Here is a 72,089-nt window from a genome sequence, read left to right on the forward strand (position 1 = left end):
GGTCTTGCGTGAACTTTTATAGGATAATATGTACTCTTGGTCACGCTCTGCTTCTGTATTGGTCAAATGAATATTTATTTATTTCCTTTAGACCAATGGGACCAGTCTCTGGCCAGGAATCTGGGAAATGGGCTAGGTAGAGCCCAAAATGAATGCTGGCTTTTGGAGTGTAGGCTTTTAGGATTGCATAATACTATCCTTTATAATTACTGCACTCCTAATCTGTAATGATAGGCCATGTAAAAGGATATTCAGCGTCCACAAAAGACTGACTCTTCATAGTTCCTGGCTTAGTAGTAACAACCACAATGAGAATTTCTTGATTCAGAAAAGCAGAATAAAATTCTCTAAATTTCAAAGAGTAAAAATTATTATTAAATTCCATATTTTCTTACCAAGTGAATCACCCTTCAGCTACTTCAGGTGCTCACCATTGTTTTATTGATTCCTTGCTTCAAGTTTCGTTTTATCATATTTAATAGCAATTATTGACATTTTTTATGACTTCTCATAAAACTGGAGGCCAAAGCAAGTGGACTCACTTGCAAAAATTCTGAAAGTAAGATTAGTACTTCCATCTTCCAGAACTTCCTAATCCTACATACACTAAAGGAACCTGAGTGTCACCAAATGTGTGCCTTGGGTTCTCATCTCTCCATCTCACATCCTCCAGCTGCACCAACAGTTAAAGCCAATCTTGATAAAAGTTCTTTATTAGTGTGTTCTCATCAAAAAACACCATACTCTACACTAAAAAGCTAAGGAGTCAGCCAAGTTACCATTTGCCTTTCATCACTGTCTTAAATCTTGGAAGTTTAGATTTCAGAAGACCAAACAGTAGTCCATTTAGAATTATAAAGCATTATGAAACCAACAAGGTGCTTTAATTTCACTCAATTTACATTTAGGACCTCTCAGCTGCTATTTCTCAAGAGTTGCTGAGAAACAGTTTTTACTAAATCTACAGAGCATTTTAAAAAGGGTGTAATTTTCCTCCTACAACATGGAATGTAGAGAAGCTAGCTAATCAAAAGCAGGCTCTTTACTAATGTAACAGTGATACAAACAATATTAAATATTAAAAGTTTTATTCTTGGAGAAATATTTATGAGTTATGGGAAGAACTAACACATAAAAAGTATAAAAAGTAACCACAGAAACTTAAAATATTAACAGCACATACAAACAAATGGGTTAGCCTGTACTGTGAAATGGTAAATGGACTGAACAAAATATTATGTTCCATTTTCTCTTATCTACACTCATCAGAGTTAATATTGTGCAAAATGCTGGGCTATGCTATCTGTTCCCATTTGTAAAGAAGACTTCTGCACACTTTTCAATGCTCTCTTTTTCTTTTTGATAGGCAGAAAGTTTCATATATACAATTTGCGTATTTTTCTGTCAACGGTTTCTGCAGGTCAGTGTAAAAATAGAATGATTTGATCTTTTTAAAAGTGTGCTGCTTTTTGAAAGAACTTTTAAAGAAAATTTTTAGAACTGGGTGTTATACACAACTAATGAATCATTGAACATGACATCAAAAACTAATGATGTATTATATGTTGGCTAATTGAATTTAAATAAAGAAAAAAATTTTTTTATTTCATTTGTTTTTGAGGGAGCAGGCACAAGAAGTTTAGAAAGATTAGGCATACTTTATTCAATGTATTGAAATGATTTTATTTCTCTTCTGGTACACTGAGGTATGAGCCATTTAAACACTCAAATGGGGTGATCCTGTGGATGGTACAATGACAAATACCTTTTTAAAGAAACATCTCATTAGTACTTAGCTGGGAGGGCAGAGTACCAAACTGAAGGCAGAACCTAAATCCCTTTTTCAGCATATGCATTAAGAAGTAATTGTACATCTAAAACCTTTAGAGTCTTTTCAGTTTCGTTGCCCTGTCATTATAAATATGCACTGTATGGTTTCTCTTCTTTAAGAGCTTAAATATAAGGCAGGCATATACATTTCTGTCAGCACCATCCCAGTCACATCATCTCTCTCCCACATATAAATACTTACATAAGGTTAATTTATACCTGCATTTAAGAATGTTTGTATTTTGTATCCATATGATTTTAATTTTGTAGAATATTAGGTTACTTTACATTCTCTATATCATAAATCCATCTGTATCGCATCCCTCTGTCAGGAAGGCGTGTCTAGTATCTGTCCAAAATCCCTCCTGTTTTCGTGGACGTCTATTTCCTCTGTGTGTGACCTTCGCTGATACAAAAAACAGCTGTTCACCATTTTCTATGTAATGTCTTTTTACATGGATCAGACTTTGTATGTCAAACTGAATTCCGGGGTGCCACAAGAGACTTGGGTAGAAAACCCTACGTTTGATTTGGGAAAGAAAATTCTCTGTACTGATGGGAATAATTGCACCATTATACAGCTTTATTATTCATAAGCTGGCTTAGTCTTTGAAATGGAAAATTATGATCTAATTTAAATTCACACATTTAAGATATTAAGCTGATCCCTGCTGTGCAACAGCTTGAAGCGTGTATTCCAACACCGTCCTCAGAAAACTATTTCACGTGAGCCCAGGGCTGCTAAGAGTAAAAGGTGATTTTATTAAGTGTGATAAGACTTCCAAAGACCATGAAAAGAAATAACCCTTCCTCAAAGATCAATTGCTAACATATTTACATACAATACACAAAAGTACTGCCAAAGTAATTTAAGAAAACTTTTTTTTTCAAATTGCCCCCACAAATATCTACTGGACACATGCTACATCGCACTCACTATGCTTTATGACAGTGTTATTCTAGAAGGATTCCTGAGGTGGCCTCCACGGATCCTTCTCCTGGTGTTCACACCCTGTTGTGATTCCCCTCCCCTTGTGTGAAGGCAGAAGCTTGACTTGTTCCCCACAAACAGAATATGGCAAAGGTGATGGGATGTATGTAATTATGTGTATGTGATTGCATGGTTATGTACATAAGATTATAGTCCCGTCTCGCTGGGGTCTCTCTCCCTTGCTAGCTCCAAGGAAGCAGGCAGTCATGGTGGGATAATGAAGGCAAGGAAATGAAGGCGGCTTCTTGAGGCAAAGGGGGGCTCCCAGCCAACAGCCTGTTGGGGTCCCAGCCAGAACTCAGCAAGAAAAAGAATCCCTCGGTTCTACAACCACAAAGAATTGGATTCTGCCAACAGCCTGAGTGCACTTGGAAGCAGATCCTTCTCCCACTGACCCTCAGATGAGGCAGCTCTGGCTTCCCGCCCGGTTGCCTTGTGAGACCTCCCCTGAGCAGAAGACACTGTTTAGCGGAGCCTAGACCCCTTATTCACAAAAACTGGGAGATGACAAATGTGTGTTGCTTCAAGCCACTAACATTGTGGTAATATTGTTACAAAGTAGTAAATAACTAGGTCCTCAGTCTTTCTTTGTCTTTCTTGACCTTGAAGTCTTGGAAGCATACAGGCCAGTTATTTTGTACAAAGTGCCTCAAACTGCGTGTGTTTGTTTGGAAATCCCTCAATCCGATCCTCAGGATTAGATTTAGGTTCAGGAATAACATAGAAGTGATGTTGTGTCCTTCTCAGAATATCCTATTTAGAGGTTTATATGCTTGGTTTGTCCCAATATAAGTGATATTAAATTGATCACTTGGTTAGAAAGGTATCCATAAGTTCTCTCCATTGTAAAGATACTATTTCCCCATGATGACTAATAAAAAACTTATGAGGAGATACTCCATTCATCATCAAACTCTCACTGATTAGTTTTAGTAACCATTAATGATTCTCTTACTACATAATTCCTTTTGTATTCATTAGTTAGCATTCTACTGTAAGGAACATTCTCTTCTTTCCTATTTACTTACTTATCTAGTGATTGACTTATAGCAGAGTGAAATTACAGTTTCTTATTTTAGTCAGCTGTTAAAATTTGTTACTATTACTGTATCCCAATTTTGATATTTAAATTGCCCTAGATTTGTCCATTGGAAGCTCCCTGCAGATATATCCTCTGTCCTTCTGATATATTGCCATCTTTTCAAGCCTTTCTAATTTTCTAGCAAAACAAGATTTTCCAGGCTTATCTAATACTTTCTGTGTCCTAGACCTGGAATTTTTTCTCCACAGACTTCTGATTCCTTTTAAAGTGAAGAATGGTTTTTAGACACCAAAATCTGGGTACTAACTGTACTCATTGCTACTGGAATGTCATAGCTTCTAGTACTTCTCAGTGACAGAGCTGAAGTAGATACAGAGATATATCCAACAAAATATGTGTAAGACAAATATACTAAAAACTACATTACTGGGAGACATTTTAAAAGACTAGAATAAATGGATAAATCCACTATGTTCATGGATTATAAGACTCATTATTATTAAGTTGTCAATTATGAAAATGTCTTAGCATCTTACAAGGCTGCAAGTCTATATATTGGCTGGGATTGTGGTCACATCTGGGGCTCGAATGGGGAAATATCGACTTCTGCACTCACACAGGTTGTTAGCAGAATTTAGGTCCTTGTATTTGTAAGACTGAGGGATCCATTCTCTTGCTGACAGGAACTCCTTGTAGGCTGTCAGCTGGAAGGTACCCACAGCTCTTAGAAACTGCCTGCATTTCTTCATCATGTGGGATTTCTCCCCGTGATACAACTCACACCCACACACAACCCCACATGTTTAATTTTTAACCTCCAATTCCATTTCAACACCACAATGTACCTTCTAGTCTTCCCCCTTCAATAGTGAGGAAACTGGATCATAAGTGCAAATATATTATAAGTGCAAATATATTAATTTTCTCAAGCCTGGAATACACTGGAAGGTTGCAAAGGGGACAGAATATACTGTATGGGATTTGAATGAAAAAAAAGCAGGTCAGTCACTGATATGAGGAATTCTTAATCGCAGGACACAAAGTGAGGGTTGCTGGAGTGGGGGGTGGGGTGGGAGGGATGGGGTGACTGGGTAATAGACACTGGGGAGGGTATGTGATCTGGTAAGCGCTGTGAATTGTGCAAGACTGTTGAATCTCAGATCTGTACCTCTGAAACAAATAATGCAATATATGTTAAGGAAAAAAAAAAAAAAAGGAAGAAGAAGAAGGTAGCAGGAGGGGAAGAATGAAGGGGGGGAAATCGGAGGGGTAGACGAACCACGAGAGACGATGGACTCTGAAAAACAAACTGAGGGTTCTAGAGGGGAGAGGGGTGGGAGGATGGGTTAGCCTGGTGATGGGTATTGAGGAGGGCACATTCTGCATGGAGCACTGGGTGTTATGCACAAACGATGAATCATGGAACACTACATCTAAAACTAATGATGTAATGTATGGGGATTAACATAAGAATAAAAAAATTAAAAAAAAAAAAGCAGGTCAGGAAAGATTTCATGACTCCTGTAATTCACATTCCTTTTTTTGAGAATTTGATCATCATTGATTTATTTTTTTCTAGTTGTATGATCAAAACCTCAAGAGTAGAGGTAGGTAGAAGTCAAATCATGCAGAACTTTGTAAGCCACATTAGAGAGTTTGGGTTTTATTCTACTACGACGGGAATTGGAGGCCTTTCTGTTAGGCCTCCATTGTGCATTTGTTTGTTGTAAATAGCATGAACAGCATTTTTAAAGTTATTTCCTGATAATGTTTATTATTTACTCAATCTTCAACTCATTCTAAAACAAGATTGGAGATGCTTAGGGCAATCCATACCAGTAAGTTAAAACATTAAAAAATCTATCAGATAGGGATAAAAAATAAAATGGAGCTGGGAAACAAGAGGTCAGGGTGAGGTCACCTTTAAGAACTTTAAAGTTACAGAGATTTGTTACAAATTTTATCTGAGATCTCTGGAGACTAGAACAGTTTGAAATAACTCATCCCCCAAACCACTGTGATATGCTCACTTCAAGTAACCAGCCTTCACAAGAACCCCCAATCTGCCATGTATACCACACAGAATTCAGACTCGCCAATGGCAGAATCCACGGATTGTTTTTCTTGCAGTAACTTTTCAGAAAACTCTCTGGTTTCTGATAATTTAACCCTTTCAGGTTAAGAGAAAAATGGACAGTTAGATAGTGCTTGTTTATTTAATCAAGGCAGCCAGCTGAAGCAAACAATTCAAGCCAAAAATTCACTTCATTTTTTGTAGGAAAGTATAGTTTTAAATTATAACTGACCCTCTGTTAGGAGAAATGCATGGATTTCCACAGGGAAAAACTGAGCACTGAGGACAAAGTCTCGAGTTCACGAGCACTGTAATCACACATCAGGATCACAGAACTCGCATTTTAAAATCCGATATAATTTATTGCACATTATTTCACATTCTACTGCTTTGCTTACTTTTTGTTGGTTTGTGGTTACTTGCATACATCAGTAAAGTTTCAGAAAAACTATAATTGTAGAAGGACAATTATTTAATGCAGGAAGGATAAACCATTGCATTGGCGGATTGGAAGACATTTTTTAAAGTTCTTATATTATCAATTTAATTATGCATTTCTATGTAGTAATACTCATTCTATGAGTAATGTCTAACATTCTTGCCAAGAATAGTTTGAAAGGACTTTGTTAAAAGTATGTCAGCTAAATCACTATGGGTATATCACTGCTAATGGTGTCGTTCACACGTTGTGAAACATACAACTCCATATTTCATTCTGCCCCCAAATTAGGTCATTGCAAAATACCGTTATTAAAACTGCAAATTGCGGGACAAGGAGATGGAGATGAGAACAAAGCAAAAGGAAGACACCAATTCCTTTTTGGAAAGCATGATTGGGATAGGACAAAATAGAGTAGGAAAGCTGAGCCCTTTGAAACGGATACTTTTTTGTGGGGTGTGTGTTAATTCCATTTAAATATAAATGACTAATAAAACTTGGGCTAACCAGTCTGCTCTGTACTATCCCCGGGTAGCGTCTATGCTCTCTAACCTAATTGTACAGAGGTTCCCTTGTCTTCTGACTTCATACACAAACCATGATGATTACTTCAGTTTTACCTTTTCCTTTTCCCAGAAAATCTTGTTGCAGTCATAAAAAGGGAATGTTTGATGCAAAGACGCCTACTTTATAATTATTTGTGGTTATTAACAACATAGTAATTACGGAAATGCCTTTGTTGGAAGTTACCCACCAGGAGCCGCAAATCCGTGGCACACCCCCCCGGGCTGCCTGGGCTCGGAGGAAGGTCGATCCCTGCACCTTCCAGACCCAAGCCCTGGGGAGGAAAGCGAGGCCGGGCGGTCACTGTTCACTCAGACCTGAGAAAAGTCGCCAGGGTAGCCGCACCTCTTACTTTTGGTGGAAGGTTCCCCTAACTCCAGCTTTCAGGACTTGGGATGGGCGCACACATCGCGACTCTCCCTTTCGTACTGTGGGGCACTCTGCGAACACACCCCCAGTCACCTCTGCGCGCTCCCCCGGAACCCGCTCAGCCCACAGCGCACCCCAGCGGCCGAGCGGCCTCCTTCCAGCGGCGGCCACTTAGCGGCCGGAGAGCTCGCCAGTTGCCTCCGCCGCCGCCTTGGAATCTGGGGACCCGACAGACGGCGAGACCCAGCCTCCGCCCGACCCCGGCGAGGCCGCGCGGCTGCTGCGCCTGCCCCACCCGCCGCACCTGGGAGCGGTGATCACCAGGAGAGGTGGGGCGTGGCGAGCGGCTGGCCGGGCGCCGGAGCAGCTTCGCCAAAAGCCAGCCGGACCGGCGCAAGGCGGAGGGGGAGGGTCTCGGGGCAGAGGCCGGCTCCTCCGAGGGAGAGACCCCAGCTGGGGTGGAAAACGGCACAAACCAGCTGCACAGACGCTGGGCGCGGATCATGGAGCGGGCCAGCCCCGGCTCCGGGGAGTCGAAGCTGCAGCGGGACCAGGATTCCGTGGAAGCGTGGCTGGATGATCACTGGGACTTTACCTGCTCTTACTTTGTTAGGAAAGCCACCAGGTAAGAAGAGGACCCCTGGAAGACCCACCCGGGGCGCTGAGAGTGACCTGGGGGCTCATCTCTCTCCCTTACTGAATTTTCCTCTTCCTTTACCATTAAACGACCTCGGTTCCCAGGCCCTTTGCTTTTGAAGTAGGTCTTTGGTCCTGTTAGGGTGTAGACACCTCGACTTTATGGCTAGTACAGTCGAAAAGCCCAAGCGTGGGATTCGATCCAACTTGCTCAAAAAGTTCAATGCAAAAATGTACATGCGGACCCCCCCCCCCCCCACACACACACACGGCCGGTGAGAGCAAGATTATTCCCTGAGAGCAAGATTATTTACATACATCCGCGCTCACGGGCCTTCCCCCAGCCGTTCTTTAGCCTCCTAGTCCCCCTAAATCTCCTCAGCGAAACCAAAACAGTTTTGAGCCCCTTCCCTGCGGCTCCGGAAGCACCATTTCCAACTCGGTCCCAGCAGCTCCGCTCCTCCCCCGTCCCCCCTCGCCCTGGCCCTTGGCGGGCGGGGAAGTCGGGGTAGGGGCGAGACCACGAGGAGCCCAAAGGCAGCAACATGCCGGAGTCTTCCCAGAGTAAGCGCTGTCGCCTTTTGCCCCTTTCCAGTCCCTTGCTTGGCCCGGCGCTTCCTTTCACTCTCTCTTGCTCCCAAGGCGGCGCCGCTGAAAGGGCTCCGCAGAGGGGTTCGCGGCGCGCACACAAAGGGCGCTGGGGAGGCGCGGCGGGAGCCGACAGCGGGGCGCTGACGGGTCCCGCGCAGCCCCAGCCGACCCCAGAGGCCAGCTCTTCCCGGTCGAGAGCCAAGCGCCGGGCGGCCGCTGCCGAGGGCGGGGAGGAGGGTGCCTGTCCTTTGGGAGGTGGCTGCCCGGGGGGCAGTTGGGGCGCGCGTGGGAAAGGCTCCCGTAGAGTTGGGGAGGAATTGAGGTTGAAGCCGAGGAAGGAGGGGCCGGAGCAGAGAGTGGAGGCGGGCGGATGCCCTGAAGCCTGAGGAGTTGGTGAGAAGCCGCTGCGCGGGCAAAGGCTTCTACACGCGGACTCCGACTGACTCCAGGACGCGCCTCTTTGGAGAAGAGTCCCGGACCCGCCGCCGCCGCCGCCGCCGCCTCCAGGCAGCGGCCGTCGGGCAGCCGGCGCTGGCTGCCTTGGCCGCCAGGAAAGCGCACTCAGGGCGGTGATGGTGGAGCGGCCGGCCGAGGCTCGGCGCTGGGCTCCCCCCCGCCGGCGTTCGGCCTCCGCTCTGCCGGGCGCTCCCCGCCAGGGGGCGGCGCAGCGCGGAGCGAGCGGGCTGCGGCGGGCGGCGGCCCGGTGGCGGGGTCGGTAAGGGAGCAGGCTTGGAGTCACCGCCTCCCCTGGGCACGTCGTCGCCCCCCGGCGCCTCCCGGAGTCCAGAGTCTGCGGAGGCCGCGTGGTCTGCACTTCGACCTTCCTATGTTTGCTGTGTTGCCCTTTGGAGACAAAACAAGGTAGTCCCTTCAGCATCCCCCCACTTGCCACTTTACCTTGGGGGCGCGGGGCTGGGTGCTGGCTGGGGGCGCCCAGCGGGGGCGGGGGGGCAGAGGGATGCTTCATTGAAAATGGACTGTCTGATATTTTTGTCTTCCTTTATTCTCTTACGGTGTATTCCTTTGGGATTTTAGAAGGGGCTCTTTTTAAGGCAGTTTCTCCTAAACGAGTTTGTGTATGTATGTGTCGATTTCATTCCTTTCGGGGGTTTTGGACCGAGGCGATAGCTTAGGGCAAATCTTATCTCTTCTGTTTAATTACTCCGCCCTCCTTTTAAAGTCCTCTTTCCCCGCTTTGGCTGTCTTCCTTCAAAATCTGAATCTGGAGCAACCAGAGGATAAACCCTGAAAAGAAAAGAAAAAGTGGTTTCTTTTCAAAGGACAGTTTCCTGCGAGTTCGGGGTGAGGCACGAAGGCCATCTAGATCTGGAATTATTGATTGTTGTGGGCCCCCAGTTTTCAAAGGTCACCTGCTACTCCGAGGCCATCTGTCCCTAGTTTCCTTTCACCCTTGCACACTTCCACTTTTCTGCCCCCATTGAATGGGGAGCGGGCAGGAGAGCTGGGCTGATTTTTTTCAGTGTGTCAGGCTGTTCTTTGGAGATGTTCTGTAGGCAGATTATTAGTTGAAAGAAAAAAGTGATTTGTCTTACAAATCAACATCAGTGTCCTCTTCTTTTTTTTTTCCTTCTCTCCCTTTAAAGACAGAAACTTAGGATAGTTTGGTGATCTTTTTAAGTAGTCATACATAAGAACACTTCACTCAGAGCCTGCCAAATCTTTGAAAGTAACATTTTATTGGAAGTTAAATGGAAGGGGTTACATTTAATTTAATTTTCTTTTCACATTACTTTTTCTCCCAAGTAGCACAGGATTACAGTCCTCATTTCTCAAAGTTACACTTTTCTGTGTAAAATTCAGATCATCTGAAACTCTGTATAAAGACTTTTTTAGTTACGGTTTTTATATTATAGCTGATGTTGACAATAGGCTGACCACTTTCTATGACATGTATGTGTATATATATTCTTATATATTTCTAAGAGTTTATGTTGAGTAAAACGTGGAAAACGAAAGTGTAAAATATTTAAGAGTAGTACAGGCCCTCCTTAAGTATAAAGTGCTGAAAGTTGTCAGTTTAAAGAATACGATCTAAGAGCTTGTGTGTAGTCAGAGGTTCCTGTTTGGGCTTATATTTGGTGGCATTAACTAGAGATTTAAGATTGAGAGATTAGACAGTAGTTGATTATAAAAATAAATATAAAAATTCCAAACTTCTATACCCAGTGTGATTCATATGGTTGTGGTAAAAACTTATTGCAGACATTTGAACTTTATAGCTAGGATTTTTTTTTTTAACTAGAAGCTGTTACTCTGCTTTTATCCTTTTTGTTACACTCTGTAAGTGTAAAATGAGTACTGTGTGTGATTCAGGACCCCATGAGACAGTTCTGTAGAAACATTTAACATGTTTTTAAATTTAAAATAAATTTGGATTCACTTAGATTGGCCATCTGTGCCGGTAAACAGGCATGTTGATGGAACTACTTCCATGCATGACATTCATGCATGCTTTTTTATCCTATTCCCAAACTGAATGATCTGTACTCAGTAGTAGTCACTGAACAGAATGAAGGTTTCTGGCATCCCTAAATTCTCATTTAAATACCCGTGAATTTTGGTTGACCTTGAAAGCAGTTCGGCTGCTATATTACATTGTTTCCTATAACTATCTTCAAATACAGAGCTAAGCACCTAGTTCAAAGCTACAAGCTTGGAGCATAGATGCTTTTTAGTAATCACAGCTGCTTTTTTAGTGCCCTGAAAGTACTCATGTGTATCAGATTCTTTCCTCCTAAAAGAAGCTGTAGGAGCCCTTATAATGATGTTTCTCATTGCCCTTCTATCGCTAGTGTTCTCAGGGTTTCAAATTCAGATCCATTTTAGAGTCTGCAATGCAAGGTCATGATTCCTAACAATGTGGTAGAATTAATGCAGTGGCAATTATTCATAGTTGCATATCTCAAAATAAATCTATTTGCTTAGCTAACAAAAACTTAAGTAGGCATATAGTACAATTCAGTAGCTTTTTTTCAGATCTGTGAAAATGGCTGATATTTTCATAAGATCATGTTTTCAACACCTCAAGGTGTACAATTTTTAGCATTTTGAATATGGTGTGCAACAAAATTTTCTTTTAAAGTAATTCCACCTAAATATTTAAATATTTAAAATATCTGAAACTGACCCTCCCCCCTCTCATGTGCTCTCTCTCATTCTCTCTCAAATAAATTAATTCTTTTTTTTTTTTTTTTAAGATTTTTATCCATTTATTTGACAGAGAGAGACAATGAGAGAGGAAACACAAGCAGGGGGAGTGGGACAGGGAGAAGCAGGCCCCCGGCGGGGCAGGGAGCCCGATGCGGGGCTCGATCCCAAGACCCTGGGACCACGACCTGAGCTGAAGGCAGACGCCCAACGACTGAGCCACCCAGGCGCCCCAATAAATAAAATCTTTAAAAAAAAAACCCAAACCAGGTTTTGGCGTCTTCTTCCCTCAGGCCGGTCTAGTAGACCACAACTACACACGCCCAGCCGGGACCCTGCGGAGCTTGACCACCCAGAACTGGGCGACCACGCCTACCCCCTGCGCCTGCGGACAGGCCAGCTCCGAAAAGCGCCCAGAGGACCTGCAGGCCCCGCCCCACGGGGCGGGGCCTAGAGGCTCATCGCGCCTGCGCCGAGGCCCGAGGGCGTGCTGCGCCGTTACTTTTGAAACGAGTGGCGGGGAACTGCTGTGGGCGTCTCCGCCGTCGCTCTCTGCCGGGGGGAAGCGCACTCCTTCGTCTGTAGGACTGGCCATGGCGCTGCAGCTCTCCCGGGAGCAAGGCATCACCCTGCGCGGGAGCGCCGAAACCGTGGCCGAGTTCTTCTGTAAGTCCTCCTCGCGCAGGCCGGAGGGCGGGGTGAACTGAGGCCAGGCCGCCCGGTAGGCCCGTGGCTCAGCCACGGAGGCGGGGGAAGCGGTAGGGGGCGGAGGGGAGGCCGCGAGGCCGCGAGGCCGAGAATTAAGCTCTCTCTGCCCCAGCCTCCTGCCCGGCGGGAGAATCTAGGAAGAAGCGGATGCAGACGCCGCCTCCGGGCTCCTTGCTAATGGTGGAGCTTGAGGCCTAGGTGCTGCTGAGGCCTGCGGCGCGATGTAGCCCCTCCACCTGCAGCGTTGCTTTCAACTACAGAGCCAGGCCCTTTCCGCCCGCCCCCAGCCTCCGCGACTTAAGAGGGCGTAGGGCCGGGGTGGGGGCCACGTATATTTTTAACAACCCCTCGGCCCCTCTTTGATTCTGGTATTGGCGGTGATGGACTAGATTTAGGAAACGCCATTCCGGACCAGGACAGTTGTGCCTTCTGATAGAATCTGGCAGGACTTGTGAGGAGAAAAGGAGGAAAAAGAGGGAAAGGTTTGCTGAGAGCATTGCAGAGAACAGTTAATCAGTTGCTAACTGAGATGCAAAAGCCTATTTTGACACCCTCTAACCACATAATCTGAATTGGGACTTGGATTACAGTGAGTTGTAGTACTATTTTGACAGTAGATTAATGCAGTTTGGCGTTTTTCTCTTTTTTTGCCACAGAAATGCAGGTATCGTGTTCTCTGTTAATTAGAAGCAAGGTTTTAAGAATGTTTAATGCCACTTTTTAGGAATACTTTTATTACAGCCCATCAGGGGCTGTAACTTTAACCTACGAATTGGTGTGGGAGGGAGACACAATTCAATCTGTGGCAAGCAGCAATAGTTCAGCTCTCCCCACCGCGGCGTGCACTCACGCACACGCGCACGCACGCATTCCCGCGCACGCACGCACGCACTCACAAGGCGCGGCCCCGGGAAAGGGGACTAGAGTTTATGTGTCCTACCATCAGCAGCTGGGAAGCTGTGTAGGCCCCTCTCTTCCTTCTCCAGGCCTTACAGGGGTCCTAGCCTGCTGCAAGGGGTAAGTTAAAGGGGTTTATGGAAGATCTTGCGGCACACTGGGCAACACTCCATCTGGTCAGTCATCAAAAGAGTTCTAAAGATCATTGAGTAAAAAATATATTCACTGGACATAGATTGGAAAAACAGCCAGTCTGCTTAGTCCCTGGGCCCAAGACATGGACAGTATTTGGAGGCAAGAGTACAACATAAGGAAATCATCAGAAGCACAGGCAAAGAATTATGTACCAGGATGTTCATAGAAGCATTATTTAAAGTTGCAGAACAACCAAAAAAAAAACCTGGACTCAAACCAAATAGCCCAAAATATGGGATAGTTAAATAAGATGGACTATTAAACAGACATTAAATATTATGTTTTCAAAATATATTTAATTAAATTGAAAAATACGGAATACTGTAAAGTTAAAAAACATGCACAGCCGTATATATAGTATGTTTTAAATCAGTGTCAAAAGTGCTACGTTCAAAATGAGCCGAGACTTGTGAAAAATACTTAGGACAATATAAAATACTCTTCCATCATATTTTAGGCAATGAGAAAAGAAAAGGCAGGAAAAGAACCGTACTGCTTGGGGAAGAGAGCAATTTGCTAACAAACATTAGAATTTCTTTTTCTCCAGCCAGGAAAATGATCTTCAAATTCTACAAATAGAATATGCAAAGAAAACGTAAATTTCAACACCAAATGGTGAAGAAAGCTAGTAGTCCATAGTTTAGATAAAGATAAAAATCCTGTGTTTGTGTACCATCACATCTATGACACTGGGCACATTGGCACATAATACCATCTCAGTTAAACTTGTGACAAACAACTAAGTATAAGAATGAATACAATGAATACACACTGAGAAGTATTCAAAATGGTGGTTATCAGTAGCTTAGAAGTGGGAGATATGCAAAGATAATTGATTAAAGGGTATAAACTTCCAGTTACAGGATTAGCAAGTTCAGGGGCACCTGAGTGGTCAGTGGGTTAAGCATTTGCCTTTGGCTCAGGTCATGATCCCGGGGTCCCGGCATTGGGCTCCCTGCTCAGTGGGGAGCCTGCCAGGGAGCCTGCTTCTCCCTCTCTCCTCGCTCTTGCTCTCTCTCGCTATCTCTGTCTCTCTCAAATAAAAAAATAAAATTTTGAAAAAAACTAAGATTAACAAGTTCTGGGGCTCTAATGTATAACATGGTGATTACAGCTAATAATACTTTGTATTATATATGTTTATTTATATTTATATTATTATAGCTAATAATACACTTTAAAGTTGGTAAAAGAGTAACTCTTAAATGTTCTCACTACAAAAAAGAAATGGTAATTATGTGACAGGACAGAGGAGTTAGCCATAGGATTATGACTTAGTCATAATCATTTTGTAATACACAAGTTTATTAAATCAACACCCTGTATACCTTAAACTTACACAATGTTATATGTCAATTCCCTCTCAATAAAGTGGGGTAAAATTTTTTAAATATATATTTTTTAAAGTATCAAGGACTTCAAAAAAATTCAGTGATATATCGAGTTGCTCAAAAAATGTCCAGGTATGTCCTCAGTATTTGTAGATAAATTTCAAAACATCAACGAATCTCTTGAACGGTTTCAGAAGAGTGTGTAGAGATTTTCCAATAATTTATCCTGGAAATGAAAATTGATGTATTCGATACATTCAATCCTAAAGACCAAGGAGATGTTAGAGCAGATTGCCATACAGGTGATTGATCAGAAGGGATTGTCGTGCTTAATGTCAAAACAATTATATATCCTTTTATCCATATGTGACCCAACAGAACTCAGCCTCTGCTGGTAATTGTCTTTCATTATTTGGTTAAAAAAAATTTTTTTAACAAAAATAGGGAACCACTGGAGATTTTTGAACAGGGAAACACCTCTCATTGATAAAGATCAGTCAGTTCTGTACCTAATACACTGGAAATTGAAGAGACTGGAGGCCTAAAGATCAAGCATATGACAAACTAGAATATTCTAGGTAAAAGCAGTAATAGGGTAAGAAATACAAAGTAAAAGTCAAAAGGGTGTTAATAGTAGAGACATAAAGAGAAAAGCAGCAGTACAACTGACCTAGCTGGAAGATGGAAACAGAAAAAATCAGAGACTATGCCAAGATTTCAAAATTGGATGGCTAAGTGAATAGTTGTGCCATGACTAGAAAGAAGAAAGTCGTGTTTCCTAACTTAGAGTGAGGTGATGCTTAATTCGATTATTACTCATTATACGTTGGAACTCTCAAATAGCGCATTGAGATTATGGACCCGGCCCTCTGGAGAAAAGTATATGCAGTCCTGCGCCTACACCGTGACCGAACCCGGGAGGTGGGGGTGTGGGGGTGGGGGGGCGCCGAGGTTGTGCACATAGCCTGCTGGGCCAGGTGGAGCACGCCATCTGCTGTAACTGATATTCGCAAAAATGAGTCCCCGTGTTCTACGAAAAAGAAGTTCATTGAGTTTTGAGTGTAGTCCACGTCCACTAACTGCTTCCTCTTATTCCATTCTTTACTGTGTGCTGAAGACCCATCAACGAATAAAGCAGTCTCTTGAGATTGCCACGAAGCACAAAATTTTAGAGATTTTTTTCAGTATTCTCTATATAAGAATAACAGTGTGTTGTAGAAATATTTCTATCAGAAATAGTAAAAAAAAAAAAAATAGGCTTGTCATTTAAATGCATATTCTTCGGATATCTGGGAAGTGTACTGGCATGGAACAAACTTTTCTTGAGCAATGCTGGGAAAATGAGGTGTTGCTGTATTGGGTTAGTGATATTAAATCAGAGATTATATGTAGACAGTGAAGGGATTGAGAAGTAATTTTGGTTTCCTTTTCAGAACGGGGGGATCAGAGAGATTTTTTTTTTTAATAATAATCATCAAGTACGGTAATGGCAAACACTCTGAAAATATTAAGTGTTGCAAGCAATTTATTATGTCTATTACATTCTCAGAAAGACAATCAGTCAATATTGCAATCTTAAATATAAACTTGCAGAGTGCTAAATCCTCTTCCAAACTAAACTTCAAAACCCTCAACGATGATTGTCTATAATAAACAAGGCAGAGTAGTTTACTTATGGCCCAAAGTTAGACTTTGAAGTTCACTTTTAAAGAACGTATTTGATAGTAATTCTCCAAAAGAATGTTAATTATGAAAATGAAAGGATGGATTAAGTCCTGTAAAATTTTATTTTTCAAAGAAATGCTTCAATGCCTCCTTTGATATATGACTCATTTCACCACTTTAAAAGACATAGCAACAGTAAAAACTTCTTTAAAATTAGCAAATCAAAAATTCTAAAATCTCATGATCTGTGTTCACCTCAAAATCATAATACCATAATGATTGCAAGGATGACATTATTGTATGTACCACAAAGAAAGGAATAAAAACAAAGCTACACAAGTTATAACACGTGTTTTTTGTAGCTCAGAACTTTCACTACATACTTACTGAAAGAGCTTTATAATACCTACTGAGGTATAGGTTTTTATCTTATGCCCTGCTTGAATCTATATAAAAATGAAACTGTAAGAGGGGCACCTGGGTGGCTCAGTCAGTTAAGCATCCGGAGGACTCTTGGTTTGGGCTCAGGTCATGGTCTGGGGCTCATGGGATCCAGCCCCAGATTGAGCTCCAGGCTCAGGCAGGAGTCTGCTTGTCCCTCTCCCTACCCTTGCCCCTCCCCCTGCTCCCTGTTCACGTGCATGTGTGCTCGAGCTCTCTCAAATAAATAAATAAAATCTTAGAAAAACAATAAAGTATAAGCAAAACAAATCGGTTAGGGTATTCCTAAAGCTTACTCCCATCCCAAATCCAGTATTTCCAAACATGTTCAACTCAGAGTCATGGATGACCATGTTTCCCACACAATACTATCATCTATGCTATCAAGAGTGCTGGTCATACAGTATCGTCTCTGCAATTTTATTCCAAGTTGCTGATATTCATACTGTAAGTTTTTATGCACGTGGACTAGCAATGACAAGGACATCAGAACCACAAGACACAACCTGTTTCCAGAAATGTGAAAATGTAAAAAGAAATGTAAATGTTAGAATCTTTGAAATATGATGTATCTTAAGAGCTAAGATATAGTAAAGAAATTTGATTTACAGCTCTAATTTCTGACCCCCTCCCCTCATGGAAGTAGAGTTGACACACGGTTCCATTAGTTTCAGGTGTACGACCCAGTGATTCAGTGACTCTACACCTGGTGCTGTGCTCACCATTCAGCTCTAATTTCTTACAGGCTCTTGGACTTTCTTCGCTGTTCACCAGAAACTGTAAATCTGACATTTGCAAAGTGTTAACCTACTCTAAAGGGTGAATTTGGAACTTTAAAAAGGAAAGCAGTGGCCTTTCTACTGCTTCAGTGATGTCAGCACCAACAAAGGAAGCAGCCCCGGCATCCTCACCAGCTAAGGCAAAACCATCTATTTGGACTTATGTCTTCGGACCTGTTAAATTTATGTAGAACTGAACTCATCCTATCCCCACATTCCCAGGATTTTTAAAACAAACAAACAAGCAAAGTCCTTGCTTCTCGGAGGTTATAAGTAAATCTAAGGGAAATGGTGTTTTCTGTTGGGGTTGTTTGTTTGTTTGTTTTGAGAAAGCATTGTCATCTTATTTCAAGTTATAGACTGACTTCTAGAAATGAGATTCAAATTTTTTGAGGCTATAAACACCGAGCCAAGCAATACTCTTGAAGTAAACATCCTAGAAGTCAGACTAGTATGATATATATGATTAAGGCATTGCTGTGCTCACTTTTGCAAGTTTATACTTAAACCAGAGAAAATCAGCTACAAGATGAATCTAAACAAATAGTATGCCGGAATATATTATGTACACTGAAATTTTAGTTTTTTAGCGTTCATAGCGGTAATGACTCAGATCAGCTTTGATATTTTTTTTTCAAACTTACCAAATATCCCAGAAAGTAAAAACACAGAAATAGCAAAATATTTTTTAGAATTTAAATGTAAAATGTTTTTAAATGCTAAATTCTGATCTGTTTGCCACTGGGAAAATCACATACTTTGCAACTAGATTCTGAGAAAGGGGGATTAGGAAAAAAAGTAAAGAGCGAACGATATGTTTTACTAGACATTTACTTCATGTATGTTTATTACTTCTTTAAGAAACATAAGTTTTATCAATCTTTAGTTAAAAGCATGAAAGAAAAGCAATCTAAAATGGGTCAACTGAAAAAATATATATAGCAACGAAACGCTAAAAATGAAATTACATTAGCATGTACCTGTATTTCAAATAGGAAAGTAGATTTAGCTTGAGATGATATTCAAAATCTGTAAGTGCTGGGCACAGACACCAATCAATGAGAATGGCACTGCTCTCAATGGCCGGAACAACCATATATATTATCAACTGGATACCAAGCCAGCAAGTCAGCCTGTGATGTGCTCCACCAATTGCTCAACATCCCAATATATGGGAGAAATAAATGCAAGATGTCTACTACTTTTTGTTTGTTTTACTTACTAGAAGATTTTTGCATTTTCTTGGATCAGTTAATGTGGGGGAAAATGTTTAGAAAACAATGTGCACATTTTCCATTGATAGGCAAGAGATGATAGAGATATGGTGGCCAGTTACTCGAATTACTAGAGATGACAGGACCATCCAACAGAGGGAGGGAATAAAAGGAATTCAGAAAAATGACAACAGAGAAGAAAGATGGCTAATGAGAAATTTCTAGTAGCCAACATGGCGAGAGGACTTTTAGGAACTACTGTCCTGATTTAATTTGCTTTTAAAATTCTTTCTGTGTTTAATCCTCCTGTATTAACCATGAAACCTATGCTACTTACATAAATACCCTTGTTGTAGTATAGCTTGGGGAAACTAAAAACCCAAGGCTGAGTCCTATACTTGAAAGAAAGAAAGAAAGAAAGAAAGAGAGAGAGAGAGAGAGAGAGAAGGAAAGAAAGAGAAAGAAAGAAAGAAAGAAAGAAAGAAAGAAAGAAAGAAAGAAAGAAAGAAAGAAAAAGGAAAGAAGCAGAGTAGGAAAAGGACAGAACCTAAGGAAAATTACAAATAGGAATTGAGAAATATACAAGAGTAGTAATTTAGAGCAGGCTGGAAATCATCCCACCCTAACCAAGAATTAATAGAAATACCGAGTAAGGCAATAGGCCTCTCACAATACTTAAAATGGGAGTTCATCTATTACATTTGGACATAGAAAAAAACTGTAGGTAATATCAAAAAGCTGGAGTACATGGGACATCTTTGCTTCACTATATAACACTTTACCATATAATAATGGTTGTCATTAGTTTCTTACTTCCCATGTGTCAAAGAACCTAAAAAGCTATTTTAGAATAAGTAGATTTATGGCTTATTTTGTATTTATATCTTTGACTCAATGTTTTCTACTATGTTTCATCATTTCACAATATGAAATATTTCCATCAAAAAAAAAAAACCAAAAAAACCCCCCAAAAAACCCTCCTCTCTCATCCTAAAAATACACCCAAATCAATCAGTGTTATTCTCACTCAAATGCATAGATAGGCTGTCACGTACTTACGGACCGCTTGGATGGAAATACAAAAAAGGAACATTTTTAATGTCAGTTAAGAATAATCACTCGTATGGACCATAACTGACACTGAAACCAGTTTCTTCGTCAATGTTTGTGTAGGAGATGGCTTGGAAATGGACCAACTTTTTAAGGCCCACCTGTGTCAAATTGGTCTAGAGGTAAGGATCATGCGATGCAGATAACATGTTTATTTACTTCTTGGAATTCTATTCTACGTCTAAATACTTGACATAAAAAATCCTAGAATATTGCAATTTAGAATATTTGAGTGAAGTAAGCAAGTTAGACAAAACAAAAGGTTGAAGAACATTATGAATCCCCACATCAGATAAGATCCTTGATTTTTGTGAGGTGATATACTTGCCAGTAAAATAGCATTAGGTAGAACAAATAAAGAACAGAACAAATAAATGGAACAAAGTTGAAGAGTTGAAGAATCCTAAGTATAACTCCAATCACTGCTGTTTCAGAGGACGAGCAATAAACTTCTCAAGAGAGAAAATAAAGTAGATTTTGGTTTCTATGTGGGTATTAACAACTTGGCATCCACGAAAAAGTGATATATACTCATAGGGAGGCACTTGATTTTCAACTAATCCTAAAACAATTCAATTTAGCAAAACTCTACTGGTAAAGGCCATTTTACAATTGATTTTTTGTGTGTTGATTTTGTGTCTTACAAACTTGCAAAATTCACTTATTAGTTTGAATAAGTTTTTGCAGATTCAATTGGATTTTCTACAGAGACAATCTTGCCATCTGTCAATAAAGATAGTTGTACTTCTTCCTTTCCAATCTGTAGGCCTTTGGATTTTGAGGGAGTACAATATTGAATATAAGTGGTGAAAGCATACAACCTTCACTTGTTCCTGGTCTTAGAGAGGAAAATACTCAGTCTTTCATCATGGAGTATAATTTTAAATAAGGTTTTTTATAATTCTTTAGCAGGCTCAGGAAGTTCTCTTTTAATCCTAGCTTTCTGAAAGATTTTAACAAGGAATGGATGTTGGATTTTGTCAAATGCTTTTTCTGCATATATTTGAGCTTATCATTGGGTATTAAATTGATAGATTTTTCAAATATTAAACTAACCTTGCATTCCTGGGTTTATCTTGGTCATGACATATTATCACTTCTGTATACTGCTGTAATTGATTTTTTTATTATGTTAATCACCATACATTACATCATTAGTTTTTGATGTAGTGTTCCATGATTCATTGTTTGCTGTAATTGATTTTTAAAAATTTTCTTTGATAGTTTATGTCTTTCAAGAAATTTGTCTATACCAATTAAGTTACCTTAATTATTAACATGAAATTATACATAATATTCCCCTATTATCTTTCTTTTTTTAGATCAAAATGACATATAACATTGTATTAGTTCTAAGTATACAACATAATGAAAAAAAAAATTAAAAAAAATAAATAAATAAGTATACAACATAATGATTTGATATATGTATATATTGTAAAATGATCACCACAATAAGTTTAATTAACATTCATCACTGTACCTAGGTACAATTTTTCTCTTAGGATGAAAACTTTTAAGATTTACTCTCTTAGCAACTTTCAAATATACAGTATAATATTGTTAACTATAGTAACCGTCCTGTACATTACATCCCCAGGGCTTATTTATCTTATAACTGGAAGTTTAGATCTTTTGACCTCTTTCAACCATTTTTTCTATACCCCACCTGCACCCTCAACATCTGACAACCACCAATCTGTTCTATGTACTTATGGATTTCATTTTTTTATTTTTTTAATTCCCCATCTAAGTGAAATCATACAGTATATGTCTTTCTCTGTTGGACTTATTTCATTTAGCATAATGCCCTCATGGTCATCTATGTTGTTGCAGATGGCAAGATTTCATTCTTTTATATAGTTCAGTAATATTCCATTATATATATAGTGTGTGTGTGTAATATAATGAATGTAAAGTACATATATATACCACATCTTCTTTATTCACCCATCGATAGATACTTAGGAAATGTTCATGTCTTAGCTATTGTAAATAATGCTGCAATGAACATGGAGGTACATCAATCTTTTCAAGTTAGTGCTTCATTTCCTTTAGATATATACCCAGAAGTAGAATTGCTGGATCATAGAGTAGTTCTATTTTCAATATTTTGAAGAACTTCCACACTGTTTTCCAAAATGGCTGCACTAATTTATATTCCCACCAAGAGCGCATGAGGGTTCCCTTTCTCCACATCCTTGCTAGCACTTGTTATTTCATGTCCTTTTGATAACAGCCATTCTAACAAGTGTGAGGTCATTGTGGTTTTGGTTCACATCCCTCATTATTAATGATGTTGAACACCTTTGCATGTATCTGTTGGCCATTTGTATGTCTTCTTCCCTAATTATCTTTTTAAATATTTGTATAATCTGTGGTGATGGCACCTCTCTTTTTCCTGACACTTGCAATATGTGTCTCCTCTCTTTTTTTTCCTGACCAGTCTGACAAGACTGCCCCATAGCAGTTTGAAACCTCAATACCGCGATCAGACTGGCCTCTCCAGATCTAATGATCTATCACTGACAGCTGAATTTCCTCAACCTACAGCCTCCTTCATCACCAACCAAACCCAGGGCCCAGTGAGTGAGGAATAAGTCTGGGGTGTTCATGTAGCCAGATCCTGTTGGCCTAATCCATTAGACTGAGTGTCTGGCTCTATCTGCCTCTCTACATTCTGCCAAAATAACTGGCCTAGAATTCCAGCCCCCATGTTTACCCTATTTCATACCACCCCACACACAAACTGTAGAATTGGGATTCTGCCTTGAACCTCAAAAAATAACAAGAGGTCCCTAGTCTTTTGCCTCAATTATGATAAGCCCTTTTCTTTACCTGATTAGTATACTCTGAATTTGTCCACCAATGGCAGGGGATCTGGAGATTTGGAGACATGCACCCTGTTTTTCCTGACTTCCAAAATTGCTATTTATTATTCTTTATTGCTGTTCTCCAGCAGAAAGAATGATTCCTGTTACTATAATTTCCCATTTGTTACTTAGGCTTATGCCTTTCCATGGACCAAACTATATACATGGGAGTCAGCTTGCCAAGGCTGTTTCATCTACACTATTTCCTCCTTTTCCTTTCTGATGGAACATCACTCTCATCCCAGGATATCTCAAACTTAACGCCCATCCAAATTTAATATGACGATCATCCTGCCATTTAGGAATACTTTTTATTAACATCAATACCTACTGAATAAAGTCCAAACAACTTGCTCCAAATTGAAGTTTCTCAGCAATCTGGTCTCAAGTTTCCTTTTTCAGTTATCTATTACTATCCAACAAAGCTGGTCGTTGAGCTGTCCCTGAAATATTCTTGACTTCTCCCCACCTTTGGGGCTTCAGCTGACAATTTTTCCTTGAGCAAGCATAACCAACTACCTTCCTTCCTTGTATTAAAATTATATTCCTATTTCAAGGCCAAATTTAAATCCTACCTTCCCTCCCAAATGATTGGTTTAAGGGTATCCTCCCAGGCTGAGATAGAAGAACAGAATGATAAGTAATAGAAGCTACACTAGAAGAAAGTTTCCCAAGGAAGGGACCTCAAACATCATAGACTATAGGCCTTTTGAGAGCCAAGCCATAAAGAACATATCCTTATCCTTTGTCCAAGAGGCCTTGTGGACTTTTCTTCTTTATCAGACAAGAAATAGCTTCTAGTATGGCCAAAAAGCATTGTTTATATTACCCTAAACTCCCTTTTTAATGAGTGATGGCAAGATCAGAAGCAGCGCAAATGAAAATGGCATAAAGACACAGCCTGTCACTTTTAGAAGTGTTAATGAATGCCCTGTGGATTTTTTTTTTTTTTTAACTTCATGAGAACAGACAAGGAAATGTCTCCATAAAACTGTCGATTCTCAGGGAAACGTGTTCATGTTATGTAAATTAAAATTTGAAAGTCTACTTAACTGAAATCAGTAACTCAGTAACACCAAGAGTTGTGCATATGGAAAACACAATTCCTCAGTCCCAAGAACAGAGCTGTCCAATCTGCTGAGAGCTCTACATTATCTCCAGCTTGGCCATTTTAGGAATTGCTCCCATTCTATGTTACAGTGTAAGCGAGGAGTTCTAATTGACTCCAAAGAGATTTTCCCTGGTTGGTAACTGGTGGTGTGAGGGTGTATCTGTCCAGAAGCAGAAGACAAACCTGATTTCTCTCTTTGAGAAAATTTCATAAAGGCTAAAGTATTCTCGAGAAATGGAAGTAATTACACATGTATGCCCTGAAGACACTTTTCATCCGTGTGATTCCTAAATTTTTCCATTAGACAAATAGGATTTTTTTAAAAGTTTGAAATGAGCTTTTTGTGGGGATTTGGCTATAGATACTAAAATATAAATTAAGTAGCATTCCCATTCTTTATTTTATTTAAATGTTAAAAAGGCAGTTATATTTCCATTCTTTTTCTCATTCCTTACCAGCTTCAGGCAAAAAACTTTTTAACCATGCTACCCTCTGGTAGCACAGTTAAAAGAAATCATGAAATTATAAGTCACAGTATGTATAATATCTATAAATTTTTATCATGGCATTAGCTAAGAGAAAGCCTGAGGCTTTCCAACCTGGCAAAGGTATATTGCTCTATTAATAATTAATAGATAGGTTATGGCTATATAGTTGTTGTGGGTGCCCAGCTACAACACTGAAGAAAATTTAAGAAGGGTAGGATTATTTTACGTAAAGAAATGTAAGGTCAATAGTTTAAGCCAAAAAAGCCCCACAACTTTTTTTTTTTTTAAAGAAACCCAAAATAACCTTGCCCGAACTTGATGTACTCTAGTGCTATGATTCTCAAAGTGTGATCCACAGACCAGCAGAAAAGCATCCCTGGGAGTTTATTAGAAATGCCAAACCTCAAGCCTCACCCAGATCCCCAGAATCAGGGTTTGCATTTTAATAAGATCCCCTGGAAAGCTGTAAGCACATGAAAACTTGAGAAGTACTACTCTAGAGCCAAGCGTAACTGGGAGAAGAATGATGTGAGAAATGACTATGCAAAGACAAATAATGTCCTTCATATGTGCCATGAAGTTTGTACCGATGAGAAGGACTGGAGGGTTTTCTTAAGCAAAGGACTGATGTGATGTGTGTCTTATAAAGATAGTTCTAGTGGCCATGTGGAGATACATGTTTGTGAAGAGAGCATGGGACATGGAAAGTTCAGTGATGGGCTACAGTAACATGATAAGAATGATAACTCCTATTTATTGAGTGCCCAGTACATGCCGGACATCATGGTATTTATATTTTATATTTATATTTATATTTTATATGTGTTGTGTATAGTCTTCCCATAATCCCCAACGTGGGCCTCAAACTTACAACTCTGAGATCAAGAGTCACAAGTTCTACTGACTGAGCCAGCCAAGCGTCCCCCAAATGATCTTTTAAAAATAGAAATCCTCTGTTTAGCATCCAAATTAGAATAAAATGTAAATTTTGTAACCCAAGTCCACAGGCCCATAATAATTTGGCCCCTGCCTCTATCTGAGATCTCATTTTGTGACACACTCCCCCATCACTGTATTCATCACACTGTACATTGAATAACACCAAGCTTTTTTCCCCTTTCAGGACTTTGCACTTATGCTTTGTTTAGATCACTCTCATCCCAAGTGTTTAAACTTGTTACTTAAATATTTTAAAAATATAATCAACTATTGAAAGTAAAAATGATAACAAGGTCCAAGGGGCTTAATAACATGTATAAGTGAAAGGAAAAAAAAAAGGATGTATAAGTAAAATGCATGACAGCAATACCACAAAGACAGAGAGGGAAATAAAGGAAGAACACTTTAAAGTTCTTATTCTATATGTAAAGTATTAGAATATCACTTACAGGTAGGCTGTGAGAAGTTAAAGAGGTATAATATATACCCTAAAATAACCACTAAAATAATATAGCAGAGAGTTATAACTAATAAACTCACAAAGGAAGTAAAATGGAATCCCATTAAGTTAAACTAGCATATTAGCAATCTATTAAATAACACAAATTTAAAAGAGGGGGAAGGAATATTGTATATATCTGATATGGCAAATTAATTTTGGAATTTTATGATATTTCTTGCTCTTAATGCACTGGGTTATAGTCACAATAATATAATTTTCTCTCTACCTCCTATATTACAATCACTTCAAATCCCACAGTCAGTTATTTAAAAATGTAAATCAATACATCTTATCATGTACCACACTGTATTTTAAATTGCAACATTTATTTCCAAATATAATCAGTTATTCTTCTTTTTGTCATATTTCTCATTCTTCAACACTTCTCAAATTATCTCTATAGAAAATAAAAATAATAGAAGACAGATATCTTGATGTCTCATAAAACAAAACAAGAACATTTTCCCCAAGTTATACCTAGCTTCCACAGAATTTGGCAGGAAGCTTCCTGGTGGCATGAGGAATGCTAACTGGTCATTCCCATTTCTTTTTCAGTAATTCAAACTGGAGAAGACAAAATGAAAGTCAAACAACAATAAATTTGATTGGTCCTTTCTAACTAAACCTTCTGTTATTTAAATTTGAACCTTTCCACTGACTAGTAGGTTATCTTCATCATCTATTATCATTTCTGTTCAGGGATGAGACTAGATGTGTTCCTGGTACTTTCCTCTGCGGACTGCTTAATCTACTGAATTAGCTGCTTTTTTGCTAATTACCCAGAGTTAAGATTGGGGGATGGGTGCTGAAATTACCTCTCACATATGGATAGAGAATATATCTACTGGGAGGGGAGCTCCACTTACCTGGTTTCAGGTTCCACATGGAAGTTTATCCACTGCAGTAACCTTTCTGACTTCTGTTCCAACCAGGTAAGGAGTGACTTACCGGATTGGAAATTTTAGAACAAACCGGGTGGTTCAATATGGGCCATTCCTCTCTCAGTGGCAACCTGACCTTGGAAAGTCTGCCTTGGGGTCAGCTCTCTGTGATGGAGAAAGGGATCTGCCCTGAGAGGGAGGCTTGTGCCAGTGGCAAAAGGGTAACCCTGTCTAAATTGGAGGTGCACATACCTATTTGGCCATGGATTGTAAGAAATCCAAATTGTCATTGTATCCAGGTAAAAGTGGATTAATGAATAAATAACAATTTATTAATGAATAAATAACAATTAGTGAAGGCTTATATTATGAGAAGAACACATTGAATTTGGGGGTTAAGAAAAGTAAAAATACTACTCAATGAACATATGGAATCCAGAGGCTAAGAGTTCAATTTAAAAGGACTATGCTAGAATACTCTGATTCTAGAAAGCAGCTTTCTCTTTAATAAAAGTGATGTATTAAGTGATTATTTTCTTCTCTCAAAATCCTGCATCTGTCTCTGGATTGGTTCCAGACTTAGGGTAGGGACAAAAGAGTAGTACTTAGTGATCCAGTCAAACTCCAACACCTTGGTAAATGGGCAGGAGACCTTGAGAAATAAATAAGAGATGGATGAGGGAGGGGACAAAATTGCCCCGGAAATCACAGTGTTTTGATCAGGGCTGGAGATTTAGTGTGTTGGGCTATGTGGGCTTTCGGTCCTGGGTGGGGCATGGAGTCTGGCAGGTAACTTGAGACTCTTGACAGTTCTGGCTGACCCTGCAGGTGTGGCTGAGGCAGGGATTAGGTGTTTTCAGGCATTTTGGGGTGTAATAATATTTGCAGCTTTTGTAGTGTTTTTGAGTCAAGTCTTCAGGCCTTCATTTTAAGGTCCAAAGGCAGACATGTGGCATGGCCTTAACATGTGGCTGCGAACTGGGCCTGGTTTGGTTCTGAGATCTGTGTCACCAGCTCTGGGAACTCAAGTATATAGTCACTCTTCTTGGAATAAGAGCCATGTGGTTGCAGAATGCGTGGGGGTGGGGGAAGCTACATCTTTTCACAAGGTCCACTCCAGTCAAAGAGTCTTTAGCAGCAGATGCAAATGCATCCCGGAGCTTTCTGTTGCCTACACAGCAAATAAATGATGAAGAAGGTGAGCGAAACAGAGGGAAAAGTTATGGAGAGTTCTTTGATGATAATTATGACTACCTAGAGTGTCAGACTGAAAGGTTTTTTTTGTTTTTTTTTTTTAAGATTTTATTTATTTATTTATTTATTTATTTGAGAGAAAGAGAGTGTGAGCAGTGGGGAGGAGCAGAGGGAGAAGCAGACTCCCCGCTGAGCAGGGAGCCCGACATGGGACTCGATCCCAGGACCCCAGGATCATGACCTGAGCCAAAGGCAGACACTTAACCGACAGAGCCATTCAGGCACCCCAGACTGAAAGTTTTTAAAAAGGAATTATTATGTGATTTAGAAAGACTACTCCCATACTAGTGTGCAGGATATATTAAAGCCCAGAAAACCAGCATGTAGAAGGAGGAGTGGAAAGGCTATCACAAGGACAGACATGAGATGGTCAAGGCGTGAGCTAGTGTGATGGTATTTGGGATGAAAACTTGGACCTGAGAGGACTCGGTGAGAGCACGGATGGAAGCAGCACAAAAGTTGGAAAAGCAGTGCTTCCCTGGTACACAAAGCGAGCACAAGAGATCACTGATATAGTATGGAAGATGTCCTAGGCCTGTGAGCTGCAAAAAGATGGACATCTGGTTGGAAATGTACAGAGAATACCTGGAAAATGCAGAAACACAGTCTGAGGGAGAGACTGGGATTGGACATTTAACTATGGGAATCACGGAGGTTATGGCTAATTGAGAGAAAGTAGGTAAAAAGAGAAAAATAGTAAGGAACAATACAGAACTTCCTGCTTACCTTAAGGAGCTAGAAATTAAAACAAAAAGCCATGCAAACCAAGGAACAGACTCTTGATAATAAAGAACAAACTGATGGTTCCCAGAGGGGCAGGGGGATGGGGGGAATAGGTGATGGGGAGAAAAGAGTGTACTCGTGCTGAGCACCGGGTGATGTATGGAATTGCTGAACCACTATATTGTACACCTGAAACTAATAATTCACTGAATGTTAGCTAACTGAAATTTAAGTAAAAACTTAAAAAATAAAGAGAATAAAATATATACATAAGGGGAATAAAACCATGAAAGAAGATAAGAAAGGAATAGTCAAGGAGGTGAGAAAGAAGCAACTGAGATTTATGACAAAATCTAATTCAAGAAGGATGGCTAATCTCAAAATATACAAGGTTCAAGAAAATATTCTGGGGAATCTAAAGTGCATCAAATGTTCAACAGCATTGATTTAGTCATATATTCAGCAGCTTTTCCAGAGTTCTTAACCTGTGCCCAACACTGTGCCCTTGTCCTGGGCAGAAAATAGAAAAGCCAGCTCAGACCCTTCTTTCTTGGAGCTTACAGTATAGTGAAAGAAACAGTTATTAATCAACTGATTGCATATATACAATGGAATATTACTCAGCCATCAGAAAGGGTGAATACGTACCATTTGCCTCATGGATGGAACTGAGGGGATTATGCTAAGTGAAATAAGTCAAGCAGAGAAAGTCAATTATCATATGGTTTCACTCCTATGTGGAACATAAGGAATAGTGCAGAGGACCATAGGGGAAGGGAGGGAAAACTGAATGGGAAGAAATCAGAGAGAGAGACAAACCATGAAAGATTCTGGACTCCAGGAAACAAACTGAGGGTTACAGAAGGGAGGGGGGTGGGGAATGGGGTAACAGGGTGATGGGTATTAAGGGGGGCACGTGTTGTGATGAGCACTGGGTGTTATACACAACTCATGAATCTTTGCATACTACATCAAAAACTAATGATGTATTATATGTTGGCTAACTGAACATAATAAAAAATAAAAAATAAAAACCTAGCTAAAATTAGGCATAAAAAAATCAACTGATTGTACAAATAAATAATTATCAACTACAATGAGCGCAGTGTGTGGAAATCCAAGGCTGTAGAAATGAGATTGCACAATAGGGGAACCTTATCTATTCTGGGAGAGTATGAAAGGTAAAAGATGGTTTCCTTGGATCTTGAATATATTGATAGCCACATCTGCAGAAATCCTCTAGCATGGCTATTGGACTCACAAGCAAAGAGTGACATTACTGTTTTCATCATTAAAAAAAAAACAAAAAAACATGAAAATGTATCATCTGCATTTCCTAGTGGAAACAACCAGACATCAATTTTAAAAGAAAAGGGATTTTAAAGATTAAAGAAAAAAAAAGATTTTTTTTTTTTATAATTAGTTCATTGTTAGAACATTTTGTACCAATGTTTACAAGGAAAAGAGACATCATCAAAACAATGTGTGGGAACATTCTAAATTATTTTTAATAATATGTGACATATTATATGAGTGCCATAAAAGGAAATGTGTAGTTTGGCTTTGATTTCTGGAATACAAATTCACCACTGAAACAAATATTTTCTTTTGGAAATCAATATTTTGGTTCTCAGGGCTCAAGCAAAGGTTTTATTTGGAAATTATTTTCTTGTATACTGACTGTGAAGACAGAAATCTGGGAAAGTAGATCACCATGCCAACAACCATTGATCAAACATTTATTGATATTCCCATGCAGCTCATATCTGTTTAATACATAGAGATAAAGTTATCTCAAAAAAAGATAAAAAGCGAAGGCATTAAGACCTCATCCATGCAATAAAAGTAAACGTGAAAGTTGATTCACCTAAAGAATTAAGAAATCAGGTTCAGGGATGCCTGTGTGGCTCAGTTGGTCAAGTGTCTGCCTTTAGCTCTGGTCATGATCCCAAGGTCCTGGGATGGAGCCCTGAATCAGGTTCCTTGCTCAGCGGGGAGCCTGCTTCTCTGTGTCTGCTGCTCCCCCTGCTTGTGTGCTCACTCTCTCTCTCTGACAAATAAATAGAATCTTAAAAAAAAAAAAAAAAGAAAAGAAATCAGGTTCAGAAATGTGAGCAGTGTTTGTGAGGAAACAACTTTGGTGCATATTAAAATGTTACCCTCTTAACCTTGGGGTTGTGTTACTATTGTTGCAACATTACAATTTATTTTTTTAAAGCAAAAATTAGACTCCTTTTAGAAATCTTCTTGGGGCTAGTTTCAAAGGTATTAAAAGTTTGTTGATATAGTTTCAGATTTCACATTGCATGGGATCTTCAACAAACTAGTACTTGTGGAGATTTGGAGTAATATTAAAGAAGAATACCCACATTTATCTGAAAAAATTAGTAAAATGTCCCTCCCTTTTCCTCCTGTACATTTGTCTGAAGCCGAGTTTTCTTCATATACTTCAATCAAAATACCACACTCTAAGAAATTGAATGTAGAAGCGGGTTAGAGAATCTAACGGTCTTCTGCTAAGACATACATAAAAGACATTTACAAAAATGGAAAATAGTGCCGTTCTTCTCAATATATTTTACTTTGTTTTCAAGAAACTATATTATGTGTGTTAACATGTAACGCGTATTCACTGTTATTTTTAAATGAATTAAATGGATATTTTAAATGAATTAATACATATTTCAAAAATAGCTCAGATTTAATATCTAATGTGATAAATACCCATAGATATAATATCAACAAAATGTCTTTGGGGGTCTTCAATAATAGAACTGCAAAGTGCTCCTGAGATCCTGAATAGGTACAATTCCTGTTTACCATGGTTACTAGTTGTTATTTTGGATCATTCCAGGGATGCTTTAAACACAACCTACTTCTTCCATTTTGGAATTAAACTGTAACTTTCACGGAGTGGTTTGCTTCAACATCACGGCCAAAGTGGTAGTGCCAAGGAAAGAACAGAGTACTTGCCCTTGCAGGTATTTGCCCTTGCAGAGATTTCAGAGGACCGGAGAAAATCATGGTCAAACTATACACTACCTATGCTGGGATCCTAATATGTCTGTTATTTGAAACTGAAAATAGTTACATTTCTTCCTAAGTATAAAAAAAGTCATTAAAAATGGAAGCCAATTCTATAAATAACCCCAAATTTATCCATCACCCAAAGATAGTGTTAACATTTTGGTATGTTTTCTTTCTGACGTTTTTTTTTTTATATTATAGTGTTTGCGTGTGCGCGTGAATGTGTGTGCATGTCTAAGGAAGAAATAATCCATGTATACACTTAGCTACGAAAGCTCTATGATCAGAAAAAGTTTCAGCTTGGAAATCTCTGGATTCTGAAAATCATTGGGGTCTAAGAAAGCTATCATATAAAGCTAAGTGTTAATTCCACTAAATCAAATGTTAACTGCTTTACATGCTACAGCAATAAAATGAAGTTTTAAATCTAAAATATAGCTGAGTTGAAATGACTGGGTGGCTCAGTTGGTTAAGCATCTGCTTTCGGCTAAAGTCATAATCCCAGGGTCCTGGTATCAAGCCCCACGTCAGGCTCCCTGCTCAGCGGGAGCCTGTTTCTCCCTCTAAGAACTCATTTTCTCTCTCTCTCTCTGACAAATAAATAAATAAAATCTTCTAAAAAATAAAAAAATAAAATATAGCTGAGTAACAGATTGGTCATTAAACTGTTCTCCAGTTAAAAACTTTAGGGATCTTAATACGCAGAAGCCATTCTACTAATCATATTAAAATGCTATTATGAGTTAGAATAAGCACAAGTAAACTGTCACAGTTCTGTTCTGGTATTTGGTATTATTAAGAAGGCCTGTATTTAAAAAAAAAAGAATGCCTGTATTTTAAAAATCTCATCTCACTGGATCTCTACCTTATCTACCAAATTTAGCCTTAAAACCTTTCTTAAAAAAGTAATGTAATCCTATACACTCACCGACATTTAAGTCATGTGAAAGGTAGGAAGTAATTAGTATCAGATGTTTCTTAAATTAAAGGCCATCTGCTTTTAATTTTTCCTCAGATGTCCTATCCACCTTCACTATGGAAAATATTAACTTTCCACAGATTAGGCATGATTGAAACAATTTTTAAGAGGGGAGAAAAACTGGTAGAACTGACCATTATACAATAAACCATTATACAATAAAGTTGAAATGAGAACATCCCAAATATGCAGGTGAATGCTTTTTTTTCTTAACTACCTTGCAAATGTTTCAACTCAATGCTTTTAATTATGTGACTACTCTCTTAAAAAAGGAAATACATACTCCTGTGGCCTTCTGAATTATTTTATGTATCACATTCAGGCCTCACTGATGAGTTCCAGCAATCAGATTTTGAACAATATTATCTGAAATAATTTACTGAAGTCTTAGAGATTTTTTTGTTATACCACAGTGAAAGGTATGTCACTATATTTCAGTCTATCATATATTAAATGAGTTGTTTTGAGCAAAATAAAGTCAATCTATAGTTTTGACTTAATATACAGTTTATAAACTTTACTGTTAAATGATTTCTTCTTGATTTCAAAGTTGGCTTGCACACTGCTCATTTACACATGGATGTGACTATGAACTGAAAAGGCATCAGACACAAAGAAAGGCATTTACAGACTAATGTAAATGTAGGCCAAACAATAAATGTAAGAATCGTGTTAACTTGCCATTGTATTTTCAGTTTAAAAAATGCTAACCTAATAATTAAGTTATACTACTTAAGGAGTATATTTAATTAACATGAAGAGCACTTACTTAAAACATATTCACTAGTTTTAGATGTTATTGAAATCACAGTTTAATTCAAATGGCCATAAAAATGTTGGACTTCAAATAATTCCATTTATATGCATGTAGATGTTCTCACAGACTGTATAAAGTCCCCACCATGTTCATTTTAAGATGGAGATATACAACATTTACTTCAGTTCACAAAGTGTGGGCATAAAACAATCTACAGAAGCTTTTTATAGGGTTTAAAAGAGTTCTAATCACCCGTGCCAACTGCACTCCTCTCTCAACACAAAACTGCTTTTGAAACCAAGCATTCATTTGCTAAAACAAGGCATCTGCTGTTAAAGAGATTGATTATCCTGGGGCCTGACCTAATTGGGAGATTAGATATGCTTCTCTACTATGGATGGCATGGTTTATAAAGAAAAAAAAAAATAGACCGAAAAAGAGAAAACTTCTTTTAGACTCCAAGTGCACTTTTATTTATTTCTAATTTTCTTTAATAGAAACAAACAGTATTGCGAATGTCAGGTTGGTGAAATTAGTGTGTCATGAGTGAAAAATGCATTGAGTTCATGTCATTTCTTTGGTAACAGGTACACATTCACTTTCATCACATAAGCCAAATAGTACCAAAAAATGACATTTTTGTCATATCCTACTGAGTTAAGATCATTATATAATAGATACACACACACACACACACACACACAATCTGGTCTTCTACTGATGTTATCATTTCAGTGTTTTCTATTGCCAGTTAGGTGTCAGTTTTTTCCCCCAAACACAGACATCACCTCATTGCTGTGGCTAATTGCATTTTTCTTTCTAGCCTTTGACAACCAGACCTTTCTTAATGCTATTCACCAATATATCAGACTCAGGTCATCCATCCAAAACATGACAAAAGACCCAGATGCTCATGTAAATTGCACTCCCCCAAAGTACTGCCCTCTTCCTCCATGCAGATACAGATCTGTGACCCCCTCCCATTTTTGTCCACTCCCTTTGTTTTCACTTAATCTTTCATGGTTAGAAAAAGTGGTTATTTGTAGGCTTTAAGAAACATTATACTTTGTTTACATAATAAATCAAATAATCAAGTTAATTATGAAGTTAGATAAATTTTCTATACAAAATTCAAAAATTGCTTCTTCCCATTGAACTTCAAAATGGATTCATTTTCCACAAAAAAGACTTCTTGCTACCCATTTTTTACCCTTTCTTGAGCTCTCAAGATAAAACCAAGTTTGATTGTCCTCTTCCACTGAAAAAAAAAAAAGAAGAAAAAAGGTTTCATGTGGAATTGTGCAAGCAGAAGTGTAGGACTGAATCATTTATAAAATATCTCATAATTAAAAAGTTGATCTTATAAATGCTTTCTTATTGCCTTTGGTACATTTGTATTAAGCATTAATTACTCAAAATTACTACTTTCCTAAAGCCTTAACTTAAAAATAATTTTGAGATACTTAGAAACTACTGCAATGATGCTTTTATTTTTTTTATTTTTATTTTTTAAAGATTTTATTTATTTATTTGAGAGTGAATGAGATAGAGAGAGAGCACATGAGAGGTGGGAGGATCAGAGGGAGAAGCAGACTCCCTGCCCAGCAGGGAGCCCGATGCGGGACTCCAGAATCATGACCTGAGCCGAAGGCAGTCGCTTAACCAACTGAGCCACCCAGGCGCCCCTGCAATGATGCTTTTAAAGGAAGGTTATTATGGATTCAAATGGCATAGGGACATATTGTGTATGTGTGTAGATATATCCATATTCTAGATTCAAGACTTCTTTCTATTCATTTTCATTCATTTTTTTTTTAAATATATTTTCACCTCATATAGTTAAATGTTCACTATGTTTTGGATACTAAGTCACTGTAAGAGAAGGCGGAAACTGATAATTTCTTAAATAGAAAAACAATGTAACCAATAGAAACCAATGGCAATATTTTAGTATTTTAAGGGGAACATCAAGTTAATGTATATGATTTTCTGTCTTTAATTTTAAAGACTTTCAAATTTGAATAAAATTATGTGAAAACTTAATAAAATGATAAGAAACATACAGGGTTACTAGAGCTACTATCCTTATCTTCTATTCACAAACACAAAGTTTAACATGCTCCTCTGTTAGTCATAATCCCATGAAAAAAAGGCAGAAATATTTTACTGAATTTAAATAATAAAATGACATCAAACATTAGTAACCATTACAGCTAAGCAAATATTATGGGATATGGCAGTAACATAAGGAATGGAGTGAGTTAGGGCCTCAGTTGATTGAAATCTCTGTGGTGGGGCTGAAATGTGCAGGCCTACTCTCTGAATCGAGTCAGATCAGAGCAGAACAGCTCATACACATAGAGCAGTGGAAGACAAGTTAACAAGGCCAAGAGGAAAGGGTAGGAGCTAAGAAGAAGAGTAAAAATTTGGAGGAATTAAAGAACCAGAAATCAAAGACACCAAAGATAGGGAGAAAAGGGGGGAAACTGATGAATCTATGATAATGAGGCCAAAGGAAGGATTCTCCTGATGATTACAGCACGTGCTGCAATTTAAACAGTGAAGAAACAGTCTTGAGTGCTTCTTGCCTGGACTGTTACATAGCTTTCCAACCTGTAATTCATGTCAGCTACCATCATGTTACTAAAACATCACTATAATTAAATTCTTCCAAAGTTCCCAAACTTCCAATGGCTTCCTCATGTCTCCTGGGAGAAGTCCCAACTTTTCAGCCTGCCACACAAAGGCTCTCTAGAAAAAGGACCCAGATGTGATCTAATTACATCAAGACTGTGTCGTGGGTAAAAGTGAGCTGGTTTGGTGCTTCCATACTTTTGGTCTATTGATGTTAAGTTCTGTGCCTGTAATGTCCTACCTTTATGTCTACATCCAAAAAGGTTATTGTCCTACCTTTTCTTTATGACCCACACCAGACTTAATTGTTCTCAATTTAACCTTCCCTAACAGCCACCCATCTTTGCCTGCTAAAGTTCTAAACACTCTTCAAGTACTGCAATGTCCTCCAAGACACATTCCCATAGTTATTTTTGAATTCATTTTGCATTTACTGCATACATTCACTTGGCTGTTATCTTATCCCTCCTTCTTTGCAGCTGTTTTGGTATATTGGGTCCCCAGCTGCATTTGCCTGGAAAAGAAAGGCTGTTTTTTTGCATCCATATACCTCCACATCATGAGATAAATAGTACTCAGTAAACATCTATCGAGGAACAATGCTCTGTACTATTATTTCTTCTTGGTTGAATTCTCTTCCCATTCCGCACAATGGCTGCCCCCAGAATCTTTCCAACCCTTTTTTCTTGTCTGCCTATCTTTGCCCTCCCCCGCTCCCCTATCTTGCCTCCTCCTCCACTGAGAAACTGAAGGTGATTCCTCACTTCACTTAATATTTCACATCAAGAATGGAGGGAGGGACAGGACATAAGGACCCACTATGCATCACCTCATGATAGATTATCTAAAATATAGCCAGACCTTTCATACTTACAGGATTCATATCCTGCTACCATCTGGATTGCTTGGACTTGACTTCAGTTCTCCGAGTTGGGTGATCTTGGATAAATGATTCAACTTCCTTCTGTAAGTTAGTTTTCTTAGCTATAAAACACAGGTAATTAAAGTACGTAACTTGTGTGCTTGTGAAAGGATTAAGTCAGTAGATTCACATAAAGCACTTGGAAGAGTGTCTGGCAGAAAGGAAGTGCTCAATAAATGCTAGCTATTATAATTGTATTTTGTTTACCATAGTGGTAAGACAGGGTCTGTCCTCATCTTTTTCCTGAAGTTGCGTTACCTGAGGACTCCTCTAGTTATCCTAGACTACACATGTATCAGACTCAGGAAAGGTACTTGGGAAAGTGGAAGAAAAGCTATCTAAATAATAATAACAATAATTTATAATAACAAGAATATAGCAATAACAAGAATAATATATTAACAATAAACCAAAGCTTCAGTTGTATTATCTCCTGTAATCCTCACAAAAATTTTGTCACAAGTATTATCGTTACCTCCATTTTACAGGTGAGGGAAAAAATATCCTTACAGAATTCTTCTTAAATTGTCCAGATATTCCACCTCTAAAATATTTCTCTAGAACATGCGAGGATGACACCTTTTACTTGCACATGTGCCTGTGAACTCTGCTTCTGGTAGATTGGTTGGACATTGTTGCTTCCTTAGACAATGCCATGACCTTCCACCTCTATGCTACAAGTAGTAAAGTTTTTTCATGTGTTCCAAGTGGACTTTTACCATATAAGAATCTGTTGAAACTCCGAAGAGGGTTTTTATTCTGTGCCTTCAGCAGGTTTAAGTGGAAAATGGTGTTCAAAAGTCTGGGGCACCTTTTCCCAATAAAAATAATGTCTTTTCCTCACAGGATTGATCTGGCAGAAGCTGGCATGGAGAATGAGAGCTCACATTCCACACAGGCAAGTCAGTCATCCAAGCTACATTTGTCTATTCCATGTGTACCTGAGAGGGGGGGCAAGCAAGGAACACTACTGTCCCCAACTCAGGGTACCTTATCCTTCCTGTAAACATACTTTTAACTAATGGTTTCCAAAGTGGAATATGTGCACAAAATAGTCCCTTGGGGGTATAAGAAGAACTGTTAGAATGTCTACTTATATTGATTTTTTAATCTAAGAAAATACACTAAACTGTACTAAAATGTAACAAATAGATTGACACCAGCACCCTATCAGAAAGTTACAGGTCACTGTTGGTAGATTGAGGAAATGAAGGCCAACTGTTTCAAATTTACTCACCCTTTCTCTATGTAGGCAACACTCGGTACTGTGCTATCTAAGAAGAATTTCAGAAAAATTAACACTCAATATGTTCTTAAAAAGGAAAAGTGACTTTTTTAAATGAATGAGCAAATGATTTTCAAAAGACAGTCATGCTGCTGAGACAGCATGTTTGTATCGATTATTTTTTTAAAAAAAACTTCATCTGTACAATTGAAAACCTTGGAAACAAATTTTTCTAATCCATTTGTAATTTTTCTAAATTACAAATTAGTTCCAAAGGCAATTAAAAGATGGGAACAATTAATTCCAAACTAATAGAAAGATGTGTTTTCATATTTTTAAGAAATGGGCGAAAACTGCTTAAATCTTTGGTTTTAGATCCATTTGTTAAAACTATAAAAATACAGATAAATATAAATAAATAAGTCATTAATGGACTTCTTCCATTTGTATCCTCCTAAAAACAAAAACTTCAAAAACAAACCAAAAAACTCCCAAGTATTAAAATAAACTGAACTCAGTATCAGACTTTTAAATCATTTACAAATAATTAAACCAAATTTTTTTTAAAAATGAGGCATATTAACCACATAAATTTTAATAGAGTTATTAATACATTTAGTGAACATAAAAATAAATTATTTTCTAGTGATATAACAAGAATCATTTTTAAAGATTTTATTTATTTATTCTAGAGAGAAAGAGAGCGAGCCTGAGTGGGGGGGAGGAACAGAGTGGGAGAGACTGGAGAGGGAGAGAGAATCTGGAGCAGACTCAGAGCTGAGCTGAGCTCAGAGCCAGAGGTGGGGGCTCAATCTCACAACCCTGAGATCATGACCTGAACTGAAACCAAGAGTCAGACGCTTAGCCTACTGGGCCACCCAGGTGCTCCAACAAGTATCATTTTTAAAAGAAACATTCATCTCGGGCGCCTGGGTGGCTCAGTTGGTTGGGCGACTGCCTTCGGCTCAGGCCATGATCCTGGAGTCCCTGGATCGAGCCCCGCATCGGGCTCCCTGCTCGGCAGGGAGTCTGCTTCTCCCTCTGACCCTCCCCCCTCTCATGTGCTCTCTCTCATTCTCTCTCTCTCAAATAAAAAAAAAAACAAAAAAAAAACGAAAGAAACATTCATCTCATCTTTCTTTAATTTCTAACTTGTGTATGTTTTAAATATATACATATTTATTATGTTTAAATATAACATATATAAAATATAACATTTGAAATACATATATATTTTAAATATATATAAATATATAGTATATACTACATGTACCTAATAGTCTGGAAAAGTTTATAATTTAGAGATAAATAAACCTATATTGGTGTATATTCATCATTTTTTCTATTCCTAATGGGATACACTATTTTAAACAAGATCTTTGAGAAAGAAAAGAGGAAGGTATATACACATTTCCAGGGTCCTTCAAATAACCTTCCGTCAAGTTCCAGGGGGACCTGAGGCATTAAGTAATGGCCTGCCCTTCCCACACTCCTGATCTTTTTCCTCAGGCAGGCAGCCATCTGAGAGCAGCACAGAACTTTTTAAGTCCCTAAGACGCTTAACAGTGTTACAGTAGTATATTCGGCTGCCTTTAGGAGTTAAATATTATAATTTCTTATTAATTCAATGGAAACTAAAGATAACTCAAATTTAATAAGAATCTTAATGTAAAATTCCAAACCCAAAAAGGAACCCATCTCATCAATAACTCTTAATTATACAAACTCATAACCACACCTCACTTTTAAGAATATCAAAATTCTGTGAATACATTTTGAATATCTGAATGCTACGGCCTGCTGTTTCTCAGACAAGGGTCTGCAAGAATATTCTTGGAGATAAATTAATGAAACTTCATTTCAAGTCTCCTTTTGATATGAATGTAACACGGGCTTAAAAAGGTATATTCTGGATCATCCAAAAGACAGCCTTACAACAGATACTTGCCATCTATTTCAGTGTGAAAAGTTAGCATCTTTATTTACAACTATACCGAAACTAAGCAATAATAAAAAGATACCATTTATTTTTTAATCCACTTGATCTCCAACACTAAACCAAAAACTCTAGGGTTCAGTAAGACGTTTTGTTGTCAGTTGATGTTGAACAGACTATGTACATTACTCAAGAATAAAAACCACTGTCATAATCAATTTTTAAGTGGGAAATCCCAGCAGAAATAATAGAATTAACGTGCATGACTGATCTGTAACCTGATAAATATGGCTTGACTACTATATTGTTTGAATGAGCTATAAACACAAGGCAGCTTATAAGAGAACAGTTCCAGGTGACAGAACCAAGTTTATCTAAATAGAAAAATATAAATTTAAAGTAAAGTGATTTTCCATGTTTTCACAAAGCTTTGTCTTCTCATGAGTGTTTTATAAGTTGGTATTCACAAATATTTGAGAAAGACCCAAATTTATGGTTTATTTTATTTTGTCTGTAGAACTCCTCAAAAAATATCTTTCTATTCACTCAGATACAATTTTGGTCTAATTATTAGTTGACAGATTTAGCAGAACTAATTCACCTTTACTTACATATGGGCAATAATAAAAATAACCCTATATACAGAATATTCAGAAACAACAAACAAAAAATGTATGATAGGCATAGAATGTTTGATGAGATTTAATATATAATTATAAAATCATTTAAGAAATTAAATCTATTTTTATTAATTTAATAGCAACCATGGCTTTTTCATTCTTCATAGAGGCTTTGTGTTGATAGTTTCTGTACCTGAAACTGTTCTGAGTTGTTTTGAGCTTCAATTACATTTCAAAATACACCGTGCTGTCAAATCCAACTGATTGCAGAACCCATTCTTCATATATATGTTACACACACACACACACACACACACACACACACACACATTCCATCAGTCTGGGGATTAACTATGCATAAGACTATCACCTGCCTTTAAAATTATACCTTTGACACCTAATCCTGGTTGAGCCATGAAAAGACTTCTAAGTGATTATATGCCATTATCATAAGAGAATTATAATATCAAAACAAAATCATAAGAAAGCACAGTAATACTTTCTGATAAGAAACAGCCCATATTTTTCATTATAAGAACTTATGGAATTATTACTATGTTCTCAATAATATTTGGTTCTCAATAATATTTTCTCAATTTTTACTAAAGAAAAAATTATAATATCCTGTATATCAACTGGATCATTAAAAATTATAAATTACACCAGTATGGGGTTATATTTGTTCACTCTATTAAGCCATTGCTTATTAATACAATGTCATGATTCAAATTTGTTGTGCTATCTTTTTGAACATGTGGACCAACAATCAAAGAAAGTCCTTAGCGGGAAAGTATGTGAGGAAAATAGGTCTTTATGACAACATCCTTTTTTTAAAAAGAAAAAAGCACAATCTGCAAACTGACATAATTAATAATTAATTTATTACCTATGTGCACAGTAATTTTTTTCAAAAATTATCATAAAGTATCCCTCTGCTTTAACAGATTTAGAACAAACTGCTTTATGTCAAGATGTTGGCCTCAAGAATAAAATAACACCTAGTGATCTGAAGGAAAACTTTCGTAAGTCTGCAAGAATAATGATTCAACTACCTAAAATGTTTCCTTTCTCCATGTAAAAAACAATATGTAAATTAAGTGTAAATATAGTGAGCATCCATATACTAAATGTTTATAATATATGAATTCTGTAGTATATCATGAACAATCTTTCATTCTGATGTATTTCACATATACCGATACCTTAGAAGCCACTAAATACATTTTCCCTTAATTTTACTTTGAACTGAAGCACAAATTGAAACATATGCACTGAATTTTTGAAAGGTATTATTTCACGTGTAAATAGCGCCATCTTCTGGCGCAGTTGAAACAATTTGTGTATTAACATAAAATGCATTATGGATTGTAACTGCCGTTTTCTTGACAAGTTATATGTACAGTTTATTGAATAAAACCCCTTAATCTTGGGGCACCTGGGTAGCTTAGTCAGTTAGGGGTCCAACACTTGGTTTTGGCTCAGATCATGATCTTAGGATCCTGGGACTGAGCCCCATGTGGGGCTCCTCGCTCAGCATAGAGTCTGCTTGAGATTCTCTGTCCCTCTCCCTCTTCCCTTCCCACTCATGCTCCTCTCTCTCTCTCTAAAATAAATAAATAAATCTTAAAAAAAAAAAAAAAAACCCTTAATCTAAAATCAGTTGATTTTTTAAAAATAGCCTTTAAAAACAAGAGCATTAATTAGCATGTCTTCAAATTGATAAAATTCAACAAGAGACTAAGTCAGAAACTCTAGATTCTACTATTAAATCTTCTAACTAGATATTGAATCTTAGACTAACCATGTATCCACTCAGGACCTCAGTTTCCTCAACTATAAGATTGTTCTACTAAGTCATTAATTAAGTTACTTTCAGTCTAAAATTCCATTTGATTCTAGCTTTAGAAATTTTCATTTCTGGTTTTAGCATCCTAATATTGAATTTAAGCCTGTTTATGACACACTTTTTCATAGTTATCTCTTTTGGTGATATGGGTTTGTTTGGTTATGCTCTCTGCTTGAATTTTCTTCAGAAATAAATCTTAATTTATATTTATACTTCTCACTGTCCAAATAGCTTTCCCCCAAATATTAGAAGGACTTCACTGAATTATAAATAAATCTAAACTCAAGTAACTGAAAACAAGTTTTTAAAAAACATTCTATAAAGATAAGATGGTTTAGATAAGATAGGTCAATGTCGAATGGAGCAATTAAAATTAATAGGAAAGACATCTCTCCAAAGCTTCTGGAAACTTAAGTGTTTATGTGATAAATAAGAAATAAAATAGGCTGAGTTTGGGCAGTTCTTCCTAACATACCCATAGACTTCACCAACACTAGCCTGTAGTGCAGGCTTGCCACCTTGGATTTATCTGTACTACCAGTACATTCTTCTCCCTTTTAAGTCATCGATTCAATTCTTGCCTCCAAATAGCTTGCTCTCATATATATACATATGTATATGTATACCTTCTTTTTTTTTTTTTTTTTTAGTTTTTGATGTAGTGTTCCATGATTCATTATTCCAACTCTTTGGCATCCATCTAGTCCAGGTTCTCAACCTCCTAGGCCCTCCTGGGCCTGCAATACTAAAATATCCATTATGGTCTAATGCTTTTCTAAAAGTAATGTAAGGATCATTTGGGATGCTGGTTAAAACATGTCATCTCCTAGACCCCATAAAGTAGACCAGCACTGTCCAACAGAAATCTCACATGAGTCACACATGTAATTTTAAATGTTCTTGTAGTCAGATTAAAAAACTAAAATGAAACAAGTGAAATAAATCCAATACATGTGAAAATATCATTTCAATATGTAATCGATTGAAAGACATATCACTGTGATACTTTACATTCTTTTTTTTTATACTAAGTCTTTGAAATCTGGTATTCTTATACTTGTAGCATATCTCAGTTCAGACAAGCACATTTCAAGTGCCTAAGAGCCACCTGTGGCTAGTGGCTATGGTACTGGACTGAATTAGATTTGGAGAAGGGAGAATAAAAGTCAGGAATCTACATATAGCAAAATACCCAAGTGATTCTTTCACACTCTCAAGTTTGAGGACCACCACTCGAGACCGTCCTATATACGATCCATTCTACAACCACTACTGAATTTACACTTGAAAAAAATACCCCTTTAATTATGTCAATTCTAAGAGCCTAGAAATCCCTGGTACGTCCAACTTATTTCAGATGGATATTCAAAGCTCCCAAAATGTGGCCTCACCTCATCCATCCAACCTGCTCTCCAATTTGAAAATGTCTTGGGTTCTTCCATGAAATTTTCCTAGGCAAGTATTCAAATGATCATTCATTCAACAAATATTGTTGGACTAGCCACTGTCATCATGGATCCTCCATGGTGACAAGGAAGATATAACACAAATCATGACGTAATTATTACAATGTCATTGTTTTCATTGTAAGAATGAAAACAATGCTCTGAAATAGTGTTCTGAGATGCTATGAGAATGCATAGGGCAGGATTTTATAGTCCGAGAGGTCAAAGAAAATTTCTAGAATACAGTTACATTTAAGTAAAAAAAAAAAAAGTATAAATATAATTAGCAATTTGAATGGATAGAAATTTCTAGGCAGAAAAAAGCACATTACGAAAAGCCCTGAGGTGGAAAAATGACTAAAGGAACGGGCAGATTAGGAAAGTAATCTGAAAGGCAGCCGAAGAGTTAGGCAGAAGCCAGATAAGGCCAAATTATGAGACTTCAATTTTTCTTTTTTTCAAGTATGCATATTTATTTATTTTTTTAAAGATTTTATTTATTTGACAGAGAGAGAGAGAGTGAGAGCAGGAACACAAGCAGGGGGAGTGGGAAAGGAAGAGGCAGGCTCCCCGCTGAGCAGGAAGCCCAATGGGGTTCCCATCCCAGGACCCTGGGATCATGACCTGAGCCGAAGGCAGACGCTGAAGACTGAGCAACCCAGGCGCCCCTCAAGTATGCATATTTAAACAAAACTAGATTACAAACTCCTCAAAAAGTACAGACTTGGTCTTCTAAACATAATTATTTCTTACATCTCACAGAGCACAAAAAAAATATTTAATACTTCTATATATGGAAAACATCTATTTTGCCAGCCTTTTAAGCTCTAGAATCTCCAAAATTATACTAACAATTATTTGTATCTTCAGGTAATTTCAAAACTATATTACCATGAAACTGAAGAAAGTCTTTCCTGAAGTGCTCTGTACTGACATAAAGTTCCTTAGAAAGAGAAACAATTTTTATTTGTAGTAAGGTGGGCATCATGCTCTACCAGTGTGATGCCAGAATTCTGATGCTAAGTTCCTGGTGGAAGGAGTGAAAAGATGGTGAGTCAAACACACAAACACACAGGTACAAGAGACTAAAGGATGTAAGGAAAATATTTTAGGATTACTCGGCCTATTACCTATGTTTTACTCTTCAAACGGATCAAAATCTGATATGTAACACTGTCATAAGCAGCATTCTAAGATGGCCACAAAATCCATGGCCTCTAAGGAGCACATCTTATATAAATAATCTCCTCTGCTTGAGTGTGGCCAGAACCTGTGAATATGATGGGATATCACTTCCCGGATTAAATTCATCAAAGAGGAAATTATCTGACTAGGTCTAACCTAATCAGATGAATCCTTAAAAGGGATCTCCATCAAGTCTGAGAGACTGAAAGTATGAGAAGGCCTATGGAAGAACTACCTGGCAAAGGCACAAAATTTGCCTCTGGCCAACAACTAGCAAAACCACCTCAGTCCAAGAAACAAGGATATTAATTCTGCCAACAACCAAGGGGCTTGGAAGAGAACCCCAGATCTTCGATGAGATTCCACTTGCAGACACCTTTATTTCAACCATGGGAGACTCTTAAGCAGAGCATCCAGCTATATCATACGAACTCCTGATCTTCACGACTAAGATAATGAATGGGTGTTATTTTAAACCATTAATTTGTGGTAATTTGTTAATAGAAAAATAAAACACGAATGCATTTCTCATAATTCAATAGTATAGCTGGTACATAGTTTTTGAGACTTCATTTTACAAATAATTTTTCTAGCTGCTTTAAGAATAAAGTTGTTCCGTAATTGACATGAACAGTAATTGTGCCCTTTAGTACTTCTCATCCTAACAGGAAGTCAATGAGTTTGTGAGTCAAAATTCCCTGAAAAGTTCTTCAGTGTACGTGGGCCTTTTTGATGAATGAGATCTTATTCCTCATCGGCGTCTGTGGGTGCAGCGTACGCGCGGGGTAGACCAGGCCTAAGTTCGACTGCAGTCCCTGCCGCTCCAGACTGCCTCACAGCGGAACTGGGTGGAAATAGGCTGAGCCCAGGATAGACAAAAACACAGGACAAAAAAGGCCGCGGCTCATCCCTTTAAGCCTAACCCAATTTCTCAAGAAAAGCCGCGATTCCATAGAGTAATCAGGCTCTCTCAAGCTGTGGCTTGGCTACCGCGCACGCGGTTTCTTTACTGACTCCCAAAGCATCTAGGAAAAGTTTCAATCGCTAGTTTCAATCTAGGGATCACTGGGGCCACTTAAGATGCGGCTGACGGACAGTTCATATCACCTTGAAAACAGCTCTGAAACTGACAAATTGTGCTCCTTGGTCGCTCACTCCGCACGCCTACGGAGCGGCCATTAAAACCAGGTTTTGGGGCGCCTGGGTGGCTCAGTTGGTTATAGCGACTGCCTTCGGCTCAGGTCATGATCCTGGAGTCCCTGGATCGAGTCCCTCATCGGGGTCCCTGCTGGGCGGGGAGTCTGCTTCTCCCTCTGACCCCCCCCCTCATGTGCTCTCTCTCAAATAAATAAATAAAATCTTTTTTTTTTTTTTTAAAGATTTTTATCCATTTATTTGACAGAGAGAGACAATGAGAGAGGAAACACAAGCAGGGGGAGTGGGACAGGGAGAAGCAGGCCCCCCGCAGAGCAGGGAGCCCGATGCGGGGCTCGATCCCAAGACCCTGGGACCACGACCTGAGCTGAAGGCAGACGCCTAACGACTGAGCCACCCAGGCGCCCCAATAAATAAAATCTTTAAAAAAACAAAAAAACACACCAGGTTTTGGCGTCTTCTTCCCTCAGGCCGGTCTAGTAGACCACAACTACACAGGCCCAGCCGGGACCCTGCGGAGCTTGACCACCCAGAACTGGGCGACCACGCCTACCCCCTGCGCCTGCGGACAGGCCAGCTCCGAAAAGCGCCCAGAGGACCTGCAGGCCCCGCCCCACGGGGCGGGGCCTAGAGGCTCATCGCGCCTGCGCCGAGGCCCGAGGGCGTGCTGCGCCGTTACTTTTGAAACGAGTGGCGGGGAACTGCTGTGGGCGTCTCCGCCGTCGCTCTCTGCCGGGGGGAAGCGCACTCCTTCGTCTGTAGGACTGGCCATGGCGCTGCAGCTCTCCCGGGAGCAAGGCATCACCCTGCGCGGGAGCGCCGAAACCGTGGCCGAGTTCTTCTGTAAGTCCTCCTCGCGCAGGCCGGAGGGCGGGGTGAACTGAGGCCAGGCCGCCCGGTAGGCCCGTGGCTCAGCCACGGAGGCGGGGGAAGCGGTAGGGGGCGGAGGGGAGGCCGCGAGGCCGAGAGGCCGAGAATTAAGCTCTCTCTGCCCCAGCCTCCTGCCCGGCGGGAGAATCTAGGAAGAAGCGGATGCAGACGCCGCCTCCGGGCTCCTTGCTAATGGTGGAGCTTGAGGCCTAGGGGCTGCTGAGGCCTGCGGCGCGATGTAGCCCCTCCACCTGCAGCGTTGCTTTCAACTACAGAGCCAGGCCTTTTCCGCCCGCCCCCAGCCTCCGCGACTTAAGAGGGCGTAGGGCCGGGGTGGGGGCCACGTATATTTTTAACAACCCCTCGGCCCCTCTTTGATTCTGGTATTGGCGGTGATGGACTAGATTTAGGAAAGGCCATTCCGGACCAGGACAGTTGTGCCTTCTGATAGAATCTGGCAGGACTTGTGAGGAGAAAAGGAGGAAAAAGAGGGAAAGGTTTGCTGAGAGCATTGCAGAGAACAGTTAATCAGTTGCTAACTGAGATGCAAAAGCCTATTTTGACACCCTCTAACCACATAATCTGAATTGGGACTTGGATTACAGTGAGTTGTAGTACTACTTTGACAGTAGATTAATGCAGTTTGGCGTTATTCTCTTTTTTTGCCACAGAAATGCAGGTATCGTGTTCTCTCTTAATTAGAAGCAAGGTTTTAAGAATGTTTAATGCCACTTTTTACCTACTCTGCTTTCAGCAAGACACCCACAAACACGTTAAGGCATTTATGGTTTTATGCCATTAATGAAACGTAGCCACATCTAAATATGTTTTATTTTCCAGAGTTACAAAGTGATAATGACTTTTCTTTAACATTCCTTTTGTTTCCAGCATTTGGCATCAACAGCATTTTATATCAGCGTGGCATATATCCATCTGAAACCTTTACTAGAGTGCAGAAATATGGACTCACCTTGCTTGTAACAACTGATCCTGAGCTCATAAAATACCTAAATGATGTGGTGGAACAGCTGAAAGGTATTTAATTGTTGCAAACCATTTTGAGTTTTGCAGGCCTTGTAGAACCCATATTTTCTGGCATCTTGGTGGTCATTTTTCAGCTCTGTACAAAAAGGTATAAAACACTACAACCTCAAATATAGTGATTCTTAATTGGAAGGAAGCAAATAATATATAAATTGAAAGAAAGTCCACCCTTCCCATACTGCAGTTTGAGTGGGTTGAATATTTTGATATTAGGAATCTGATATGGCTTCACAAAACTGTCTCCATCAACTTCCTTAGAAATGATTTTTGCAGTTCATGTAGCCAGATGGAACAAGTTGGAATTTTCTGTCCTTATGATGGTGTTCACTATTGGAGAAAAATCCACTGTATATTTTTAACATATATTTTCTGTAACTGCCTAGAGTTTAAAGCCATCATTACTTAAAGGAAAATAAAATTGGATCCAACCTGGAAACTAAACTTAAAGAAAAGAACTACTAAGTAATAGAGCACCCAGTAGAGTTTTATTTTTTATATATTTCCATTTGTCTTTTTTAAAATCCTGCCTTTAATCAGTAAGCCTTTTCTATCTGAGCACTCACTGTTTTTCTTTAGCTCAAGAAATTACTATATTGAATCAATACTTGTTCTCCATCTATTCCTTTTTCCCCTCATATTTTTCTCTACTTAGGATTCCCACTTCTAATTTTTCTGTTGTAGGATGTTTCTCCCTAGCTCCCCATTTGATCTTCCAAAACTAGTTCCAAAAAACACTAGTCATCTTTTTTTCTTAATTCATGAGTCATATATATTTCTTTGTATCAAGTAGCTTTATTTTTAAAATTAGATTGTTTTTTTTTTTTTTATTCAGGGCTAAAAAGTAAGATTATTAGTAAGCAACTAATAATCTATGTCATCTTAATTTGATGGAGAAGCAAGCCCCACCTAAGCTACTGGTTTTTGGGTTGTCTCCTTTAAGACTACACTGAGGATATTTCTTCACCTCGGATGTATGCAGACCTTCCTATTTAATTTCTCCCTTTTATTTTAGTTAAAATGGAGGAATTGCTCTTCTTAGAGGCAAATTGTTCAATCTGAATCCCCATTCCTCTAGCCTTAAGGATTTTATCCTAGTTCTTCTCTGGTATTTTTGATTTCTTTGTTTTGATCTCTCTTCAGTTTTAAAAGAAAAAAATTTCCACCCACCCCAAATCCTTAAGTTACTACCCAATTTCTTCCTTTTCAGAGCTAAATTGAGAAAAATCGATATATGTCAAGAAAAAGTTGATACATACGACAGCCCGTGTCTAGCAAGTGGCTATTTTTGTACTGCCTGCAAACTAAGAATGTTTTCAGATTTTTTTTTTTTTTTAAGATTTTATTTATTTGAGAGAGAGAATGAGATAGAGCATGAGAGGGGGGAGGGTCAGAGGGAGAAGCAGACTCCCTGCTGAGCAGGGAGCCCAATGCGGGACTCGATCCCGGGACTCCAGGATCATGACCTGAGCCGAAGGCAGTCGCTTAACCAACTGAGCCACCCAGGTGCCCTGTTTTCAGATTTTTAAAGGGCTGTTTTTTAAAGACTATGCAACAGAGACCTAGGTGGCCCACAAGCCCTAAATATTACAAAATTGTTTTGTCTCTTAAAAAAAGAAAAAAAAACACTACAGATTCCTGAGTATACTATCCCAATTTCCAAGATTAATTCAGGGCTTGTCCTGAGGCCCTCTTCTCACTATAATCTCTCTCTAGGATGATCTCTGACATGTACATAGCTTCACTAACAACCTTGGTGTAGTTGACTCACAAATGTACATCCAACCCAATTCTCTTAATTGTGCTCATATATTTCGTGGCTCCGTTGATATCTTCATCTGGCTATCGCAGTGATACCTGAAAACTAAACTTAAGGCGCTCCTGGCTGGCTCAGTCAATGGAGCATGCAACTCTTGATCTCGAGATATGAAGTTGCAGCCCCATGTTGGGTGTGGAGATTACTTAAAAATAAAATCTTAAAACTTAAGCATCATCTCCCATTTGCATTCTTTTTCTCAGTGAATGGATCAGCCATCCAACTAGTGATATAAACTAGGAAGTTGGGAGCTATCTCAGTCTTTCTTCTTGCTTACTCATAAGTAGTCAATAAATCCTAACAGTTTGAACCATGAAATCTCTTGAATCTATCTACTGATCCATCTCTACCAGCTTATCCTTCTCTAAGCCTTCATTACCTCTTGCTTGAATTGCTAATTAATTGGTGTCTCTAGATCCCCTCTTTACCTCTACTCTACTTTCCACATCACAGCCAGAAGGATAGTTCTGAAATACAAATTTAATTACATCATAGCATACTTCAAATACAGTAATGACTTCCCTGGTTCTTGAAGTGTAACTTCTTTAATTTGGCCCATATGGCCTTGCATGGTCTGACCCCTGTGTATCGTACACAAACTGACCTTGTTCATTCTCCCCTTTCTTTACTGCAGTTGTATTACCCTTCTTTCAATCCTCTGGTCAGATGCTCTTCCCTTTTCAATATTTAAGACCTGTACCCTTTTCTGTATCATTTTGCATATTTAATGATAATTTATTTGTAGAACTGAAGTCAAGTGAGAACTCCCTGAGTGAGTCCAGTTTTCCTCTATTATGCTCTCATTGCGTCACATACTGCACCTTCATAGCGTTTACCACAATTAGAATCTTATATTTATCGGTGCAGTGATTAGATTAATGGCCATCTCCTGCATCTTACTTGGATTAGGGTGTACTTCCTGTTTTCTACTCTGTCTTCAGCACTCAGTACTGTATCTGGTACAAATACTGAGAATTTGAAAACAGGAGCTAGGTTATTGTGGGGCAGGTTTTCTGTACAGGTTGGCAGAGTTCCGAAATACTAGCGGTAGGAATTTGCTGAGGATAGAAAGTGAGACCTGGGAAGAGAGTTGTTTTGTAATGCAGTGAAACAAAAAAGATTCCTTGTTATGTATTGCAGATTGGTTATACACGTGTTCAGTTCAGAAACTGGTGAGGTCCTTGAAAGGTGGCAATTTGATATTGAGTGTGACAAGACTGCAAAAGATGACAGGTAAGTATGAAGTAAATTGCTTCCATTTTTACAGATCTTTTTCCAAAACTGTTTTCTTTTACTAGATGAGTTCTACTTATATTGAACTAGTTTCATATAAAGTAGTTTGTTTCTAAGTATGTTAGATGTGATCTTTAATCTCCTGTGGAGAAGGATTGGGCTCACAAATTGTGCTCACGAAAGAATTTTGCCTATCACGGACTTTTAACATCATTGCGCTTAGGCTAAATCCATAAATTTCAAACTTTAGTGTTTATGATGCTATATGTAAAGCTACCATGGTGTCCGTCCTAGGTGGGCCATTTCATGAATTGTAGAAAGGTACTTTTAACCATGAAGTATTATCCTAGACTTTCTCCCAGCTTACTGTGCAGCTCTACTGTATTTCATTTAATGCTACAAACTTCTTAGACATTCCTTTTTTTTTTTTTTTTTAGGATTTTATTTATTTATTTAATAGAGCATGCGAGAGAGGGAACATAAACGGGGAGTGGGAGAGGGAGAAGCAGGCTTCCCGCCAAGCAGGGAGCCCGATGTGGGGCTCAATCCCAGGACCTGGGAATCATGACCTGAGCCAAAGGCAGTCGCTTAACTAACTGAGCCACCCAGGCGCCCCTCCTTAGACATTAAACTGAAGTTTTTAGATTATCTGGATGGGAGATGCCCATCATTATATGCTAATTTCTAGCATTGTCCTAGGCATGCTTACCTGTAAACTCTGAACTCTCTCTCATAATGAAATGATGGAGTTTGCTCCTGAAGCCTTTGGTCTGTTTTAGAAAATGTTTAATTATTAACGCCATACACGAGTAACATCTTATTTGAGGCAATAGGAAATTAGACATTTAGGCATTACTAAAAATGCCAAAATGATTATACCGATTCAATATTTTAGATACTGCTTGTTATCTTTATTTTAAGACATGCTGAAGCTTTCCTGACTTGAAGTACTTGGCAGGTTTTCTAGTCATCTGTTATTTAATGACTTGATACTAAGAACAACCCTAAAAAATGATTGGAAGGATAAATGAAATAATAGAGATACATATTGTGCCTACTAAGTTTCTTAAGGACATATATTTCATTTAAAAAAAAACTCCTTTTGAATGCATTACTTATTTGATTTTGGAAGCATTTAATCAGATAAATAATCTTACCTGTGTTTCAAAGAACTTGTTAAAACTTAAAATGAATTAATTGGTTTCTTTGATAGTGCACCCAGAGAAAAGTCTCAGAAAGCTATCCAAGATGAAATCCGTTCAGTGATCAGACAGATCACAGCTACGGTGACATTTCTGCCACTATTGGAAGTTTCTTGTAAGTATTATACAACTTCACACTGGCTTAAATTTGTTGTGGAAAAGACTAAGCTACTACTTTAAGAATTAATGCGCTCATTAAGTTTTTTCTTAATTATAAATGTCATGTTATATGAATGAGAAAACTGTGATAAAGCTAAAGTAATGCTATTTGCATTTTATTTACAAGTGCTGAAAAGGAAAGCAATGAAAGTATTCTACAGTACTCACTCTTGAATATTTTGATGTCATTTGTCATTATTTTTATTTTCTACACATTTCTATGTATATAATTAAGATTTATAGCTATAATTGTGTCTTTGTTTTCTTAGTTACTCCTTCATTCATCAGATATATCCTAAATACCTACTACATGCCAGATGCTGTTCTGGGCACTGGGATACAGCTGTCACAGAACCAAGGTATTATCTTTTCTATGGCTTAGATTCATGCTGTCTCATGATTAATTGTATACTTTCTGCAAATATTTTTAGTGGTTTTCTCTTTAAAAAAAAAACTTGAGTTTTTCATAAAGTAAAAGGAGTACAGTATTTTCTGTACTAAAATTTCCATTGAGGAAAAGCAATTAGTTAATATAATTGATTAGAGATCAAGGTAAACTAGCTTTTCTGACACTATAGATGGTTCAAATGTGAAAGACACAGGAAGGGTGGTTGTACTTTAGAAAAAAATAATTGTACTTTAATGATCTTATCCCCAATTTAGGTTCATTTGATCTACTGATACATACAGACAAAGATTTGGTTGTACCTGAAAAATGGGAAGAGTCGGGACCACAGTTTATTACCAATTCTAAGGAAGTCCGTCCCTTCGTTCATTTACTACTACAATCCACAAAGTAAATAGCATGGTGGCCTACAAAATTCCTGTCAATGACTGAGGATAAGATAAGGACAGTGATGTACTTATAACTCTCAGATGTGGTTTTCCTGAAACCAAGTCAACTATAGTTGATACATTTTGTTTCACTGGTTAATTTTTAGATGGGGAAAACTTAACATTATACTTCTATTGAACTGTGCATAATTGTTCCATTTTTTGGTACCCGTATGACTTTATACAGGGTTGGTATAAATTATTGCACATTGTTCAGAAGGGAACTAGCAGATTACATCAGCATTGTTAATGTCAATTCCTTTAAAGGTGGTAACTGTAGATGGAAAGCTTTTGCCATAAAGCTAAATGCCTTCTTAAACCTTTTGGTCAAGTACCTTGATTCGGAATATAGGTAGGGAGATATTTAAATATAAAATACAGCAAAAGAAGTCCGAAAATTCAGAGTCTTTGTTTAGATCCTGAAATTATCTAATGATAATCTGTAAGTAATGAAATACTGCTCCTGTTAGGTCCTTTTGCCATTTATTTTATTTGTATATTTTCCGTATTAAAAGCATTTCCAATTATTTGATTTTAATTTATATAACTTGAACTTACAAAGCTATGTATATTGCCACTGTTTAAATTCCTGTGATACAGAACACTTAAACATTTTTTTTATGTTTTATAAAATCAAGCTTTAAATGATGTAATAAAGTTAAGTATGTATATTTTAATTTGTCTTAACATATTTTTATATTGGTGTGGTATTAACACAGTTAAATAGCAGGATGGATTCAGTATAGCAAATAATATCTTGTACCTACCAGGGCCTAAGAATACAAACTTGAGTCAGTCTGGAGGTGCTTTCAATTTAATGGACAAGCTTTGATTATACCCCTTTAATCTTATAACTGTGGACTTAAAATAAGCATCATTCTTTGTATAAAATAATACATGTCATTTGGAATTAATTCATTTTAGCATATGTTGGGCTGTAGAACTTTTCTATACTCCTAGCCTTATTGCTAGCCTAGTCTTCCTTATTTTGCCAAGGTCAGTTGAAGGCAGACTTCTAAAAAGTCTCTTCTAATCTCTGTTCTAAATCTTATCTCATTTTGTAATAATTAAGTGCTTACTATCAGACACTGTTCTAAGCTCTTTATATGTATTAACTCGTTAATCTTCACTATAAAGTAAAAACACATAGCCTGTATCCATTCCTTCAAAAATTACAAAGTGAACACCTGTTAACGTGCCAAGTATTGGGATGAATGAAACAGGGTCCTGGCCTTTCTGAAGTTTGAGATATGAAGGAGAGGAAAATACATGGCAAGCTTCCAAGAAGTAACTACACAGATTTATCACATATGTATTTGTCTTTGTTATTTCACCTGAATGATCTGTTTGATCCTGTTGCCTGCTTGTTAAGAATAAAGGGCAATTCTCTCACTACAAGACAAGTGTAGGTCCCCGTATTTGATGATGGGTGTAGTGAATGCTGTTGCGAAAGCCCATTCCCTTGAGAGTTGAAGCTATCTAATTTTAGAGGTCCACCCACAACTCTTGCCTGAATAAGAAAAGTAGTTATGCAGAAATGGAAATGATTTTGAATTAGGTATGGTCAAGAGTCTGGTTTTCCAACATGAGATATAGTACAAAGTGGTCACTAGTAAGATTAAAACATTTGAATTCTTGGCTGTACATAACCTTCATAACATGACACATTAGGTTGAGAAAGAAAGCAGAAATGGAAGTTCAGTAAAAATATGGAGAGAGTTGAAAATTCTGGAACTACTTTTGGGACAAAAGTTTGAAATTCTTTTCAGAAAGCAGTAACTGCTTTAGGAAACACAATGCCTCTGCTAAATGGCCGGAAATAATGTGGTTCTTCCCCCACAAAAGCTCACTGGTAGCAACTTTCTTAATATATCATTGGTAATACTTAAATTTCTGTCACTTGTGTTTTTATTTACCAAATTAAATGACCCTAATATTATCACTTTTAATTTGTGATTTCTAACATTGCTAATTTCCCCCCTTATAGATTATGTATCATTTAAGAAATACAAATACAAAGCTATGAGCTTTGTTGGTAAAGCTCAATTGGAAAAGCTTTGGCCTATGGCTCCAGCTAAACTTGTCCTGCCTTCTTTCCTATACCTGAAGCTCACCTTAGGAGGGAGATATTTAAACCAACAGGTTCAAGAATTGTGAATGACCGATGAGTACTGGGTGTTACGTGTAAGTGATGAATCACTAAATTCTCCTGAAACTAATATTACAGTATATGTTAATTAAGTAGAATTTAAATAAAGATTTGGAAGGAAAAAAAAAACAAAAACAAAATGTGCGTGACTTCCATACCATGTTAAACAGAGAAGCCAAGATTCCAAGAGAGTCTGATAGGCCTCTGATAGGCCTGGCCTGGACTCTGACTCGGTTTTGCTTACCGTAGGTACAGGAATGAAAACAACATGTTCCGATTGGGCCTGTCGAGGTCTGAAACAGAGCCCCAGATGGGACTGAACCACACCCGGTCTTCAGGACTCTTCTCCCAGTGTCATCAGTTGGACAGAGAAGTCAAGCCTTGATGGGAATTTTACACAGAGGTATAACGATCTCATGTTTTAGTTGGCTTTCGCTTCATAGCAAACAACCATAGGATAACCGTAAGCATTTTTTTTTTTTTTCCTGTAAGTCTGTGGATTATCTGGGGTGCTTGTTTTATTCTCATGCAAATCTGCAGGTCACATGTTTCATTCTACCATTGAAGGGGCAATAGCTAGCCAGGACTTTTAAAGCTTAGTTTCCAAACTTTGACACTGACATTTTTGCCCACATTCCACTGATTTTGGCCAAGTCTTGTGGCTGAGCCAAACTTCAGTGGGGCAGGGAAGTATACTCCTCCCATGGAGTTGGGGAAAGGGGTATGTGAAAATGTGATGAAAGTGATAATATTATTATTAGACAGGACAGATCAGAATAGCTATAATGCCGCATTGTAACTCATTTTCCACCAGATGTCACTAATGCTGCAATATTCAAATTAAGGTGAACTTTTGACTTTAAAGGCTGTAATATTCAGCTTTTCTTATTGGAAATTAACAGTGGGATTTCTGGCTACAAAAATATAGACATCCAAGGAAGGAAATACAGCATCTGTAATTGGCTAAGCACTTCACATGAATTATTTAATTTAATTCTCATGCTTTAGTGCACAAGTAGAATTGCGGAATCAGCGGGCGTGCAAACTGCACTACATTTTTTAGAGTTTAGATGGTCTCTTCTGTCCATGACCAAGGAAGCTCATCTGGCTCCTCAGCAAGCACATCAAAAGGAGTGTTTCTTCACCCGTTTCCTAATGGCTCTTACCTTTGACATCCTCTTAGCAATTGAGTGTCCAGAGCAAACTGGTTTTCATTTACTCCGCTTTACAAAACTCTACGTCTCTTTGGGTGCATTTGTATTTACACTTTCCTCAGATGACTTCCTGTAACTTATCCATATTGTGCAAAGAATAAATCAAGTGTGCCTTTGTGAGCAGTTGTGAGACACTTTACCCACTAGTCAAAAGAATTGTTCGTTAAGTAACCTCAGTTACTCTTTAGGGAATTAATTTTTGGCTAAAGTTGTAAATAATAATTTCTTATTCTTGTTTTAATTAAATATGTGAAATTAGATTTTAAGTTATTTTGTTCAGTGTAACCGTGATAAAAATTTGTGTTGGAATAACTATGGAATAGAAATGCTGCTAAATTCCAAATTTTATGAGCTACATTTTCTAAGAACAGATCTTTAAAGATCTTTCCATTCTTCACGAACATGGCTTTGAAAGCCAGCAGTATTAACTGATGCTTATTAAAAAAAATCTAGTTGGGAAAGCTACTTAATCTTCATTAGAGTTGACAATGCTGTTCCAATCTGGCAAAAACACTGTAGCCTTAGCAACAAAACTATTAGAAAAGGCCTAGAGAGAAAAATGTCAAGAGTTGACCCTCTGATTACACAAGTCAGTTTATGTTACCGTTTCACCTATTTTTGTGCTCTTACCATTTGATCTATTTCTATACTAGAGAAACATCATTTCATTTATTTGTATAAAGTCCATTGTCATCTGCGTTTATCTGCACCATTTTGCTATGCAAGCTTGTTTGCACAAAGGTACACATCCTATCAAAATCTTTATTGTTTTGGCATTTTATCTGTGCTGAAAAAGGCCTCTGAATATAAGCACGACCGCTCAGGCTCCACTTCCATGCAAGGGAAAGATGCCAAACCTCTTTAAAAACTATCTAGATAGGGACATGCCCAGTGGATACCTAGACATGGATGTGAATTTCTTTCTGAATGGCAGTCTCGCTGACTCACACGCATTTCCTTTAATCCTCACAACAACCCTAGGAAGGTTATTGTTGCCATTTTACACACGTAAAACCTGAGATTCAGGGAGCCTAGGTAATTTGCCCAACTTCAGACATCCAGAATCTGTCCCCAGGCCCGACCCCAAGGCCAATATTCTTTCTAGTATATCTCCTTGCTTCTCAGAGACTAGGGAACAAAGGAGGGTGCCCCTGCTCCAGTGTGCACAGACTCAGCCAAAAAGACTAGACTGCTACATGACTCTAACCCCAAGTTGGGGAAGGAGAACTCAACAGTATTTTGAGTATCAAGTTTCATTAATTTTTTAAAAAACACTTTTTCATAACAAGCGATCATTAAATGTTTATATACACACAGTATTTTGCTGTACCATAGCTGCATGCATCTTCTTCCATCAACATTTTCTTCTCTCATTCTTTCACTTGTTTTTGTAACTACATGCTGTGTTGGAATTTGAACGAGTGAGAAATAGAGGAGACAGAAGGCGATTGAGATGTATGTTATCATCCAAATCATGGGGTTCCCTAGCAAAGCTGGGTAGAGTGAGGCTTAGATCTCAAGCAGAAACAGGGTTTGCTACTACACCTCCAGAAATGAGCCGGGAATGGCCAGGCAACTGCAGGCATCCTCGCGCAAGCCCACTCCAACATGGGAGCAAGAAGCCCTGCGTCCTGAAGGCCAAGGGCACAATAAGAAAGCACTTGACTCGAACTCCTATAAGTCTTAGAAAGGTCTTTTCTCTGTTGCTTGGAATGGTGTGAGAGAGACAGTGGAGAGAGGGGCCCCAGATCTCTGCCCAACAGCACCTTCTGTCATCAGGATTGGAATGGAGACCTGGAGAGTGGAGTAGCATGCATCCCTCTCGTTGAATATTTGCCAGCTTTTTAAGCTTTTTAGTGTATTACACTGTGCGTTCCACGGGCGTCCTATGAGTTGCTTTAGGTAGCATGCTCACGGGCATTTTTTTTTTTAATTTTAGTAACTATGTATTTTAATCTGTATTCAGAAAAACGTATAACATGTTCTAACACATTACCATGAGCGAAGATTCTAAAGTCCACTCTGAATGTTTAAAGAAAAACATATCAGTATTTTGTATGGATGATGCAAATGTAGACAAGGTAAGAAGGCCGCGCACACACGATGGGAGGCTGAGAACCAATGTCGTAGCCCTTTGTGCTCCAGCCTCCGAAGGGAGCCAGGGCAGCAGTCCCCTTAGCGGAGCCGCGCCTGCTCCCGCTACTGCTGCGCTCACACACGCCTGAACTCGCCTCCTCCCCACAGAGTCCTTCTGGAACTGCTGAAGGGCATCTTGCTTTCTGCCCACAAAAGACTCCGGCCCCATGAGTCCGGTAGAACGCCATGCAGCACGCTAAGCTGAAAGTTAACTCTCCGGTCCATTTCGTATCACTAATTAGGTCCAGTCATGTTGTCCAAAGTGGCTCACCAGACTTTGATGAAATGAACACAGAGACTGTATCCACACGAAAATGTCCCAAATTTGAACAATAGGACACTCTTTGTTTATGACTCCACTTCCCCCCAAACTAAATCCCCTCACAAAAGCCCATAGAAATTAAAGTCCAAGTGCCTTCATTCTCAATCGTATACAGTTGGCTCAGTGTCAGCCAGAGGCTTTTACGCAGAGCCTGGGTTCCGGTAGCTGTAGCGGTGTCCTGGGATTTCACAGGAATGGGCGTAGCTTCTTCAGCCTCTTCAAAGTTGGTTCGAACCTCGAATTAGTTCTAGTCTCCAAGGGGCCAGCAGTCACAAAAGAAACTGCATCTCCCCTATAGAAGTTGTCACAAACAGGGGCGCCTGGGTGGCTCAGTTGGTTAAGCGACTGCCTTCGGCTCAGGTCATGATCCTAGAGTCCCGGGATCGAGTCCCGCCTTGGGCTCCCTGCTCGGCAGGGAGTCTGCTTCTCCCTCTGACCCTCCCCCCTCTCATGTTCTCTCTCTCTTTCATTCTCTCTCTCAAATAAATAAATAAAATCTTTAAAAAAAAAAAAGTTGTCACAAACAAAACTGTGGTCCCCCAATTAAGTGAATAGGTAATGGCGTGGCAGGTGACTTAGTGCTCCCTCTATTGGAGACAGCGAGGACCTGGGAACTGTTGGGTTTCAGTCCCACGGCAAGCCAGCCAGAGGCACCCGCCTTGAGTCCACAGCCTGTGAGTCCGTATTCACTGAGCACACAGCGCCCAGCAACTGTTGTGCTTCCACAACGGTTTATGTTTAATATGTGTGTGTATTTCTTTGTGTTTGTTGTTGTTACTGTTTTGTTTTGGTGACTCGTGTGTAGTTATCTCCCATATATATTGCCTACTTTCAGGGAGTGACCTTTTCTTTTTTTTTTTTTTTCTTTCTATTAACATATAACGTATTATTTGTTTCAGGGGTACAGATCTGTGATTCATCAGTCTTCCACAATTCACAGCGCTCACCATAGCACATACCCGCCCCAATGTCTATCACCCAGCCACGTCATCCCTCCCACCCCCCCACCACTCCAGCAACCCTCAGTTTATTTCCTGAGATTGAGAGTCTCTTATGGTTTGTCTCCCTCTGGTTTCATCTTGTTTCATTTTTCTCTCCCTTCCCCTATGATCCTCTGCCTTGTTTCTCAAATTTAGAGAGTGACCCTGAGACATTATTGCCTTCTTCGAAAATTTAGATATTCTGGTTTCATTTCCTTGTGTCTCGTGTCCCATGCTTTTGGCACTTTGGTGCAAGATTGTGGTCTAGAGAAAACGTCTACTCCCAAATTCCTCCGAGTGTGTTCTCTCCAGAACAGTGGAGTGAAACACATTCTCCTCTGCCAGTGCATGAGGAATGGGGTAATGAACGTCACCCTGCTCCCTTAGCACTATGTTTAACTTACTAATATGCCACGTCTTACTTGTTCTGATAGTAGTAATTGTCATCACTCTTCCATAGACTTTTCATTCCTACCTAGGCAGGCTGAGTTGGACCTGGCTAGGAAGTAGTTGACCAGAACCAAGATTCTAAGAAAATAAAATACCACGGTCGCAGTAAGAGCCAATGAGTCAGGATTACTCTTTGTCAAGAAGGAACAGAAGGATACCAAAGTTTAGCAAGACTTTAAGAAGGTTCTAGACATCACAGATGAAAGTAGTCAAAAGTTAGTATTCCAAAGAGTGGCGCCATTTGAAAAGACAGAACACAAGCACAAACAAATAAAAAAGATTCCAAGACACTTAAATTAAGGGCAGAAACTTTTCTTTTCTCTCTTACTCCTTCCTGTCTCAGTAGGATCTGACCACTGGTGTAAGGAAAGAGACTGCAGCTGGGAAGGAAATGATGCCAAGAGCTGCAGCTGCAAAGAGGGTTTTTTTTTTTTTTTTTTAACTTTTATAGTGTAAAATTAATACATACACACATTTTAAAAAACAAGCAGTACAGAGTGGTACCAAATGAAAAGTAAATTCCCTGCCTGAGCCTGTTCCCCAACTCCTCATTTCCAGCTCCCTATTTTTAAATATTTTCTGTTCTGCTGGTGGTTATCACAATACCTCTGAAACCTATGTTAATGCTTTCATTTCTTGTTTTATGAACTTGAAATAGCATCTATTGAAAGATGAGAAACTTATTTCTTTTATCCATCTGCTTCTACATTTTCCAGTTACATTGTTTTGGTTTTTCTGGTTATTACCATTTTAAAGAGTATGCTTACGTCTGTATTTTGTTACATCAATTTTAGACAGTGTATCTTGATTTTTTGCTATATAAATAAATAGGTGAAAAAGATCTGTGACATTATCTCTTCCACGTCTCTGCTGCCTTAATATTCAGACTTCCATTTTTTTTATATTATCAATGTTAGTATTAGTCAGATTCTTTTACAGTTGTTGTCTTCCAAGTTTTGTTTATACGTTGATTCTACAAATTAAAATAGCATTTCCATTATTCCAATGATTAAATTACTCCTTACCGAAGGACCAAATAGCTCTACTTACTGAGAAAGAAAGGGTAATCTTATGTCATTAAAACTGAAAGATGAATGTTCCAAGTGTCAAAGTCAAGTGGGATTCCTGAAACTCAATCTTCAAGACTTTCTAGTACATTTAATTTGGTCGATGATATCTTTAATTTCCAAAAAATCTTTTTCTTTGTTCTTATTTTATAGCCACCCATTCTTTGGCTTCTTGACTCTGAAGATGTTAGTTGGTTTTGTTTTCTTAATCAGTTTTTTTTTTTTTTTTCCCTGTTCTCTTACTTGTTTTCTTTAGGATTCGACTGTTACAATATCTGTTCCACTTAGACCTCCTCATTTTTGTTTTTCACTTACTCTAAATTTTCTGGGTTTTTTCCTCCCATATATGTGAGTGATGAAAAAGGTTGACCAGTATTGATAGCATGATTTGCCACTGCAGTATTAGACCTCTTTCTTGAATGAAAAGATGGATGGCAGGTTCTGTGTACATATAAGCTAGTAGTACTGTTTTAGGGTACATTTAGATATTTTGTTCACCATGTATTTTTTGCAAATTGACTTTTTAAAATACTATATTAAAATTAAAATATCATATCTTATTTACTTAGTTTTTTGGTGCACCTCAAATTTTGTGTGCCTGGTTTCACTCACTGTAGTATCTATTTGGGCCAAGGGCCTGAAAGGTTAAATGTACTTTCCAGGTATGGTCAGTAGAGGGCAGCAAAGGGTAGTGGAGTGAGCACTCGCAGCCAAGGCCTGGGCATCCCTTTTTTCCCCTCTATAGAGATAAAAACCCATCAGTGGTAGTAGAAAGTCCAGAGTGCCAGAATCAGGAGAGAAATTACTCATAGGGATACTGATCCAGAATGGGGATCAGCTGAGGAGGCACAATTCACAGCCTGGTATCTATCTTAGCGATGTGAACCACTAGACATCAGGAGGGGAATCATTCGACTTTCCCAGTCCTGACTCCTCCTACTCCCTGCCTGTCTAAAACCTCAGATCTGGCTCCGTAAAATAACAGGAGTCTCCTGTCCATCTTGGGAGCTGATGCAAACTTCCTGACTGAGAGTTAGGACATGGTACCAGCAGTGGCTAAGTGTTCCTCAACCAGCCATTTCAGGGAGGAGAGACTGAGTGGGATAGGGGCACCATAGGCAAACACTGACAGCTGATGAAAACACTCACATATGTGTCAGTTAAATAATTTGGGAGCCAACCTAAATGGGATGTGGCTTAAAATATATTTTCTTTCCTCCTCCAGAAGGAAAACATTGTTTAGGTGAGGAAAAACTATATGACTTTGAAATTAGACAAACTTGACTCTGCAGATTATTTGGTATGTGGTTCTCAGTTACTTCACTTTATTGAGCTTCAGTTTCTCCATCTATAAAATGGAAATAATGATTCTTACCTCACAAATCTGCTGCAAGCAAATGAGATGATGTCCATAAACTGCCTGGCAAAGAACTTGGCAATTTGTAGTTACTCAATTGGCATTACTACCTGTTCTCTCTCCCTGTCTTTATTCATGGGGGGAATACCCATTATATTGTTGCTATTTTTGAATAAAAAGTCTCATTGTCTCCTGTAAGCATAACTAAATTATTTGAAGGATTAATCTGTTAGGTACCATACTAACATTTCTGCAGTATGATCTCATTTAATTCTCACAACAACCCTATGAAGCAGATGCTTTTATCATCATTTTGATTTTGCAGAGAAGGACATTGAGGCTTTAGAAGTATAACTGGTTTACCCAGTGTCATGTAGGTAGTAAATCATAAGGAAGGATTAAAACTAGGTAATTGGATTCCAGAGCTCATGCTCTCGACACTACATAATGTTTTCCAATATACACATTTAATCAAAGATTTAAAATTGTAAGGGAATAAATCAGAGAAGAAATTAAAAAATACATGGAGACAAATGAAAATGAAAACACCATGGTCCAAAAACTTTGGAATCCAGCAAAAGCTGTTCTATGAGGCAAGTTTATAGCAATCAAGGCCTACCTCAAGAAGCAAGAAAAACATTGAAGAAACAACCTAAACTTACACCTACAGAAGCTAGAAAAAGAACAAACAAAACCCAAAACCTAAAGAAGGAAGAAAATAATAAAGATTAGAGCAGAAATAAATGAAATAGAAACTAAAAAAAACCCAATAGAGCAGATCAATGAAACCAGGAGCTGGTTCTTTGAAAAGATCAACCAAATTGATAAACCTTTAGCCAGACTCATAAAGGAGAGAGAGAGAGAGGGAGAGGACTCAAATAAACAAAATCAGAAGGGAAAGAGGAGAAAGGACAACCAACACCACAGAAATATGAAGGATTATAAGAATATTATGAAAAATTGTATGCAAACAAATTGAACAACCTAGAAGAAATGATAAATCCCTAGAAACATATAACCTCCCAAAACTGAATCAGGAAGAAATAGAAAACTTGAACAGACTGATTACCAGGAATGAAATTGAATCAGTAATCAGAAAACTCCCAACAAACAAAAGTCCAGGAGCAGATGGCTTCACAGGTGGATTTTACCGAACATTTAAAGAAGAGTTAGAAGGAAAGCTTCCAAAATCACAAATTCATTCTGTGAGGCCAGCATTACCCTGATACCAAAACCAGGTAAAGACACTTAAAAAAAAAAAAAAAAAAAAAAAAAAAAAAGAGGACGGCTGGGTGGCTCAGTCAGTTAAGCGTCTGCCTTCAGCTCTGGTCATGATCCCAGAGTCCTGGGATCGAGTCCCCCATCGGGCTCCTGGCTCAGCGGGGAGCCTGCTTCTCCCTCTCCCACTCCCCCTGCTTGTGCGCTCTCGCTCTCTCACTCTTGCTCTATCGCAAATAAATAAAATCTTTTTTAAAAAAGAGAGAACTACAGGCCAATATCTCTGATGAACACATATGCAAAAATCCTCAACAAAATAATAGCCAACCAAATCCAACAATACATTAAAAAATCATTCACCGTGATCAAGTGGGATTTATTCCTAGGATGCAAACGTGATTCAGTATTCACAAATCAATTAACATCATACATCACGTCAACAAGAGAAAGGATAAAAAGCACATGATTATTTTAATAGATGCAGAAAAGCATTTGACATAGTACAATATCCATTCATGATAAAAACTCTCAACGAAGTAGATTTAGAGGGAACATATTTCAATATAATAAAGACCATATAAAAACCTACAGCTAAAATCATACTCAATGGTGAAAAACTAAAAGCTTTTCCCCAAGATCAAGAGCAAGACAGGGGTGTCCATTCTCACTACTTGTATTCAACATAGTACTGGAAGTCCTAGCCCCGGGAATAAGACAAGAAAAAGAAATAAGTGGCATCCAAATGGGTAAGGAAGAAGTAAAACTTTCACTATTTGCAGGTGACATGATACTATATATACAGAAAACCCTCCAGACTCCACCAAAAATAGACTAGAACTGATAAATGCGTTCAGGAAAATCACAGGATACAAAATCAATATACAGAAATCTGCATTTTTATACACTAATGAAGAAGCAGAAAGAGAAATTAAGAAACAGTCCCATTCACAATTATACCAAAAATAATAAACTACCTAGGAATAAACTTAAACAAGGAAGTGAAAGACCTATATTCTGAAAACTATAAAACACTGATGAAAAAAAATTGAAGACAACATGAATGGAAAAATATTCTATGCTTATTGATGGAAGAACAAATATTTTAAAATGTCCCATACCCAAAATGATCTACAGATTTAATGCAATCCCTATCAAAACACCAATAGCATTTTTCACAGAACTAGAACCAATAATTCTAAAATATGTATGGTACCACAAAAGGCCCCAAATAGCCAAAGCAATCTTGAGAAAGAACAAAATTGGAGGTATCACAATCCCAGATTTCAGGGTATATCACAAAGCTGTAATAATCCAAACAGTATGGTACTGACGGAAAAGTAGACAATAGATCAACGGAACAGAATAGAGAATCCAGAAATAAACCCATGATTTTATGTACAAGCAGGGAGGCAAGAATATACAATGGGGAAAAGATAGTCTCTTCAAAAACTGGTGTTGGGAAAACTGGACAGGTACATCCAAAAGAATGAAACTGGACCACTCTCTTACACTATACACAAAAATAAAATTCAAAATGGATTAAAGACCTAAATGTAAGACTTGAAACCAAAAAAGTCCGAGCAGAGAGCACAGATAGTAATTTCTCAGACACTGGTTGTAACAACATCTTCCTAGATATGTCCCCTGAGGCAAGGGAGACAAAAGCAAAAATAAATTATTGGGACTACATCAAAATAAAAGGCTTCTGCACAGCAAAGAAAACCACCAATAAAACGAGAGGACAAGTTACTGAATGGGAGAAGATATTTGCAAATGATATAAAAGGTTAGTATCCAAAATATATAAAGAGCTTATACAACTCAACACCAAAAAACCAAATGATCCAATTTAAAAATAGGCGGAAGACATCAACAGACATTTCTCCAAAGAAGACACAGATGGCCAACAGACACGAAAAGATGCTCAAATCACTCATCATCAGGGAAATGCAAATGAAAACCACAATGAGCTATCACCTCATACCTGTCCAAATGGCTAAAATCAACAACACAAGAAACAACAGGTTTTGGCAAGATTGTGGAGAAAAAGGAACTCTTGTGCACTGTTGGTGGGAATGCCAACTGGTGCAGCCCCCTGTGGAAAACAATATGGAGGTTCCTCAAAAAATTAAAGATAGAATTGTTATATGATCCATAACTGAGTATTTACCCCCCAAATAGAAAAACACTAATTTGTGGGGTGTCTGGGTGGCTCAGTCGGTTAAGCATCTAGCACATGGTTTCAGCTCAGGTCATAATCTCGGGATCATGGCATCGAACCCCACATTGGGTTCTGCGCTCAGCACAGAGTCTGCTTGAGATTCCCTCTCCCTCTTCCTCTGCCCCTGCCCCCACCTGTCTGCTCACCCTCTCTCATTCTCAAATAAATAAATAAATAAATAAATAAATAAATAAATAAATAAATAAATAAAATCTTTAAAAAGAGAAAAACACTAATTTAAAAACATATATGCACCCCTATGTTTGTTGCAACATTATTTACAGTAGCCAAATTATGGAGCAAGCCCAAGTGTCCACTGATAGATGAATGGATGAAGAAGATGTGATATATACACACACACACACACACACAATGGAATATTATTCAGCAATAAAAAAGATGAAATCTTGCCATTTGCAACAACATGGATGGATTTAGAGGGTATAATGCTAAGTGAAATAAGTCAGAGAAAGACAAATACCATATGATTTCACTTATATGTGGAATTTAAGAAACAAAACAAATAAAAAAGAGATAAACCAAAAGACAGACTCTTAGCTATAGAAAACAAACTGATAGTTATCAGAAGGAAGGTGGGTGGGGGGATGGATGGTAGGTGATGGGGATTAAGAGTACACTTATCATGATGAGCACTGAGTAATGTATAGAATTATCGAATCACTATATTGTACACCTGAAACTAATAATAACACTTAATTATACTGGAATTGAAATAAAATAAATATAAAAAAATTAAAAGAAAGAAATTGAATTAAGAAAATAGTCTAGGGGCACCTGCATGGCTCATTCAGTTAAGCATCTGCCTTCGGCTCAGGTCGTGATCTCAGGGTCCTGGGATCAAGCCCCACATCGGGCTCCCTGCTCATAGGGGAGTCTGCTTCTCCCCCTCCCCCCGACCCCCCTCCCTGCTCATGCTCTCTCTCTCTCTCTCACTTCTCTCTCAAATAAATAAAATCTTCAAAAAAAATTTTTAAATAGTCTTGTCTTTGCAACATGCTTAAAATTATTGGTATTATGGGCCTAGGATTACCTTATACTATCTCTTCTATTTGATATTTAGGGTGAAAAGTTAAGTGTTCAATGAAATAGATGAAAACAAACCCTATCACTGTGATTCTATTTAGAGCTCATTCATCAAATTAAAATAAGTAGCAATGGTATTTTAGAAGAAATTAAGCTTTAGCTATTACTGTAAATGTAACTATTACATGACTAAGGAAAGCTCCCTTTATCTTTCTAAGAAAACTTTTCTCTCCTTGGCTTTACTACAAGGGGAAGATAGAATCAGAACACTACATCTTTCTCAATTAATTCCTGAAGATTAGTAACTCACAATCCTGGTTACATACAAGAATCACTCAAAAAATTTTTCAAAATACAGGTTTTCTGGATCTGATGAATCAGAACCTCTGGGGGTTAGAGAGGGAGTGCCTGAAAACTCCCCCAAGTGAGACTGATGCATATCAGTATTGATAAGCAGATACTAGATTCTAGAAGGAGAGTTTTCCTGGTCTCTAAATCTCTAACCTCTCTGAAGGGAGAGGCAGAGAAATGGGACATAATCTGGGAATTGGGGAAGGTGCAGAGATAAGTTTGCCTACATTTTTACATTAAATAACTGTTGACAGATGCTTGATGGGAGGCCAGAAAGTGTTGCCCCATGAGCCTCCATGGTTCTAATACAATCAAACATGTCCAGACTAGCACTTGTCCCTTTAAAAGTGGTGAGAAGGGGCATCTGGGTGGCTCAGTCGGTTAAGCTTCTGACTCTTGATCTCGGCTCAGGTCGTGATCTTGGTTCAGGTCATGATCTCAGGGCTGTGAGATCGAGCCCCAGGTCAGGCTCCACTCTCAGCACTGTTTGTGCTTGTCCCTCTCCCTCTGCTACCCCCCACCCAAATAAATAAATAAAATCTTAAAAAAAATAAAAGTGGTGAAAAGTCTGAAGGCCACTATCTACATGTCACTTCTGTGCTAGTTTGGTTTTAAGATGAGAGGCCTCAGTAAAGTCTAAAAGGTCTACCAGGACTTGTGCTCTTGCCTCTACCTACTTTTTCAGGCATATTTCATGCTCCTGTACCTTCTGCCTGTATCTCCAAACTAGCAAACTCTTCCATGTCTCTGAAACGTCACATATTCGCATTCTGTCCCTTCAGCTGAAAAATGTATCTTCCCTTCCAATACACTTCTCTTCTTGTCCCTTCCCTCTGCCTTCCTCTTTTCTCTCCTCTCTCTAATCAATCCCTAATTATTCTTTAAAGCTCATTTTAAAGGAGCTCTTCAAAGGAGACTTCTTCACAACTGAAATCAGGTGTCAGGTCCCTCTTTTAATTTCTCATCTCACTCTTTAATTTTTCTCTGCAGTACTTTCCAGAGTCTGGTGTTACACAGTTATTGATGACACTCTTTGTTTAATTTCTGCCCCCCACCCCCCCATTTAAATCCTGGTTTTGTGAGAGTTGGGCCTGGCTCTCTGTTGCCCAGACCTACCAAGTGTCTTTCTCCTAGTACAGGTTCAAACACTATCTGTTGAATGAATGAAGTAAATGAGAGAGAGACTAGTTTAGGTCATGCCTTTTCCCCATCCATCCATGCCAGAAAACTATTTCATTCACCCATTCAAGAGAATTTTTGAATTCCTCCAATGTGCCAATGTTTGTGAGAATTAAAATGATAAATCAGACATAGACTCTTTCCTTGAGGCCCATAGAGTCGAGTGGGGAATAAAAGAGAGGGATTCACATACCTGTTCGAGGTGCCTATAAGGGAAACCATGAACTTTGTTAGTAGGATCAAATTTCAGTCCTCCACTGTTGTCAAAGGAAAGACACTGTCCGTGTGAGAAGAGTGGGGGGCCCTCACAGGAAGCTGAGTGACCTCCTGAGTCAGCTGGATTTGAATCCTTCATGTTATGTCGCAGCTGCTTGAATTGAAAGCGTCTAACCTGTCCGTGAAGCACCTCCTCATCTGTAAGATGGTCAGTTTTCTAGTGGACAGGGAACACCGTCTCCACGGAAAATGTTTTTAACAGACTACTGTAGGTTCCGTCACACTGAAGAAGATGTCCGCACGGCAAATAGATGTTTAGCATCACTAACCATTGGGGAAATGCACGTTAAATCCACAGTGAGATATCATGACACAGCTATCAGAACAGCTAAAATAAAAAATGACAACACCAGTTGCCAGTGTGGATGCTAGTGTGGATGTGGGGAAACTGAATCACTCCCACAGTACTGGTGAGAATGTGAAATGGCAGAGCCATTCTGGAAAACAGTTAGTGTCTTAAAAAACAAAACAGAGCAGCTACCCTAGGACCTGGCAATTGGAGTCCTGGGCATTTAGCCCAGAGGAGAGAAGACCGACGCTGACACAAAAACCTGTACACAGATGTTTACAGCAGCTTTATTAGTGAACGCCCAAGCCTGCAGACAATCCAGAATTCCTTCAGCAGGTGGTGAAGCAAACTGTGATACAGCCATATCCTGGCATACTACTAAGAGACACAGAGAAATGAACTGTGAGCACCTGTGGCAATCCGGATGACTCTCCCGTTATGTTGAGTGGAAAAAAGCAAATCACAAAAATGTTACATACTATATGATCCCCTCTGTATACCATTCTTGAAATGTCAAAATTATACACATGGAGAACAGATTCGTGATTGCCAGGGATTAAAGAGGTGGGGGAGGTGGAAGGAAGTTTGTGTGGTTGTAAAAGGGTAATAGGAAGGATCCTTGTGGTGATGGAAGTGTCTGGAAGTCTCTATCTGTAGAAAATTGATGTAATCTCTCTGTATTATTTCTTACAGATACATATGAATCTATAGTTATCTCAAAATAAAAAAGATTACTTTTAAAAAATCAAAACGTGCAGGCCAAATCAGGGAAACAAGTATGTCAGTTTGGCAGTTACGACATGAGCCTTAGATCCGTGACATCATAATGGTAGTGATCTCAGGTTACTATGGAATCCTCAGGCTTCAAGCATTTTACAGTACTCTGCCTAGTGCTGTAGACTCACTTGATTTTCAGTCCTGAGAACTGAAGACAAAAGGATGTTCACATCATTCAGAAAGTATGCAGAACTTATAGGTGGTCATTCAAGGCTTCACTGCAGAAGGTAGTCTTTTGATATACTATTTTTGAGCCTCAAAACAGACTGACAATAACAGGAAGTGTTGTTCTCTTTTGTTTCTTCTAATACGTGTACACTAATGAGTAACTTCAGCACCAGCTTCGTGAAAGGCTACTCAGGTTCGTAAGATTCAGTGCTGCTGAGCTGAAGAGAGCAGGGTTTACATTCTCGGAGGAGACACTTTCTTGGCTCCACGAGAGAGAATTTTCCCAGGTCTATGAAAATATCTGTCCTATTTATGAAAGAACTTTTGCATTCTGTTCAATTTAGCTGTTTTACCTATGATGACCAGAAAGTCCTATCAGAGCTCAGTCAGAGCTCAGCCAAGTAATAGCTAAACTCTTGTGTTTAGAAACTTTTTGATGTTTCCAGTATTTTTGCCGATCTTTGAGAATTTTTCCCCCAAGTTTGAATATTGATTTAGATAAGATTTAGATAGATTTAGATAAGTAAATTTCCAGAATCTTCAGTTGTCTTCATTTTTATCTTAACATGAAAGCAAATTGTAATTAATTCTTCACACACACACCGTATCATTTTGTTTTATATTAGGCCACCAATTGTCCTGTTTGTTGTTGTTGTTTGTTTGCCTTCTTGTAATACACTCTACCTCTTGATCCTCCCCTTCCTAAAAGCTCATGATTAGCTTTGCTGCTTTCTCCACCCTACGTCTAAGTGTTGGCATGCCCAAGGGCTTTGTCCTTGAAACTGTTCTCCATCTGCATCAATTCACCAAGTGACCTCATCTCTCTCCTTTTTAAAAATATTTTGTTTATTTATTTGAGAAAGAGAGCATGTGAGAGAGAGAGAGAGAGAGCTCAAACAGGGTGGAGGGGTAGAGGCAGAGGGAGAAGCAGGCTCCCCGCTGAGCAGGGAGCTCGACGTGGGACTCGATCCCAGGACCCTGGGATCATGACCTGAGCTGAAGGTAGACGCTTAACCGACTGAGCCACCCAGACGTCCGACCTCATCTCTTTCAATAGCTTTCTATAACTCAGCGATCCCTGAATGTGAGCTCTGGAGCTCTGCTTTCGGGGTTGAGACTAAATTTTAGTGTTATGCGAACCTTGACATTTAGCATAAAACTCTATTGTATATTTGACTAGTAACTAGCTGC

General features: G+C 38.7%; 1 pseudogene; it reads left to right on the forward strand.

Moving 5' to 3' along the window:
• The first annotated feature begins 7,470 nt into the window (after positions 1-7,470).
• Positions 7,471-54,378, forward strand: LOC135363243 (mitotic spindle assembly checkpoint protein MAD2A-like; annotated as a pseudogene).
• Positions 54,379-72,089: the final 17,711 nt, after the last annotated feature.

Source organism: Mirounga angustirostris, unplaced genomic scaffold (assembly GCF_029215605.1).
Source record: "Mirounga angustirostris isolate CCGP_5_RB_7025 unplaced genomic scaffold, mMirAng1.0.hap1 SCAF_71, whole genome shotgun sequence".
NCBI classification, from domain to species: domain Eukaryota; kingdom Metazoa; phylum Chordata; class Mammalia; order Carnivora; family Phocidae; genus Mirounga; species Mirounga angustirostris.